The 65,948-nt window shown below is 52.0% G+C and overlaps 2 protein-coding genes across 2 annotated transcripts in view; one reads left to right on the forward strand and one right to left on the reverse strand.

Annotated features, from left to right (window-relative positions):
* TNFRSF13B (TNF receptor superfamily member 13B) overlaps nucleotides 1–16,062 on the forward strand; it is a gene marked incomplete at both ends in the record, with an annotated part of 25,981 nt that extends 9,919 nt beyond the window's left edge. The window contains 4 exons of the mRNA XM_082860014.1: nucleotides 6,409–6,546; nucleotides 9,216–9,461; nucleotides 15,346–15,531; nucleotides 15,842–16,062. Coding sequence (XP_082716140.1) covers nucleotides 6,409–6,546; nucleotides 9,216–9,461; nucleotides 15,346–15,531; nucleotides 15,842–16,062 — 791 coding nt within the window. The remainder of the gene's footprint in view (nucleotides 1–6,408; nucleotides 6,547–9,215; nucleotides 9,462–15,345; nucleotides 15,532–15,841) is intronic.
* A 9,326-nt stretch (nucleotides 16,063–25,388) lies between these two features.
* USP22 (ubiquitin specific peptidase 22) lies at nucleotides 25,389–58,428 on the reverse strand. Its single transcript, XM_082859943.1, has 13 exons — nucleotides 58,130–58,428; nucleotides 41,230–41,362; nucleotides 34,762–34,875; nucleotides 32,240–32,341; nucleotides 31,853–32,022; nucleotides 30,639–30,786; nucleotides 30,064–30,169; nucleotides 29,796–29,954; nucleotides 28,543–28,669; nucleotides 27,731–27,822; nucleotides 26,971–27,033; nucleotides 26,430–26,579; nucleotides 25,389–25,970 (listed from the first exon to the last, which is right to left on the reverse strand). The coding sequence occupies exons 1-13, from the start codon at nucleotides 58,265–58,267 to the stop codon at nucleotides 25,928–25,930; spliced, it is 1,545 nt and encodes a 514-aa protein (XP_082716069.1). The 5' UTR covers nucleotides 58,268–58,428; the 3' UTR covers nucleotides 25,389–25,927.
* Nucleotides 58,429–65,948: the final 7,520 nt, after the last annotated feature.

A 65,948-nucleotide genomic window follows, 5' to 3' on the forward strand; every position in this document is an offset into this window, starting at 1 on the left:
TTTTTATCTCCGCTCTAATCTTTCCTTATGCTTGCTTTGGGTTTAGTTTGCTTTTCTTTTTCTAGTTCCTCATGGTATACAGATAGGTCAAGATCTGAGAGATTCTTCTTTTTTTAGTGTACCCATTTATATCTATAAATTTCCCTCTTAGCATTACATTTACTGTATCCCATAACTTCTGGTACATTGTGTTTTCATATTCATTTATCTCAAGATATTTTCTAATATCTCTTGTGACTTCTTCTTTGACCCATTGGTTGTTTAAGAGTGTTTTGGGGGGAATTCCCTGGTGGTCCAGCAGTTAGGACTCTTTGCTCCCAATGCAAGGGGCCCAGGTTCAATCCCTGGTCTGGGAACTAGATGCTGCATGCTGCAATGAAGATCCAGTGTGCTGCAACGAAGACCCGGCACAGCCAAATAAATTTAAAAAAAAAAAAAAAAGTGTGTTGTTGAAGTTCCACATATTTGTGAACCTTCCAATCTTCCTTCTGTTATTGGCTTTTAGTTTCATTCCACTTTGATCAGAAAAGATTCTTTGAATTACTTTAATCTTTTAGAACCTATTAAGACTTGTTCTGTGACCTGCTATATAGTCTGCCCAGGAGTGTGTTCCATGGACACTTTAGAAGAATGTGCAGTCTGCGTCGCTGAGTGCAGTGTCGTGTATATGTCTGTTATATGGTTGCTTTACAGAGTTGCTCAAGTCATCTTGTCCTCATTGATCTCTTGTCCAGTTCTCCTACCCACTACTGAAAGTGGGGAATCGAAATATCCAAATATTGGCACAGAACCATTTCTCCCTTCAGTTCCGTCAACTTTTGTTTCATATGTTTGCACTCTGTTGTAACACACATATGTGTTTATAACTGTTAAATCTTCTTGCTGTATCAAACTTTTAATCAATATATCTTGCCTTTGTCTCTTGTAACCTCTTTTGATTAAACTACTTTGTCTTATAATAATATAGCCCCCTCAGTTCTCTTTTGGTTATTATTTGCATGGACGATATTTGTCCATTGTTTTACTTTCAAGCTCGTGTCCTTTTATGTAAAGTAAGTCTCTTATGAACAGGATATAGATGAATACTGTTTTTTTAATCCAATCTCCCAGTTTCTGCCTTTTGTAATAGCAGAGTTTAGTCCATTGACATTAATATGATTACTGATAAAGGAGTTACTTCTGCCGTTTATCTCTGTTTTCTGTATGTCTTACGTTTTCTGTCCCTCAGTTCCTCCACTGACTTTTCTTTTGTATTTAGTTGATTACTTGTAGTGTGCCATTTTTATTCCCTTTTTCTTTCAGTTTCTGTATGTTTTTAGTTATTTTTTAAGTGATTACCCTGAGGATTACAACTAATGTCTTAAACCTCTAACAACTTAGTTTCAATAATACCTAGTTTCAGTAGGGTACAAACACTGTTCTATATCTCTGTCCCTTCCTATTGATATTGATATTGTCATAGATTTCCTTTACCAATGTTCCTTCTTTTTTCTTATGACTTCAAGTTACTGTCTAGTGCACTTTCATTTCAGCATGAAGGACAACTCCCTTTAGCATTTCTTGTAGGACAGGTCTACTGGTAACAAACTCTCTCAGCTTTTGCTTATCTGGAAATGTCTTAACTTCTCCTTCATTCCTGAAAGATAGTTTTGCCAGATACGCAATTCTTGGTTGATAGTTTTGTTTTTTTTTTTTTTCTTTTTGGACTTTAAATGTTAACAGCTCACTTCTAGCCCCCATGATTTCTAAGGAGAAACCAGCTATTAATTTTATTGAGGATCCCCTGTATATGACAATTGTTTCTTTGTTGCTGCATTCACAATTCTCTCATCTTTGGGTTTCCACAATTTTATTACAGTGTGTCTCAATGTGGGCGTCTTTGAATTTATCCTGCTTATTCATGGACATCCTCAGACATGTATATTCATGTCTTTCCTAAGATTTGGGAAGTCTCCAGCCATTATTTCTTCAAATATTTTCTCTCTCTCTTCTCTTTGAAATTCCTATGTGCATACGCTGTTACATCTGATGGGCTCCCACGAGTCCCTCAGGTTCTGTTTATTTTTTCTCATTCTTTTAAATTTCTGATTCCTATTCTAAATAATTTCAATAGTCTTATCTCCAAGCTCACTGATCCTTTCCTTCTGGCTGCTCGGACCTGCTATTGAACCCCTCTAGGGAGTCTTTTCATTTCAGTTACTGGACTTCTCAATTCCAGAATTTCAGTTTGTTTCCATTTTTTAATAGATTATTTAGAGTGGTCTGAGGTTCACAGAAAAATGGAATGGAAATTACAGAGAATTCCCATATACCCCCTGTCCCCAAACATGCACAGCCTCCCTCACTACCCATATCCTGCACTAAAGTGGCACATGCACTACAATCGAGTAACTACATTAATACATCATTATTGTCCAAACTCCACAGTTTACACTGGGGTTCACTCTCGGTCTTGTACTTTCCATGGGATTTGACAAATGTATCATGACTTGCATCCAGTTTCACTGCTCTGTATAATCCCCTGTGCTCCACCTTTATCTCTCCCTCCCCCTCAACCCCTGACAACCACTGATCTTTCTTCTGTTTCCAGAACGTCACAGAGCTGGGATCATACAGCGTGGAGCCTTTTTAGCGTGGCTTTTCTCAGTCACATGCATTTAAGATCCCTCCATGTCTTTTCATGGTTTGAGGTCCCATTGTCTGGATGACACAGTTTATTTATCAGTTCACCTACTAAAGGGTATCTGGATTGCTTCCAAGTTTTGGTTCCTTTTTTACAACCTCTATTTCTTTATTCATATCCTCATTTTGTTCTTACATCATTTTCCTGATCTCCTTTAGTTCTTTGTCTATGGTTTCCTTTAGCTCATGGAACGTATTTAAGACAGTTGACTTAACATCTTCGACTGATACTTCCAATGTCTAGGCTTCCTCAGGGATAGTTTCTGTCCAAGGCTTTTTTTCTGTGAATGTGCCGTATTTTCCTGTTTCTCTGTATGTTTTGTTAAGTTTTTTGAGAACTGAACATTTTGAGCATTACATTGTGGTAAGTCTGGAAATTTAACTCTCTCACTCCTCAGGGATTGCTGAAGTTTTTGTTGCTGAGAGCTGGAGTCTGTTTGTGACTCTTCCAAACTATTTTTGCAAAGCATGTATTCCTTGTGTGTGGTCACCAAAGTTTCTGGTCCTTCTTCTCTGCAGTCAGCCAGCGACCTGACAAAGATTTTCCTAAATGTGTGACTCCCCAAATGGGGGGCAGTAGATCTCTTCCAATCCCCTGGGAGCCACTTCAACCAGGGAGGTTGAAACAATGCCCACCACCCTCTGTGCTGGCTCCTCAGTGATCAAAAGTGGCAACCAGCAATTAGAACCCACAATCCCAACATACAGAGGACAAGGTCCTTACTGCCCATCCAGGTCCCAGCAAGTTGCCCCAGGGACATGAACAGCCACCACCCCACGATAGGCTGAAAGGCACCAAAACTCCCCAAATCTACCAGCCTCTTTGCCCAACTGTCCCATAGACAACCCCAGAGCTCCAATATCGTTACTTCAGCCAAGGCTGCCAGCTTGATGGCCGCTAGGGCAGAAGCAGGTCGCTGGGGCTTCCTCCTGGCCATCTTCCCTGGCATCACTCACACCCCCGCTTTGATTTGAAATGTCCACAGAGTTCCTAACTCACACAGCCCTCCCTGTAGGTGAGCTGCTCGTTCTCAAGGAGGCTTTCAAGTCTCCTCCAAGTCTCTGTTGCTCCTGATTTTCACGATGGTGGGTCTTGTGGTTTGAGAGAATTTATTGTGCAGGACACCTGATTGGCTCTTTGAATCTGGAGGCTGTCTTTCAAATCTGTTTTCTCTTTCTCCGGGAAGATCCCACATGCCGCGGAGCGGCTGGGCCCGTGAGCCATGGCCGCTGAGCCTGCGCGTCCGGAACCTGTGCTCCACAACGGGAGAGGCCACAGCAGTGAGAGGCCCACGTACCGCAAAAAAAATTAAAAAAAGTAGCACATCACTGAGAATTCCCTGGCGGTCCAGTGACTGGGACTCCACACTTCCACTGCTGAGGGCCCGGGTTTTTTTTCGTTTTTTGTTTTATAAATTATTTATTTATTTATTTATTTATGTTTGGCTGTGTTGGGTCTTCGTTTCTTTGCGAGGGCTTTCTCTAGTTGTGGTGAGCGGGGGCCACTCTTCATCGCGGTGCGCGGGCCTCTCACTGTCGCGGCCTCTCTTGTTGCGGAGCACGGGTTCCAGACGCGCAGGCTCAGTAGTTGTGGCTCACGGGCCCAGTCGCTCCGCGGCATGTGGGATCTTCCCAGACCAGGGCTCGAACCCGTGTCCCCTGCATTGGCAGGCAGATTCTCAACCATTGCGGAGGGCCCGGGTTTGATCCCTGGTTGGGGAACTAAGATCCCACAAGCCGGAAAAAAAAAAAAATGAGCACACCATTCTTTCTCGTGGATATAAAAGTTCTCTTCTCTTTCTAAGGATGTCTTGCCGTCATCTTGTAGTTTTCTTCTGTTCCCTGCATTGTCTCTATTGGCACTGGGTGGATATCTTCTGCTTGCATCGTCCAAGGTCTCTTTCATGCAGAGGGGGTGCTCCAATATCAGGTGACCCTTGGCCGCAGTTCACAATTCACACTGAGGCACTAATGGCTGATTGGAAGTTCTGGGTAAATGGACAGCGTTTTCACACAGAAGCTTTGCTCTAGTGGTCAGGCAGCAGCATGGTCACTTTCTTGAAAGAATCTCCCAGTCAGTGCCTCCAGGGCTTTTCCTTTGGGTCAGCTTTTCCAGAGCAGAGTCTGCTGGCTTCCTGCCAGTTGCAGGATGGGGAAGGACACATCTTTTACAAACCTGGCCACAGCACTCCTGAGGTATGGCTGAGGGGATAGTGGACCTCACTGCCACCCCTCCTCAGTTGTGTCTGAGGAGACCCCAACCTCCTGCTCGGGTGGGTGAGGGGCCATCGCCTGCCTGGGGTCAAGCCCTCTTTACGTAAGTCTCCATCCAACCCTATTTCACTGCTCTGCCCTCCCATCCCCCACGGCCAGAGGTCCTAGTGCCCCAGTTCCAGGAGGTTCCTAGCATTCGGTGACACAATTCCGCTTCCTCCCCGTGAGCTTCAACCGAGAGAGATCTTCAACTGAAGCCTGTCACCCCTGGCCCTCTGCCTTCCGTCTTCCAAAACGTTGCTGACGCCTGTCCCCTGCTGCAGTCACTTCTTCCATTCCACCTTCGAGGACAACTGTCTTTTCCTGCCCTTTCAGTTTGGTTCCAAGAGGGAAGGAGGATAAACACAGGTGGTTAAGCTGCCAGGTCGAGGGGGAGCCGCTGGTCTTTCCTCAGTGGACTCCCATTAAAGAATAAACAAGTGCCTCAAAAAATGTTTAAAAGAAGTTGTTGGGGAGGAAAATGCTATGAAATCAGGCAGAAAATTACAGAAGACTCAGCAACACACAACCATCTGGAATGAGTCCCAGATGCCTTGCAGAGCCAAAGAATCCAGACAATGAAAGTTCAGGAACAGGCAGTAGCAGCAGCCTCTGGCCCTGTGGCGTTCAAACTCAGAACAGAAGTCACCTCTGGGGGTGGATGTTGGGTGGGAGGGGCCCGTGGGAGTCATCAGGGAGCAAGAAATGTTCACCACCTTGACGCGGTGGTCGTGACACAGGCGTGTACACGTGCAAAGATTTGTCAAGCTGTACTCTTGAGATTTGTCATTGTGTGTGTCTCACATCTCAGTAAAAGAGCAAGGGAAGGAAACGGACATTTATTGAGTGCTTGCTGTTTACTAGGCACTGGCTAGGTCTGCTTTTCTAATTCATTCATTTAATGAGCACCTACTATGTCCTGGGCACTATCTAGGTTCTGAGGACCCAGCAGCAAACAAATCAATTAGCATCTATGCCTGCGTGATGCTCCCAGTTAATGGGGAGACACTATCAAATAACTGCATCACAAAAGTCAAGTGACAACAGTGACAAGTGCAGAAGGAGGAGCAAGTCCCAATCCGGGGTGGGAAGGTGTCAGAAAGGCTTCCCTGAAAAAACGAAGTTGCAACAGAGATCTGAGGGGTCAGGAGGAAATGACCAGTCGTGAAGCATGAAGAGCATGGGGTGCAAAGGGACCAGCACGTGCAAAGACCCCGTGGCAGGAGGCGTGTGCACGTTCATGAGGGTAGAGAACAGGGCCGAGCAGGGCTCCACTGATGCCAGAGGGGCCTCAGAACTGCCGTGCCCCAGACGGGAAACTGAGGCTCAGGGTGTCAGCCCCGGATTGCCCAGCAAGTATAACTGGGGCAGAAACCAACCCTGTCTGTTCCCCCTAGGGAACGTGAGCGGGAGAGGCCGCCTGGGCTCCGGCCTCCAGTGGTGCCAGCTGCCCTCACGTTCCCTGCCTCTCAGCCCCACAGGGCCTGCGGCTGGGGGTGGCCATGCAGCCCTGCCCCGAAGAGCAGTACTGGGACCCACTGCTGAACACCTGTGTCTCCTGCAAAACCATCTGCAGCAATCAGAATCCACGCACCTGTGCAGCCTTCTGCAGTGAGTTCTGGGGCCCGAGCCTGGGCTGGATGCCCCTCCTGCCCCCGGAGGTCCCCCTGGCCTGCACTTGGGGCCTGAGGAGGGGTGGAGGGAGACGGACAGTGTGGCACCTTCTACCTTTCGACCCTCCTACCCTCCTTGCAGCTTCCCAAGCATGCTCTGTTCCTTCCTGCCTCAGGGCCTTTGCACAGGGATGCATTTCCCCACCTTCTCCCCTGGGCTCCCTCCTACCCGGCCTTCAGGTCTCAGCCCCAAATCAAGAGGTCCTCTCCGACTGCCGGATGGAAAGTGGGCCCTCCTTCATCATTCTCTGCTCTTTCTTCTGAAACTTTTTATTATAGAAATTATGACAGAGAGAGAGGACAGCATGATAAACCTGTCTACCCATCAGCAGCTTTAGAAATGCCACCTTTACAGTCCCCAATTTTTTTACTTGTGTATTTTAAAGCCAATCCAAGAACTCGTATTATTTTATGTGTAAATACTGGGTCACGAATGCCTAAAACATAAGGGCCTTTAAAATATAACCTCAATATTTTATCACCCCCAGCAATAATTCCTTAATATCATCTGCACTCAGGTCATATCCAGTTTTCTCTAATTGCCTTTTGCTTGCTTTTTCATAACTTGTTCTTTCCCTGATGGAACTTATCACAGCTTGTACCACACGTTCTTCCCTGTGTGTTCATGTGTCTCAACCACCCGACTGAGAGCTCAATTCCTGTCTTAAGCCTAGCACAGTGCCTGACACATAGTAAGTGCTTCATAAATACTGGCTGAGTGGGGCTCAGAGAGGCTGAGCGACTTGCCCAAGATCACACAGCACAATAGTGGAAGAGTTAGGATTTGAACAACAACTTTCTGAGTCTGCAACACCATGGCTCTGAGCCACCATCCATTAATGAGGTGGACATTCAGTGCTGACCCACAAACCCCTGGAAAGAGGAATCTGACAGACCCTTCAAGGAGGTTATTATCTAGTGGGAGAAATGACTCCACTTCACGGTAAAAAGGTGAACTACAGTAAAACGCCACAGCTGGGAGAGACCACGTCCGGCTGATGGGTTGGGGAGCGAGGAAGTTTTCTGGTAGGAAGCGCCCCCTGCGATGGATTGTTAAGAGTTCACAGATGCAGAAGTCAGATGGGGGGACGGCACCCCTGGAGGAGGGACCAGCGTGGACAAAGGCGTGGAGGCGGGAAATACAACAGGGAATATCGAGGCCCAGAGGGGAGGTTGTTAAGAGTCCACAGATGCAGAAGTCAGATGGGGGGACGGCACCCCTGGAGGAGGGACCAGTGGGGACAAAGGCGTGGAGGCGGGAAAATACAACAGGGAATATCGAGGCCCAGAGGGGAGGTTGTGAGGTCAGGCAGTGAGGGCTGGTGGTCTGTGGAGCTCTGTCACCTGCACAGCCACACGGGGGTTCCCAAGGACGAGAGGAGGTCACGGCAAGCCCGGGAACACTGCTGCCATCAGGCTAACTCCACCTTGTGAGTGTCGGGGTCAGGAGGGTCCAGGGGCCACAGCAGGGTAAGGGCAAGGGGTGGTCACTGGTCCCGACAGGATCACCCGAGTCTCCCCTGAGGTCCCAAATGCAGGCCTTCCTGGTTTTGTCTTCTACTCTGAAAAGGATGTACGCATTGGCGTGTTTGCATCGCAAAGAGGCACAAGTGAATATTCTATTTAAACCCCGAGCATTATTCATTATGTGTCAGGCACTGTGCCGGGGACTTCAAATCCCCGTGACAACCGTAAGAAATCACCATTGTTATAACTATTCCTCTCCTGGAAAACAGGAGACTGAGGTATGGAGGGGCCAAGCCCACCACGTGAAGTGGCAGACCAGAGCTTCCCCAAGCCCGCGTGGCTTCAAGGTCTGGGTTCTTGGCCTCTGTCTTGTGCTGCCTCCAAAATGCGCTCTGAAAACCTGCATGCGAGTCACATTTTCCTATGAATGAATCTTAGAGACAAGGGAAACCTACCCTGTGAAAGTACAGGTTTCTGTGTGGCACTCAAAACTGCTCTCTCCAGCAAGTGTGAATGGGCTTCAGTTTGCTTGGCTTCTGCCCCTTGGCACTGATGCCTGGTTAAGCTCCTGAAATTCTCATTTATTATTAAGACAGAAAAAACACTATTACTCTGAGCTTTCTCACCTTCCTTCCAGTCCCCTTCCCCAACTTGCTAAGGCAGATTCTGGCTTTGTTCTCCATTCCTTATTTTTTTTTTTTTCTCGTTTATAGGCTCCATTCCTTATTTTTATATGAAATATGTTTCTCCCTTATGAGGTTTGAAAAACCCAAGTAAAGAAATTATGTGACAATGTAATAACTTAAAAGATAACTAGAAAACCCTTATACAGTTAGTACTAAAAAATACTCTTTTAAATTATAGGTCAAAGGAGAAATAATAGTGAAAAATAAGAACATTCTAAAACTAGGTACAGAAAAAATACTACATGTCAAAATGTGTGTGATGCAGCTAAAACAGTACTTAGAGGACAATGTATAGTCTTACATTTGCATACTGGAAGAGGACTCGGATTACTCTGGAATTGCTTTTGGGGAACTGGACTAGGATTTTTTTTTAACTTTGATACCCTTTGAGGCCAGACCCCCAGTTTCTGCCTGTGTCTATCACCCAGCAGCATCACGTATCTCTGTCTCCCAGAGTCACTCAGCTGCCACAAAGAGCAAGGCAGGTACTATGACCAGCTCCTGGGGGACTGTATCAGCTGTGCCTCCATCTGTGGACGTCACCCCAAGCAATGCACACACTTCTGTGAGAACAAGTTCAGGAGTCAAGTGAACCTCCCACCAGAGGTCAGGAGACAGCGGACCGGAGACGCCTCGACCCGGGCAGACAACCTAGGGAGGTACCAGGGACCAGAGCACAGAGGCTCGGATGTGGGTCCAGGTAAGCCACCTAAGGTTGGCCTGCGCGGTGTCCAAGGGTCAGAGTGGGTGGAAGGCAGGCACCAGGCCTCAATAAGGAGAGGCTGCAAAGCAGGAAGTCCAGTGCAGGCAAATGGCCAGAAACCAGGGGGGTGGGGGGATCATTACAGGATAGAAAAAAAAAATTAAGCAAAGTTTACAGAAGTCTGTGGGCAAGAAGGAAGCAAAAGAAGAAAAAAGACCTGACAGTTGGGAGTCTCATAATGGTGGCTGAATGAATTCTCAGAACACAGGGCAGCGAGTGGATAGCACAGCTAACCTGTGAGCGAGACCCCCACTCCATTTAGAGGCAATGGAGACTTCCCAAGAATGAGAAAGAAAAGTACTATCAAAAAAGCTCACGGTGGAGATGGGCCTCCTTAGATATGTGAGAGGGGTCCCTTGAACTAGGCACTTACTAAGTGCCGAGCACTGGAAATGACCTAATTAATCCTCCCAGAAAATACCTCCTGGCTCAGCTACTCTGCTCTGTGGTGTCAGAGAGGACGGGGCTTGGGTGGGGATGTGGACCCGCAAACACTTGATATTTATGGTGCTCTTGGTCTGCCAGGTGCTGGCTGGTTTTCCTCCTTTTCTGTGACTTTCCTCATGACGTCACTACCATGAGAACAGGCTTCATGTGTCCTGATAACGAAGTGCCCAGCCTGGTTCTTCTCGGTTAGACTGTTGTCTCTTACTCTGCTCTGCTCTCCTGTCAGTAAGCTGCTGCCACGTAACAAACAGCCCCCAGATTCCATGGCGTGTTATTCCTCATGGCGTAGGGCTTGGCTGGAGTCAGCTGGAGGGGCTCTGCTCCTGAGTCTCTCATCCTCCCCTGGGACCAGCGGGTGGGCAGCAGCACCAGAGGTGACACACGGGCCTCTGAACCTCTCGGCCAAGAGCTGGCACCCATCATCTGCTGCATCCTATCCCTCCAGATGCAAAGCCAGCCAGATTCAAGGTGGGGGAGACAGACCCCACTCTCGGCTGGAGGAGAGGTGAAGGATTTGTAGCTGTGGGGGGTTTGTGGCCGGTTTTTATCCAGCACAGCCTCTTGTGAGAGGAAGTGCAGATTCACACACAGAGGGCGTGGATACGGGTGGAGGGGGTGACGAACGGGACCACAAAGGGGGCTGCTCTCCAAGGTCTGGTGACCCCCGTGCCTTCCCTGCAGTGACGTATTTGACTCTTCCAGCCAAACCCAGAACCCCGTCTACCTCCGATGCCACAGATTCCCCTTTACAGACAGAGAAATTGAGTCTCAAAACCTGGAGAGTCAGTGCACAGCTGAGCGGGGACTCGGGCCCGGCCTGCGGGTCCCAAAGTTTGTCCGCTCTGCAAGAGCCAATCCCCAGAGCAGTGTTCTGTGGCGCCGTCGCCCACTTAGGGGGACCTCTTGCCAGTGTGACACCGTTAGCCCTTCCTGTCTGTGACCACCAGCCAAGCCACCTCCCCAGAGGGCCTGGGGTGGACCCTCCAGGTACGAATCCCCCAGGAAGTGTGGACAGACATTCCAGGAGCCAGTGGGGTCAGCGTGACGTCTGACCTGACCGCTGTCCCAGTCATTCCATGGTGTGGCCTCCCGAGCCTCGGAGGGCCGGGTGACGCCTCGCCATACCTGACCCCTGCCGCGTGTCCCTCTGGAGGTCTGGCGCTTACGTGTGTCCCGCTGTGTCCTGATACCTGCGTGCAGGTGGGGTGAGAGCTGGGTTTGGTGGGGACTGTGAACAGAAATGCCGGGCCCACACCCTGGGTGTTAAGGGCAGGGCGTGCAGAACACTGCCCGTGGCAGCGGAGCTGACCTGTCCCCCCACTCACTCCCCGCCCTGCCAGCCCCCACCCTTGGCCCCTCCACATCTCTCGGAATGGCCGTTCCTTCATTTGACGGTAACTGTGGAGGGCTCAGCTGTGCCTGGGGGGACGGGTGCAAGAGTCAGGCAGACCCTGTCGCTGACCCCATGGAAGTTACAGTCTGATGGGAGAGACAAGACAAATGACTGAGTAACCTCAGTGCGTGGCGACGACATCCCCCAGCCAGGGTGCAATGGGGCGAGAAGGTTTCCCCGAGGAGAGGCCCTCAAGGCAGACTGGGGGCCAGACCCCTGGTTCCATCTCCCACCAACTGTGTGACCTTGAGCAAGTCACTTAACCTCTCTGAGATTAAGTGTTTCCGTAAGACTGAGATCACCTGCCTTCACGGGGTTGCTGCACTGAGTGTCAGGATCAGCACGTAGTAACTGCTCATTTAAAAGGAAAGCATACATCTAAGAGACGACGTGGAGAAAGGTGTTCCAGGCAGAGGGCACAGCATGTGCAGGTGCTGGGAGGGGCTGGGAGCGGAAACACACGGATTCTCTGTGGACAGGGTACAGCCACTGCTAGGACCACTGGGGCTGCAACTGCTACAAACAGTGGGAGCAAAGGCTAAGCTTTAGTGAAAATTAAGGTTTGCTTTTCTTATCCGAGCCCACGGAGCCCCCAGGCCCTATTCAAGGGCCTCCTGGGTCCCGGGTTCAGAGCTCCAGGTGGCGTGAGCAGGGGTGACCTGGGACGTCTCCAGACTCTGTATCTCCCTGTCCCCACTGGGGACAGGCAGCCCGGCACCCCCCTCACAGGGCTCTCGCAGGGCCTCAGCGACCCTGGGCCTTGATGCTCCAAATCCTTAACTTGATTACATCTGCAAAGGCTTTTTCCCCAAATCAGGTCATAAGGTCCCACGTGCAGGTTACCAGACCCCTTGTGGGAGGGCGATGCCCGCCTTGGGAGCACATCCTGCACGGCGGCCTGGGGGTTGGTCTCGTCTCTGGCTTTTCATCTCCTCTGGTGGGAGGTTCACTTGACTCCGCCCCCGACGGCTGCAAGAGATGTCACCATGGCGGCTGCCCCAGGCCCCCTCTTCATCCCCAGGGCTGAGGCCAGGGGAGGGGGGCAGAAAGCCTCGGGAGCCCACCTCACCCCTCCCCTGACCTGCCTGCTCGCTGGGCTGGGGCCGTGGGGATGCTGGCGGAACGTTCCACTGGGTCGAGCTGCTACCAACAGCGCGGAGGCCGGAGCGTCCACCACGTTTCACCAGGAGGCAGGCCTGACCGTGAGCGAGGGTGGCCGCAGGGCCCAGGCTCAGAACCTGCCCTGCCCCGGCTACACCAAGGCCCCTCAGGACAGGTCACAGCACTGCCCGCCCGGCCAGCCCGAGCTCCAGCCCAGCAGCAGCAGTCGGGGAAATCCTGTTTCTAGGCGAGATTGACTCTGAAAACAGTACAAGCACGGAACAAATCTAATGGAAAACCCGCTTGGAAATAAACCATCTGCGGTGCCCCCTGGTGGCGGTGCTCAGAACTGCGCCGCAGGTCTGGCTCTCTGACAAGGACAGAGCTCACATCCATTCCCGACTGAAGCCCCTGCACCCACCGGGGTCAGCAGACAGGGAGGCACTGGGCGAGGCCGCTCCGCTCCGGGGCCAGGTCACTGAGGGCCGACAGAGGTCAGCGACCGAGCTTGCAGACCTGAACAGCTGGTGACTGAACAGAAGAAGCACAGCGGTGGCTGGGAACCCCGTCCCCGCACCTGGCCAGCCTCTGACTAGGCTTTAACGAGCGAGGCAGCCAGCACGCTCCTTGCCGTTCCCGCGAACGGACGACACACGGGGATCGCGGCGGAAGAAAGAAGGTATTAAAAAGCCAGGTTTGGGGAAAGTCTCTCCCCAGGAGCAACACCTGCTGCGGCCTGGGTTTGTCGGTTCCCACATGCTCTTGTCTAAGCACATTTCACACCAGGGAGAATCCCGAGCGCCCACCTCTCTCTCCCTGTTCACTTCCTACCCCTGAGGCTCAGCCCATCTCAGGACCCACCAGGGAGCTGGTCTCCGGCTCTCACGGTAAACAGAGGCCAGCAAATGCCTGCATCCACGTGCCTAGAAGTGAAGGCAGTGAGTCCACAAGCCCGGAAAGGGCGTGTCCGTGTTGGCAGGTGGTCGCACGTGGCCCTCAGAGGAGACCACCCCACCCAGATGTGCCTGTCGCCAGCCTGGGACAGAGGCGGAAGGTGACATCTTTCGCAGTTTTAACTGCACCTCTCCTCCAGATCCAGGGCCTCTGCAAAGCACGCTCTACGAGCGGGTCACCAGGCAGGAACTGGTTCCACTTCCCTCAGGAAGCCCCAAATCACCCTCCTCACGTGGTGGCTCAGGGTGCCCAGGAGAGCAGAGCAGAGGCTGCCAGGCCTCGTCGTGGCACCGGCCAGGCCCTGCGTCCCCTGTACTGCGCATTGCTGGGTGCAGGGGGGCCCGGCCCAGCCCGACTTGAAGGGCAGGAATCGAGGACCGTCTCCAAATGCCAGCAGCCAGCCTCGAGGTAGTCTGAGTGTTAGAGTTCAGCTGAAGACACCTGAAATCCACCCAGCACTGCACTGTGTACTTAGCAGCGTCTGGTAGCTGGGAATTCCACCTCCCACGCGAAAGCTGCCAGCCTCTCCCCCGCTAATCCGGCCAGGCCGACGGCTTTATTTTATCCCAGGGACGCACAGGAGCCGGTGAGCAGATGGGGGCCCCGGGAGCTGGGACACACGGACGTCGCCGGCCGGGGGTGGCGCCAACAGCCCACCCAGAGCTCTGTGAACGTCAGGGTAGCACCAACCAGCTGTCACTTCATAAAATTCTGCCCCTAAGGAGGCTGCGTAAGGAAGAGGGACAGTGTCCACCTTGCCACCTGTGCGCGGCCGGCCTGGAGCCCCGGCGTGGAGCCCATCAGACCTGCCCCCAGGTGCAGCTCTGCAACTGTGACCAGATCTGAGGCTGTTTTGTCATCTGAAATACAGACTGTAAGGCGGTGTGGCCACAGCGGGAACAGCCTGCAGGATCCTCAAACAGCTCAGCAAGGAGGCGCTACCTGACCCGGCAACTACACTCGTGGAACGCATCCACGAGAGCTGCACACACATGTGCACACGGAAACCTGCACGCAAGCCTTCACAGCCGCCAAAGGGTGGAAACAACTGACATGCCTGCTCATCGTGGACAAACAAACACGATGTGGTGCATCCACACAGTGGACGCTACTCAGACCCAACACACGTGGCACACGCCTGAGCCTTGGAAACACGCTGAGAGGCCAGACGTGAAGGTCCCGTGCTGCACAGTTCCATCGGTATGAAGTGTCCAGGACAGGCGACAGAGACAGCGTGGTGGGGCCCGGGGCCCGGGGCGGACGGGGGGCGTCATGCGGTGCCGGACACACCCCAGGTGCGCAGGCAGCAGCTGCACGAGCTTGAGAACACACTAACCACCCCCCCTCATCTTCACGGAGCCTGGCAGCACGTGGACTACACCGCAACCTGTAAAGGGGGCGAGCGCCCCTCCTTCACAGAAGCGCGAGGGTCAGGGATACACTAGAGAAAAGTGTTGCGTGCAGCAAGACCAGCAGGCGGCCGGCAGCCCTTCCTTCCGGGCTGGGGGCACCCGATCCCAGGGCCCGGGACAGATTTCGAGGGCAGGGCTTTGGCTCGGGGCCCTGAGCGGGGCCAGCGCCCCATTTCCCCAGGCCCCCCTGGTGTACACCTGCCCCTCAGGCTCAGGAGCAACACCACCGTCTCTCTCCAAGCATGTACTCCCCGGTCAAACACCCTCCCTGGACAACTGTCCACCTGCTTGCCCGTCCACCTCTGGTACTGTCCCAAGCTACATCCCACAGCGAGAGAGAACGACAAAGGGCATGCAGCTCCGGGGTCCCCCGGCCCTCCGAGGGGGCGTGGGGGTGACCGCATGGCTTGTTTGGGGCTCACGAGGAGGAAGCGAGGACGAGGGGCTGCTGGCCGGAGGGGGGGTGCTTCAGGGAGGGGCCCCTCCTGACTCTGGGTCCCCCGCTGTCTTGCAGCCCCCCCAGGGCTAAAGCTGAGCGCCGACCAGCTGGCCCTGGTCTACAGCACGCTGGGGCTCTGCCTCTGCGCCATCATCTGCTGCTTCCTGCTGGCCGTGGCCTGTTTCCTGAAGAGGAGGGGGGACCAGGTCTCCTGCCAGCCACCCCCAGGGCCATGTCGGATGCGGGCCAAGTCCTCCAAGGGTGAGCACGCAGTGGGGTCCTGGACATCCCTCTGTCCTGGCTCTGCCCCCGCTTCTAAGTGGAGAGCGGTTGCCGGTCCTCCTGGGGAGCAGCCTGGCGCCAGTTCCTACAGTTTCCTATCTGTCCTGGTGAAATCGGGTCAAACATCAAGGCAAGAAGAGACAGGGCCCTGAGGAAGGGTGGGTGTTGGGCCCCGGGGCTTGCCCCACTTGCCAGGACAGGGCGGCTAACACCGGAGGTGGTCCCCTGGGGGTGCAGGGCGGGGGAGGAGGGGTCCAGGCCGAGGCCAACGCCCTCTCCCCCTCAGCAGATCACTGGATGGAAGCGGGTAGCGCTGCAGGGGCAACGCCCGAGCCGACGGAGACGTGCAGCTTCTGCTTCGCGGAGTGCAGGGAGCCTGAGCGTGCCGGGAGGTGGGCGCGCCACGGCCAGAGCGCAGCCGGACAGCCCTGCGTGCGCGCCCCGAACGGTGGCCCCTGCGGCATTGAGGTCGTGTGCACGCCTGCCCAAGAAGGAGGCCTGGCCACATGAACCTGGGGGTGCTGGGGGGAATGGTGATGGGAGAGAGAAATGACGGTGGAGGAGACTGGGGAGAGAGGAATAGAGCAAGGGGAAAGGACAGGGAAGGGGGAAGGGAGTGGAGGAACAGCTGGCAGAAGGGCCAGGGCCACCATATTGACCCCAGGTCTCCACTGTAGGTCACCGGCACCTACACGCACCTGCAGCAAAAGCACCCACACCTGCTGGACCCAGCCCCGGGGACCCTTGGCAGAAATAAAACCTCCCGCACTGCCCACTCCTCACTGCGGCTGGTCTGGGTCGCGTCTCCCCGTGGTGACTGCCCCATCCCACCTCTCCCGCTGCCCCTGGGCTCCAGGCCTGCTTTCCAAGGATCTGAGCGGGTGTGTGGACCAAGAGGCAGGCTCTGCTGTCCCCTGTCGCCTAAGAGGAGAAAGCAGCCGGCTGGCGGTGGGCCCACCATCAGGGCTGCGCCCACCATCAGGGCTGGGCCACCATCAGGGCTGGGCCCACCATCAGGGCTGGGCCCACCATCAGGGCTGGGCCCACCATCAGGGCTGGGCCCACCATCAGGGCTGGGCCACCATCAGGGCTGGGCCCACCATCAGGGCTGGGCCACCATCAGGGCTGGGCCACCATCAGGGCTGGGCCCACCATCAGGGCTGGGCCCACCATCAGGGCTGGGCCACCATCAGGGCTGGGCCCACCATCAGGGCTGCGCCCACCATCAGGGCTGGGCCACCATCAGGGCTGGGCCACCATCAGGGCTGGGCCACCATCAGGGCTGGGCCCACCATCAGGGCTGGGCCCACCATCAGGGCTGGGCCACCATCAGGGCTGGGCCACCATCAGGGCTGGGCCCACCATCAGGGCTGGGCCCACCATCAGGGCTGGACCCACCATCAGGGCTGGGCCACCATCAGGGCTGGGCCCACCATCAGGGCTGGGCCCACCATCAGGGCTGGGCCCACCATCAGGGCTGGGCCACCATCAGGGCTGGGCCCACCATCAGGGCTGGGCCCACCATCAGGGCTGGGCCACCATCAGGGCTGGGCCCACCATCAGGGCTGGGCCCACCATCAGGGTTGCGCCCACCATCAGGGCTGCGCCCACCATCAGGGCTGGACCCACCATCAGGGCTGGGCCCACCATCAGGGCTGGGCCCACCATCAGGGTTGGGCCCACCATCAGGGCTGGGCCCACCATCAGGGCTGGGCCCACCATCAGGGCTGGACCCACCATCAGGGCTGGGCCCACCATCAGGGCTGGGCCCACCATCAGGGCTGGGCCCCCCTGCGTTGATCTCGGAAAACCAATGTCCTCCCGTGTCTCAGAAAGGCGTGAAGCAGTGTGACTGTGTGTGCGCGTGTACAGTCACGTGTGTGCACGCATGCGCTGCTCCCACGTGTGTCACGGGGCGCGGGGCGGACAGAGGGCAGGCAGGCTGAGCCCAGGCGTCAGGCTGCTCTCAGAGCCCAGGACCACGTCCCTGCATCACCTCAGGAGTGCTCTCATTTGGACACCAACCTGCTACTGTTTAGTATTTTTCTTTACATCAGCCGACCTTTCCTTCCAGACCCACACGCTACATTTTTCGGATTCTGACCGGTAACACTGTATCTGAGCTTTCACAATTTGTTTTCTTGGCTACACCACGCGGCTTGTGGGCTCTTAGCTCCCTGACCAGGGATTGAACCCGCACCCCCTGCAATGGAAGCACAGTCTTGGCCACTGGACCGCCAGGGAAGTCCCACATTCACAAATTTTTGATACTACATATATTTTATACCTGTATTTGCAGTGAAACCTATATGTTAGGAGCATTTAAGCCTGAAAATACATAACTGCTGTAAGCAGCAGCTACACAGATAAACACAAGATTATGCAAATCATTCATCCGGAAACCACCTGGCGTACCCACGTGCACCAAAGGTTCACACAACACACTCTGGGAGGTGTACACAAGAAGCCTGAGGCTCCATCCTTCCTTCATCCACTGGCTAACGGGCCCTGTCACCTTCCCAGGCTGCTGGACAAAGCCCCACACGCTGTGCGGCTTCAACACTGGAACCTCCTGTCCCCTGTCAGGAGGCCGGAGCCCACCCAGGTGTCACAGGGCTGGTCCTGCTGCGGCCGTGATGGGAGAACTGCCCCGGCCTCGCCCCCAGGGCTGCAGATGGCCGTCTTCCCTTGATGCGTGTCTGTCTGTCCAAATCTTCCCTTTTTATAAGGACACTGGTCACCCTAATGACCTCATTTTCACTTGATCATGTCTGCAAATCTCCAGATAGGGTCATGCGTAAAGGTTCTCGGGGTTAGGACCTCAGCCCATGAATCTGGGGGCACACATTCAGCCCAGAACACAGGTCCTCCCAAGTCCAGTCTCGCTTCAACGCGGTCTGAAGCCAAGTTAGCTTCTCACAAGCACCCGCCCGAGACAAGCGTCTGACCCGGTGTTCAGTGGGCCCGAGGCGGCAATGGGGACATCTTGGTGCGGTGCCCACCGGTCACCAAGCCCACGGCAGCATCTCTTGGCAGCACGGACCCTGTACCTGGGGTAGCTGCCTGCCAGACCCTGGCGACGTCCCAGCACATCTCTGAGCTGCACGGAAGCGCTTGGGATGCAAAGCCTCGTCCGAAACGTGTGCAGACTCCTCCAGCTGTTTTCAAATTCTGCTCATCTGAGCCCAAGGGGCCCTGGGGGATGCTTCTGGACCGTGGGGGGAGTGAAGGCTGCCGAAAACACAGGGAAATGTGTGCCTGACTACGGCTTTCCACAAAAATAACCTCTGGTTTTTTTTTTTGTCAGTTTTTCAATTGGTCTTTAGTGTAAGTTGACGTGGCAGGTTTTGTTTTGTTTTTTTAAAGACCAGGATCCTCTGCTGCAAAGAAAATCTGAAACTCTAAATACCATCCATTTTATCCACGTTCTGTGTTCTGCTGGTCCTACTTCCAACATACACTCTGATTCCCGCCACCTGCCACAGCCCCCGCGATGCCAGCCCCGAATCCGCCCTGTGCACCCTGCCCAGGGCTCAGCAAGCTCCTCTGAAAAGGACCAGACGGCAGAGACTCTCGGCGACGACTCAGCGCTCACCCAGCCCTGCCGCGCTTGTGCCCAGGCAGCCAGCGCCAGGGGAGGCGGTGGGTCGGACTGGGCTCCGCCGACGCGGCTCAGACCGGGCACCACAGCTCACCCTCCCCGCCCTGCTGCTCCGCAGCTCGGGCCTTTACCTCCAGCTTTACTGAGACATAAATGACACGTAACTTTGTGAGTTGCCAGGTGATGCATCTGTACATTGTAATACGCTCCCCACGTGGCATCAGGAACCCCTCCACTCCAGCCCACCATCACCCGTGTGGTGAGAACATGTTAAGATCTCCTCTCTCTGCAACTCTCAAGCACAGGACACAGTATCAGGACGTGTCAGTCTCACCCCTGGGAGTCTGTGCCCTTTGGCCAGCATCTCCCCCTTTCCCACCCCCTGGCAACCACAATCTACTGTTTCTCTGGACGCTGGCCTCTTTGTGTCTCTCTACGGTTTTCTGAAGAGCTGTCTGCGAACAGCATCGCCTCACTCCCGCCCCGTCTTCGGTGCTGCTGTCCTGGAAGCCCACGATCCGTCGCTACTGTTTTTGCTTTAGAAACTCAGTAGCGTATAGAACGATTAAAAATAACAAAAACAATGCTTTGCAGATCTACCTTCACGTCTAACAGTCCTCATTTTCTGGGTGTGGACCTAGGTCTGTCTGGTCTCTCTCACTTCTGTCTGTAGAGCCTCCTTCAGCACCTCTTGTGCGAGTCTGCGGATGATGAATTCTGTCTGCTTCCAAAGCCTTTCCATTTCTGAGAGATTTTTCTGGGAAGACTCTGGGCTGCCAGCTTTTTCTTTCCAGCATCTCAGAGACATCGCCCTACTCTCTCTGGCTCCCACAATTTCTGACAAGACGGCTGCTGTGATTCCTACCTTTGTTTCTTTGCAACGTGTGCCTTCAAATCTTTCTCTTTATCTTACTTTTTAAAGGTTTCAGTGTGACGTGTCCCGGAGTTTCCTGTGGTGGGTAGGTCTGTTTTGTTATTTATCCAGCTTGGGGTTCTGTAGCTTGATGTTTTTCATGATAAAATTACTGGCCATTATCCCTTCAAACTGTTTGGTACCGCCCCACATCCCAGGTGCCCTATTCTTTCGGTTCTCCCCCCATTCTTCTCTTTGTTCCAGTTTGGGTGGCCCCAATGCCTCTTCCCTCAGCTGTGAGGTCACGGACGGGCCTGTCAGGGCCATCCTTCCTGTCACCACGATCTTGGCTCCCAGCACCTCCATCCACGTGGCCCCTCCTCACACAACCCCCATCCCGCTGAAGGCTCCCGTCTGTTCCACACATTTTCCGAGAGCCGTCAACACATTAACCCTAGTTATCCAGAATCTCCGCCTGACGGTTCCGACACTCAGATCATCCTGAGTCCGGTTCTATTGCTCTGTCTCTTGGCAGGGAGTTTTCTACTTGCTGTTTTGTGTGTCTTGTGATTTTTTTTTTTTTTTTTTTTACCAAACGCCAGACCTGCATGGGACGGCAGAGACTGACATACCAAGTTTTTATGCCTGGAATTGGCCGGCCTTTCGCCTCCAGGCCGTCAGTGAGGGGCCGAGTCACAGGCTGAGCTGGCTGGGTTCTGTCGTTGCTGTGATCACCCCCGGGCCCCAATGGCTTCACCTGGCCCCGTGGAGTCACGCTCTCAGGGAGGGGCTGCTCCCTGGCAGCTGCACGCCTTCCTGCCCTTCCTCGGCGGCAGACGCCCCTGTCGCTCGGTGTTTCCTCCCCTGGGGTCCCGTCCCACTTGCCCTCCCCCCACCCCTCCCTCCCCAGAGCAGAAGCCCCACCGTACTGCTCCCGATGGAGCCTCAGGGCTACACCGACCCTGCTTCTGCTGCTGAGTCCAGACACGCAGACCATCGCGTGCTGCACAGAACATCACTCCCATGCACCACGGTGGTGACGTGTCGCTGACTGGATCTGATGAGCAGACGATTTAATAACAGTGAACTAAATAAGCCACAAGATTAAGAGTAGAAACGGTACAAATGAACTTATTTACAAAACAGAGGTAGAAAACAAACTTATAGTTACCGGGGGAAAGGAGGGGGATAATAAACTGGGAGACGGGGATTGACACATACACACTACTATATATAAAACAGGTAACTAACAAGGACCTGCTGTAGAGCACAGGGAGCTCTACTCAGTACTCTGTAATGAGCTATGTGGGAAAAGAATCTAAACAAGAGTGGATACACGCACGTGTGGAACTGATCCCCTTTGCTGTACCCCTGAAACGAACACAACATTGTACATTAACTGTACGCCAATAAAAGTTAAAAACTAAAGATAATTTTAAAAAATTAAAATCAATCAATCCATCACAAGAAATAATGCGCCCCAAACTCAGGGGTCCCCAACTCAATGGCATTCCTGTGGATTCCGTGCTCTGAAGCGAGAAGGCAGGGCACTGCATCTCCCACACCCTCCCGAGAACAGGCAGCCCTGCTGGGTTGAGAGGCAGCACAGACCATTTTGGGTGTGTTAATTCCATCCGTCTACACAGGCAGCACGTGGCTCCCAGTTAAAGAGGGACCCGAACGAGTTCGAAAATGCTGCACGACCACTGAGCCTGAGGATACGAGAGACCTAGTATCTCAACATCCGCGGCGAATGAGGACGTGTCACAAGCCTCCAGCAGGGACCAGAGGACACCAGCACAGACCTTCCAAGCACGTCAAACCTGTCCTCCTCCGTGGCCGCTGGTCCTCCGCAGAAAGAGCCTCCGCTACGCGGGCCGAGCACCTAACCACGGACATCGGTGACCACGTGGCACGAGTGCCCTGAACACAGTGAGTGCTGTCGACCGCTTGGCCCACCTGTGAGTGTGCAGCGACGGACACTCGCGCGCAAAGTACAGCAAGAGCGGGCGGCTGTGACGTGCACAATCACGCCCGCTGCACAACCGCAAGTACCCTTGTGACCAGGGACCCGAGGACCATCGTTTACTGTAACTTTGTCTTCAAAGTTCAGCTCGGCTGGACGGTCAAAGATTTGGAAGCAACGGGATTTAAGGACTGGCGACAGAAGATCCGGGTGGGGACAGACCTCTCCAAACGGGCACAGACTGTGCTCACCAAGGAGAAGCCCGACAGAGGACACTCACCGCCAGGTGGGCAAAACAGCCAGTTGTGGGAGCAGACAGCTCGCTGAGAACCCCCGCCCCACTCCATGAACAAAGGGGCCATCGAGATGGGGACGGGGCTGTCTCAACAGGCTCGATGTCAGGCCCTGACCCTGGCTCACCAGCTGGCCCTGCCGGGCGCCCACTTGGCGACTGGACCGGCGCCAAGGCCCAGGAGTAGCTGGCCACCTGCCGGCAGGCCCACTACACGGAGGCCAGAGACGCGTCCTCACGGGATCTGCCAGTCTTGCCTGTCGGCACCACCCCCCGCAACGACGCTCCGCCAGCCCCACGGGACACAGAGCAGGGGCCTTGTGTCCACGTGGCTGCCCACCGAGACGCAGGCACGAGTCTGTCTGCCAGGACAGCTTAACGCTTTTAACCAGAGCCTGCGACCGGAGCGTGCGGGTCCTGGGGTGGAGGGGTTAGGGCTGGGCGGGCTCCGCGGGTCCTGGGGTGGAGGGGTTGGGGCTGGGCGGGCTCCGCGGGTCCTGGGGTGGAGGGGTTGGGGCTGGGCGGGCTCCGCGGGTCCTGGGGTGGAGGGGTTGGGGCTGGGCGGGCTCCGCGGGTCCTGGGGTGGAGGGGTTGGGGCTGGGCGGGCTCCGCGGGTCCTGGGGTGGAGGGGTTGGGCTGGGCGGGCTCCGCAGCTTTACATCAAGAGCCCCACCGCGCGTCTTCCTCCCAGGCCTGGAGAACTCTGCTGGGAAGGCCTCGGAGCCCCGGGGGAGCTGCTCTGGAGAACCGGAGAAACCCCCGGGAAGGACTGCTGCTCTGGAACCCAGGGGCACTCGCTGGTACTTCCTGATGTTTCCGCGTACGTGAAGTGAAGGAACGTGTGACAGAGGCATCCAAAAACAGCACGCTTCAGAAATGAAGGGTGGACCGGGGGGTGGGCAGAGTCGGAACCGCACTGACCAGAACGGGGACTGCTCTCCGACCACACCCTCCGCCTTCTCAGCGCCCGGGGAGCCGCACACCCGTATCGCGGCACCGCATCCCAGGTCCTGTAATCAAACTCCAGCAGGGGTTCCTGCGTTTAAAGAAGCCCCTCGGGTGGCTTTTAAGTGCGTCAAAGTCTGACAGCCCACGGTGTCCTGAGTCCCAGATTTGTCACCATCCTGCCCCCGGGAGGAGGGGACGCAGGGGGCATGGACTTCCTGGCCCAAGGCAGGTCTGGGCTAGAACAAACCGAGAAGGGGCTGGTGTCACAGACGGGACTCGCGTGCTAGTAAGGGAAGACGGGCCAGTTTTCAGAATAAAATGTAGCTTTATTACGACACAGGAAAAGACTACAAGCCATTAGAGAGAAGAGCCAAACAGTCCCTCAAAACGACAGGTGAAAGGAACGTGGAAACATCCCAGTAATAAAATCCACAGCACAATCATTGGAATCTCGTTCTTACGATTTCTGTTTTCAAAGTTATAGTAAACGACGAAACAAGTCACTTGAATTGTCAAAAGAACGGCAATTTTATATGACGAAAGCATCCACACCGAGCAGAACTACAACGGCACGAGTGTACGTGATGCAGCAGGAGCGTCCTGGACGTTCTGGCGCCGACGGGAGGCCCGAGGCGGCCTGGAGAGGGCCCGGGCCCAGCCCCCCGCTCAGGACACCCAGGGAGAGCCCACTGTCTCACTGTAAAGCGCTGACACGGCAGCCAACGTCTCACAAACACAAGTCACTTTAAACACACTAGCCGGGGAGGAAGGGTCGCCCAGGGATTCCTCAGCGGTCTGGACATCGACACGGGTGGTGGTTTGAAACAGGAAACCATTTTCCCGTATTTAGTAGCTGCATCGGGAGCTGAAAGAAAATAAATTCCCCAACCCATCACGCAGTTCTTTGTTCCTGACGAGGTGACGTCAAAGCAGGACCTCAGCGCGCGGGACGGGGGACGGGCGCGCATGCAGGCAGCCGGAGCCTCACCGCGCCCCCGGGTAGTTCTTCCAGCCACAGGGGAATCTCAGCAGCAGAGAGATAAGTGCTCAGAACACCAGGCCAGAGGGAACAGAGGGTTAACTTCGACATAAAAATTCAAAAGAACACCCAGAAAAGAGAAACGGCCTCACTGTCTCCTGAATCTTCACATCCTCGGAGCAGCTGAGCCCTGGACGTGAGTGGGCGGCAGGGGAGGGCCGCAGGGCTGACCAGACCACAGGCGACCCGCCAGAAACCCCGCGGCCAGTACATCTCCTCTGTCGCCACTCTGCACGGAGGCCCAGGGCTCCAGGGCCCTCAGAGCAGTCGGGCCACGCGGGGCAGGCGCCTGAGCTGCGTCGCTGAGGACTCCGCCGGGTACGACGCCCCCGCCGCAGGACCCCAGCACCTTCCACGGTGGGGGGCAGGAGCCACGCCGCGCCCAGACCCGAGCAGCCGACGAGCTGGACCTGGTTCACGGTCTGTCGGCTGAGAACCCGTCACACGTTTTTAAACAGTGAAAACGGCTGAAATTTTGTGACGTGGCTAAAGTGTATGAAATTCAACTTTCCGTGATCATGTAAAGTTCTACTGGAACACAGCTACGCTCATCCACGTGACCTGCAGCAGAGACCACAGGGCCCACAAAGTCAGAAACATCTACTACCTGGCCCTCTGCGGAGAGTCCGCTGACCCTGCCGCAGGTGAACGTGTTCCTCTGCAGGAAAGAAGCCTCACGGTTCAGGGGACACTGGCTCGCCCCCCGTCTCTGGGCTGGAATCTCTCAGAGACGGACAATCTAAATTTGGGTGTGAACAGACACATGCGTGCAAGACGGCTCACGAGGAACAATGACGCTGCACCTCCCCCATCAGCCCCTCCCACCAGCTCAGTCCCGGCCGTCTGTCCTGCGGCAACAGAAGCTACCGGAACGCAAGGCAGAGGCACCCAGAGCCAGGATGCAGCCCCCCTGGAGGCCGCCGCATCATCCGACACACCCGCCGCCCAGCAGCGACCAGGAGAGCTCGCGGGACAGATGGCCAGGAAGGAAACATGGGAGGGAACCAGTGAAACCACTGGAAACGCTTCAACGCTTCAGGTACTAAAAGATTAATACGACAGAGACCGTTCCCAGCGCAGCCTGATTCTCCTCCACTGAGCCAGGCAGCTCTGGCCAGGTCCAAGGTGCCTGCGGGGGGGTGGGCGGGGGGGCAACAAAAACAGCACCGATGAAAAAGCAAGATCCACTCTCCAGGATGAAAGGAAAACGATCTAGATTTCAGCCTGAACTCAGAAACTCATTCACGTTCCCATCATTACGTTTAAGACATTCACCATCGTGGAGAGAGAGAAAGGGGGACGATACGCAAACGCCTATCTCTAGAAAACGGGGATCTGCTTCCACATGCAGGACAGACGTGCTCGGAGGCCCCACGGGGTCTTCAGCTCCACAGGCTCCGGGGCTCACGCCCGAGTCCACGCTGCGCACGGACACCAAACTCACCAAGAGAAAGACCCGCGCGGCCTGCATCTCCTCCACCTCCTGCTTTCTGGGCCCCAGCGAGGAACGGCTGGCGCGGGGGCTGCGCCTGCCCCGGCTTGCGGGGGACACAGGAGACACTCCGGCGCACGTCTCCTCTGCCCCCACCCCCCCCAGCCCACCTCTTGCCAAGTGTCCACACAGCGTGACCCCGGGCACCCGGATGACTTCGGGGGACTTGCCGGTGCGCCGACGGCTACTCGTACTCCAGGAACTGTTTGTGATAGAAGAGCAGGTACCTGAGGAGGAGAGAGGACAGAGCACGCTTACTTCCACCTCCCGAGGCATCGGAGCAAAACCACCCTGACGAGGACAGCCGCGCTCAGCCTGTCACCGCAGAGAAGAGACGGCAGGGAGGCGGCAGGGCCCCCAGTCCACGACCAGCCCGGCCTCCGTCCACCTGCTGGGCCCTGGCTGTGGCCGCCCCCCGGCCCTGTACACGGTCCCTCTCGGAAGGACGCCGGCTCCGGGTCCCAGCCCCAGCCCACCCGCCCGGCCTCCTCACGGCCACCACAGAGCCTCTCAGGGCTGCCCCACTGCTCGCGGCTCCACGCCCAGACGCCTGCCGGAGCTCAGGGCAGCTGGGGTGGGGCAGGAGCCCCGCGGATGGCCTGGAGACCGAGGGGGGCAACGATGAGCAGGAAGGAGCGAACGGGGCACAGAGGGGCGACGCGGCCCCGGGGCCCCACGGGACGCACCCCTCACTGTCCAGCACGTCTGCAATGCCAGCCTTGGTGATGATGGCATCGTCACACTTGAACCACTGGTCCTTGTGCTGCCGGATAAAGCTGGTGTAGTGGCCACTCTCCAGGGTCCCCTGGTGGTTGACCACCGCAAACAAGGAGTACCTGGTTTGGGGACGGTGGCGGGAGACGGAGGTCACGACCCTGTCCCCACCAGGGACCACTGTCCCCGCCAGGTAGCCGCCCAGGAGCAAACGCTGACAGGCGACAGCAGCACAGGGGAGAGGAGAACAGGCCCGCCTGGGAGGCGCTGTTGCTGTTCTACCCTCCCCGCCACCACCAACAGGAGGGACGGGGAGAGGGGCCTCACCGCGATGCGGCTGGGGGGGGGGAGGCCCCTCCCCGACAGAGGGTCGGTGGCAACACGACAGGAAGCAGGCCAGTGGCCAAGAGCAAGCAAGCCCGGCCGCTGCCCCTCACACGCAGCACCTCCTGGAGACGCAGGTGGGCCTCCCGCGAAGCCCCCGGCCCCACTCGCGCTCGAGGTGCCACTCACTTGTTATCGTTACTGAGACTGTCCACCGGCTGCTGGTACTGTCCGTTCATCCTGTTCTCTTTGCTGTAACAAACGGCGCAAACTCAGGCTCGATTAAAACAGTTCACTAACAACCCGCGGTTCACATGGTATCGTGGGCACCGGGGACGCGCGACACCGGACGCCGTGCTGGTGCGGCTTCCACGGGTCCGCTTCTCCCAACAGCTCCATCTCAGGCAGAGATGACCCCCGAGTTACGGTGGGGAAACCGAGGCCCAGGCTGGGAAGCGGACTGCCGAGATCGAGGCTCAGAGCCGGCCCAGACCCACGTCTCCCTGCCAACCCCCAGGCGGGCGGGCAGGCAGCCTCCCCAGATCGTCCTGAGGCCCCGCCAACACTGGACTCAGGCCTCTGTTGCTTTAAGCCGCCCCGCCTGTGGCTATTATTCACTAAGGCAGCCCTCCTACCAGGAAGGTCCTCCTATTTTTGCAAGGGTAAATTTCAAGCAGTCCCCGATACAAAGACTCCAAAACAAGATAAATGAAACCTACAACCACAAAACCACTGTGTTGATTTGTATCCAATCTCAGTGCCTGTGGCTGAAACGCCTGAAATGCTGCCCTGAGCCAGCTGGTAGGAGGACAGCCTCCCTCACACAGGGACGGTCCTGGGGTGAGATCAGGACAGTGAGGTGTCACGGACGAAGTGACATCAGGGCCCACTGGGGCCTCATCAGGGACCTGGTGCCACGCCCACCCGACCACAGACACGGAGGACGAACCTGGAGGCCATGAAGGGGGTCATGTCCAGCTCCAGGGGGAAGGACACGTAGGTGGTGATCTTGCGCCGAAGTTTGGCCGAGTGTTCGAATCGCTGCAGAAGTGGGGGTGGGAAGGCTGTAGGGCTCCTCCGACAGCGCAGTCTCTGTGGCTCCCTAAGTGGGCCCTTCCTGCATTTTCCGAACCGCCCTTGGCCACAGCTAGAGCTCAGAGTCCACAGGGCGACATAACCCACAGGGCTCAGCCCAGCCCTGAAATGATGCGCCCAACAGCAGGTGTGGACCTAGCACGGTGCCCGGTGGGAGAAACAGGTAGGGCTGGGGATTTGGTTTCTGTCTTACATCTTTAAAGGGTCATGAAGTAAAAGAACGAGCAACAGAGACCGTATGCTTTACATGTAAAATCAGATCGCAAATACCCAAGACCAGCAAACACACTGTCTCTGCTGCACATTCTTTCACAATACATCATACGCATGATTCATATTTGCTACTGGCCCTTCACAGGAACGTGCTGACCCCCAGACTAGACCTTAATGCTAAGGGTCCTTGCTTTCAAGTAAAAGAAAATCGGAAAACTTGGGGTGAGGACAGAAGAACTTGGAGGAGAGGAGCAGTAAATCCCTAACCTCCCCCCACCCAGAGTAACTCACCCTATTTTCATTATGAAGCAATTACTTTCTGATTCACGGGCAAACCTCCCGGCAACAGACACAAGCAGAGTAGTTTATAGGCACCGCCCTCTCTGCCCCACAAGCACGGACGGACTCTGCACACCCACCCACCCTCAGGCCCCGCGTGCTCAGGGAACTCACTTTGAGATGGAAGCAGGCCACGATGGGCAGCTTCTTCATGGTGAGCTGCTTTGTGGACTCCTGGTAGCTATGGCAACCGCTACACTTGATCTTGGCACTGCTTCCTAAGTGCTCTGGTCTGGTAAACCTGCAACGCAGTGAAAACATGGATTTTTAGGGAAAAAAGATGGCAGCAGTAAGAGAGGAAAAAGAGAAAAGTTATTTTATCACTTTCAGGGGGTTCACATCCTTCCTAAAAACACACACACAGTTAGGGACGTTTATAACTTCACAATGAAAAAGCTATTCCTTCCTTTCTCTTCTCTAGCACTTCAAAAAATATTTATCCTCAATTTTTTTGGAAAATGAAAGTCTGGTGAACTCAAAATAATTTTCTAACTACTGTTAAGACCCAGCGATCAAATCTGTCCCTGAAAAGTGACAACCAGCACTCACACAAAACCTGTACGTGAGTGGCTACTGCATTTTTATCTGTAAAGGCCAAAAAAAAGCCCGGAAGCAATGCAGACATCCTTCAGCGAATGAGTGCTTAAGCCGTGTACACCATGGAATACTAGTAAGCAATAAAAAGGGAACAACTGGTGATGCACACAACCTGGATGGATCTCCAGAGAATTAGGATGAGTGAAAAAAGTCAATCCTTGAAAGGTTACATGATGTATGATTCCACGGATATAACATTCTTGAAATGTGGAATTTCTAGAAATGGAGAACAGATTTGCGGCTGCCAGGAGTTAAGGAGGCAACAGGGGTAGGAGGTGCAGGACGTGTGGTTGTGAGGGACCCTGCGGGGGTGCAAGCATCCTGCATCTTGACTGCAGGGATGTTGAGATCCTGCTGACTATGACATTGTGCTGTAATTTTACAAGATGTTACCACTGGGGAAAACTGGGGAAAGAGTACACAGGATCTCTCTGGATTGTATCTTACAACTGCACGCAAAACTACAATTATCTCAAAATAAAAAGTTTAATTAAAAACGTTTTCATCACCTTCAGAAAAGGCCACGAGCCACAGCAGGAGGGCGGCCCTGCTGGGTGTGACTCTGTCCGTTAGTCACTAAAGGCCGCGGACCTCCAGCCTCTGCCGGGGTGGGAGGCACTCAGGGACAGAAACAGCTCGTCTGCTGGCCATCCCGTCTTCCCTCAGCTTTCGTGCGGGAACGTGCGGCCCTGGGGGGCCTGGCTTTACCAGGACTTTCCCCGAGCAGCCACGAGGAAGGGCCCCCTCCCCACAAGGTATGGACGCCTCACCTCCGCAGGCAGTCCGTGAGGGTCGTGGTTCCCGATGCGTGGCTCTCTCCGTTCACCACGCTGCCCTCGCTCCCAGGGCTCAGTGGCCAGAAGGGGGTGGAAGAGCCGGGCAGGTCCAGGCTGATGTCCCAGAAGGGGTCGATGGTGGTGGAGACCCCACTAGGAGCAAGCAGGGGGGACGGGTGAGCACCACGGCCCGGGGGCAGCGCAGCGACAAGGCCCCGCGACGCTTGGCCGGCAGCACCGGGGCTGCAGAGGCCGCACTTACTGGCACACTTGGCAGGTGACGTCGGACTGCAGCCCCCCTGTGAAGATCTGGTCTATGATGCAGTTGCAGTGGTTAGGGTTGTTGGCCTTTTTCCCATTATCATCACCTGGCAAGAGACGGTGGCTCTGGGACCCTGGGCCCCCAAGGCAGCCAGCCCACTGCCAAGCCGCTGACCCAAGGGGCAGAGCTGGTGCAGCAGGAGGGCCCAGGTTTCCACAGGGGCGCGGGAGAGACGCGCCATGTGCTTTCAGTTTCTCCTCCTCCCTGTGAACAGTTCCCTGCCATCCACCTGGCAGGCCCAGCAACAGGCCCTGAGAAACAACCCCCGCCCTCACCTCTGCAGCGCCCACCTGTGCAGCGCCCACCTGCGCAGTGCCCACCTGTGCAATGCCCACCTGTGCAGCACCCACCTGTGCAATGCCCACCTGTGCAGCGCCCACCTGTGCAATGCCCACCTGTGCAGCGCCCACCTGTGCAGCACCCACCTGTGCAGCGCCCACCTGTGCAACGCTCACCTGTGCAGTGCCCACCTGTATAGTGCCCACCTGTGCAATGCTCACCTGTGCAGTGCTCACCTTTGCAGTGCCGGTGCAAGACGTCCAGGGCCGCGATGAGGAACTCGTGCGCGTCCTGCTGCTCGTAGCCCGCCAGGTGCCGGGCGTGCGTCCACACCAGGTGCAGCAGCTTGTATGGGATGTGGGGGGACCGGTGCCCCGAGTAGAACTGCTTGGAGAGAAGGAGAAGCACCCTCGTCAGGAGCGCGTGCCTCCCTCGAACACAGACGCAGACGCGCACGTCTGACAGCCGCCCGGAGCCTCCGCTGGCGAGCGCGGCCCGAACAAGTCATTTCCTTTCCTTTTCAGGCAAACTGTGTTTTCACAGACTCTGAGTCTGCTCAGAGTTTTCTCCATTCCCACCACCTGTTTTCTAGAAATAAGCCAAAACGATGAACGGCGACAAACTTTTGTCAAACACACACACATATACTAAAAGGTGACTTGTGCCGTGTGAAATGCGTACCCCCGTAAACCTGAACCTAAAAACCAACCTGACAGAGATGAACTCACCACCAACAGTGCCCTACTGAGGCCCCCCCGCATCAGCCCGTTCTCCAAGGCACCCGTGTCCCCGTTTTGGCCCAACGATATCATTCAGGTTGCTCACTCCTGTGACTCCAGGAGCCGCCGTCAGGCTAGGCTGTAGGTATGTGGGGACTGGCTAAGCCAGGCTAGGAATCGGGAAACTTCTGAAAAGGGCCAGACCGTGAATCATTCCAGCTCCGCAGCCAGATGGGTTCAGGCAGCCGGGGCCCAACAGGGAAAACGAGAGGATGTGATCAAAGGCTGACAAAACCAGACCCGGCCGAGTTTGCTGGCCCAGGGCCGACGCCTGAAGAACCCCTGGCTCCCCGCAGCACCCGAGGGAGCGGCTGGGCTGCACTCCCGCTCTGAGAAGGGGGGGGGGTCCAGCCTGCGAGCCCGTCGGGACAGAACCTGATGTCCACAGCAGGGGCCCAAAGACAGAGGCCTCTGGTGACACACACAGTCAGCAGGGCCGGTAACAGGAGACCCGCCCGTCCTGTGGACAAAGCCGGAAAGCGGCAGGTGACGGGGAGGGGCTGGCACCTGCCACGTGCACCCCTGTGAGGCAGCCGCGAGCCTCTGCAGATGACCAAGTGCCTCACCCAACGATCCCTCTTGGGAAGGACGTGCGATTCCACAGTCGGCACGTCTGTGGATGTTCAGAGCCCACCCCGTGACGGCCCGGCCCCCTCCCGGCCCAGGCGCACCTCCTGGAAGAGGGAGGACATCTCGCAGACCAGGCAGGAGCCAGGGCTCTGCATCTCGCAGCGGTGCCGGTCGGACAGGAAGAAGTCGCGCAGCAGCGGCGTGTGCGTCAGCGCCTGCACGATGCAGTTCATGAAGCACGTGTTCCCGAGGTTGATGAGGCCGCGGAGACCTGGCAGGCAGAGCGCGGGGTGGAACCTACTTCTAATGTCTGCGCCCCACCCGTGGGAAACGTCCCGAGGCGTGCTCGCGCCCACCCCCACCAGCCCTCACTGCCCAAAGGCTTCCAGTAACAACGGGGCAGGGCAGGGAGGAGCCTCTGCGACAAGCTGACAGCCACGCTGCACCTCCCCGGAGGATGCACCCTCCACCCGGCCGTGCCCGCCCACCTATGGTGCAGTTGGACGTGATCTTCCGTCGCTTGGGGTTGTGTTTCAGCAGCTCGAGCTCCCGTTTGGTCGGCTCCCACGTTGAAAACTTCTCCCCGACGCCTAAGCGGGTGGAAGGTGCCGTTAGCTACACTCTGGTCGTGTCTACGAACCAGCATGGTGGCAGCACAGGGTTTATCAGATTCAAAGGCGGGCAACGTAGGGTCCTTCTAAGACCCTGTTCCAGACAATGGAAGGAGCTTCTCTCAGAGAGCGTGCCGTGAATGAACCACATCACATTCCCAGAGGAGGAGAGGAGAGCGGGGCCTGGGGGACAGCTGCCCCAGCACCAGCGGTCTCCTCAGCCTTAATTACGCCCTGAGCAGAGGGACCACGGCACCAGTGCCCACAGGGAGCGCTGGGTGGCGACGGGGACGAAGGGACGGCCGTACCCACCAGACTTAAACCAAGGACGGCAGCAGGGCCACCTGCACCCCAGTGCACAGCCTACTCCTCAGAGGCACTGGCTCCACGCACCTAGAGCTCAACACGCTCTGAAGGACGCACCGTCCTGCTGACACATGGAATTGTGGAACGATTTTAGAAGAATCCTACTTTTTCCTGGGACGTGCATTTCTCAGCCCTGCGGTTTGACTGTTCCGCACGAAGAAATAACATCCTCAGCCTTAGCCTCATCGGCAACGTTACTAAGGTTTGGAGGTGGAAGAGAACAGGAAGTGGACTAAAGAGACTGTTCTCCAGAGAAGACGGGCTCCTCGGCTCTGATGACCGACAGCCCTGGCTTGTGCTCCGTTCTCTAACACGGCACGTCTACAGAGGAGCACAATTACGGCAAAACACTGTAAACCACATGCTGGGTTGTACGTTCTCTGTGGAGAGACGGTCACGGGCCAGTGGGGCTTTCTACACCTATTACTGTTGCGACCCATGACCGTGTGCTGGAAATGAGAACAAGAAAGAAAAAACTATCAGGGAAACCAAAAACAGGCAGCTGAGCAGAAAAGAAAAGAGCTGCATAATGTTCACGTGTGCCGCTGACTACGTGCCAGCAAGGGGACGGGAGTGGCGGCACGGCTCCACGGCCACCGCGCGGTCAGTGGGACACACGTGCCGCCCCCGCCCCGTCCCCCGCATGAGCCCCGCGCCCTGGTAATAAGGGCGCCTTAGCGGGAAGGGCACTAGAGGAACCTCTTGTCCTGATGACTCCGGGCGGGCTCCTGGATGGGCACTGGCCACCAGAAAGACCAGGGAAGCTTGGAATTTGCAGCACCCGCACGGCCGGCCCCAACTCCTCCACAGAGGGGAGGGGGCTGGAAATGGGGTTAATGATCCATCAGGCCTCCAGGAAGAAGCCCCCATAACATCCCAGTACCACGGGGTTCGGGGAGCGAACCAGGTGGGTGAACATTCCACACCGAGTGGGTGATGGACCCCAACTCCACAGGGACCCTCCCCAGCCCTGCCCCGTGCCTCTCTCTCTCCATCTGGCTGCTCATCTGTGTCCTTTATCACATCCTTTAATGACCTGGTGAACCTAAGTGTCTCTCTGAGTTCTGTGAGCTGACTAGCAAACGCTCCAGTCCAGGGGGGTCCTGGGAACCTCCGATCTACAGCTGGACGGTCAGGAGCACAGATGAGACCCTGGACTTGAGACTCCAGCATCTGAAGTTGGGGAGGGGATCCCGTGGGGCCTGACACCTCCAGGCCAACTGTGTCAGAACTGAGTTGATCCGTAGGATACCCAGCCGGCGCCACAGGGAATTTCTTGGCAGGGAACTGACCCCCCCCCCAAAAAACACTTGGTGACCAGAAGTGCCGGGTGTGAAGGGTTCTGTGCAAGTAAAGGAGACTCACGGGAGAGAAACACTCATCAGGGAAGAGCTGGGTTGTTCCTACACAAGAAGGAAAGCCTGGAGTTCTCCCTTTCCGGCTACAGAGGCACCGCACAGGATGGAGAGCGCGCTCCTGAACTAAGGGGCCTCAGCGGTAGATGGTTGCATTTTTCCTCTGGGAAGTTTAATTCTGTGCTGACACAGGTTTAGCATAACCTAACCAGTTAAGAGGGTTTTTTTTTCCAGTTAAGAGTTTTAAGAGATTCAGCGGTAATTTAATGAGAAAACAGTCCACCCTCCTGGAAGCAGTCAGCATACACATCCTGCAGTTACCGAGGAGCTGCTTTCTGGGCAGCTACCAGGGACGAGGCAGCACAAAATCCCTGCGGACACTGTGCCTGGTTCAGCCCCGTGTCTGTAAAAATGCCTGGCGACCGGAGAGGCTAGGTTGGGGGTGTCTCTCTCAACCCCGGCTAAGCCCTCACAGCAGCCGCAGGCCTGTGGGCACCGCGCCTGCCTCCCCTGGCGCCCCCGTGAGCCTGCAGGAGGGAGCAGGCAGGTGTAGGGGGTCCTCCCCTTCAACAGAACCATCCCCCTCCCTCCCCACCCCCGCCACGCCCTGACAGACAAGGGGGCAGGGAACGCAGGGCTAAGACACAAGCAGCCATGCAGATCTCAGGAAAACCAAACCTTGCATTTTCCAAGCTTTCCGCTGTTCCTCTTTGGCAATGATTTCTATGTCTTTGTCATAAATGTAGTCCTGACACAAAAAGCAGTAGATACCTCCATACATAAGCTCTATGGCTGAAAAGAGAAAAGAGGGAAGCGACAAAATTTAATTAAAAGTCGAAAGGTAATGCTTCAGGACACAAATTAAACAATCAAGTTTTTTAGGCATTTCACTGCACCGTTTCTCAAAGCAGAGAATCCCATTATTACAAAAGGTTGTCCCCCCACTCCAGATGGTGTACCCTAAGCAGATGAGGCACGTGAATTTTTTTTGGAAGCTCCCGCCAAGGGCTGAGGAACCTGAGGGAGAAAGAGGCGCCACGACCATATTTTACGAGGGACCCGACCCCCAGGTACCAGGAGCCTCCGCCTATCCTCTGAAACAAGGGGAACTCGCATTCACATCAGCCCACGAGGACTCGTGGCGTCCGGATGGGCAGCACGGCCCCAAGCAGACAGCCTGGAGGGCGAGCCCAGAGCTCCCGGTGAGCGGATACTGCACTTCCTAAACTGCATCCTCCAGGAAAACAGGCATGAAACCCAGCCCTTAGTTACTTCCTCACAAAGATAAACAAGAGAAAAGTCCTCGAAGCACCTGGAAGGAAGTCGCTCAATTCAACAATTAAAAAGAATTCCCCTTACCCTCAGAATGGGTGAATATTTGCAAACGAATCAACGGACAAAGGATTAACCTCCAAAATACATAAACAGTTCATGCAGCTCAATATTAAAAAAACAAACAACCCCATCCAAAAATGGGCAGAAGACCTAAATAGACATTTCTCCAAAGAAGACATACAGATGGCCAAGACGCACATGAAAAGCTGCCCAACATCACTAATTATTAGAGAAATGCAAATCAGAACTACAGTGAGGTATCACCTCACACGAGTTAGAATGGGCATCATCAGAAAATCTACAAACAGCAAATGCTGGAGAGGGTGTGGAGAAGAGGGAACCCTCTTGCACTGTTGGTGGGAATGTAAATTGATACAGCCACCATGGAGAAAAGTATGGAGGTGACTTAAAAAACTAAAAATAGAACTACCATATGATCCAGCAGTCCCACTACTGGGCATATACCCAGAGAAAACCATAGTTCAAAATGGTTAAACTAGGGGACTTCCCTGCTGGCGCAGTGGTGAAGAATCCTCCTGCCAACGCAGGGGACACGGGTTCGAGCCCTGGTCCGGGAAGATCCCACATGCCATGGAGCAACTAAGCCCGTGCGCCACAACTACTGAGCCCATGTGCCACAACTACTGAAGCCCTCACGCCTGAGCCTGTGCTCCGCAACAAGAGAAGCCACCGCAATGAGAAATGAGAAGCCTGCATACCACAATGAAGAGTACCCCCACTTGCCACAACTAGAGAAAACCGGCATGCAGCAACAAAGACCCAATGCAGCCAAAAATAATTAAAAAAGAAAAAAAAAAGGTTGAACTATGGACAAATGCACCCCAATGTTCACTGCAGCACTGTTTACAATAGCCAGGACATGGAAGTAACCTAAAGGCCCATCAACAGACAAACGGATAAAGAAGATGTGGCACATGTATACAATGGAATATTACTCAGCCATAAAAAGGAACAAGCTTGGGTCATTTGTAGAGACATGGTGGACCCAGAGACTGTCACACAGAGTGAAGTCTGAAAGAGCAAAACAAGTACTGTATATTAACACGTATATGTGTGGACTCTAGAAAAATGGTTCAGATGAACCTGTCTGCACGGCAGAAATAGAGACACAGATGTAGAGAACAAACGTATGGACACCAAGGGGGGAAAGTGGCAGGGGGCGGGGGGATGAACTGGGAGATTGGGATTGACGTATATACACTAGTATGTACAAAATAGGTAACTACTAAGAACCTGCTATATAAAAAATAAACAAAATAAAATTCCAAAAAAAAAGAGAATCCCCTTGACTCAGACTCACCAAGGGACAGCAGACATCTGCCAGGCGACGGGACACAGCTCGGAGCACAAACCCGGCCCCGCCACCTGCGCACCTCTGAGCTCACCCACGTCCCCTGTGGTATAACAGGGACAGCAACAGCACTGACACAGGTCTGCATGGTCACTAAGTTCATATAAACAACTAAGCGGCATGCACCTCCTGGTAAATGGTAATGTCTTAACAAATCACAGCTTTTATCATATTTCATGTCTTTTTTTAAAAAATTATTACTATTTTTTGGCTGTGTTGGGTCTTTGTTGCTGCGCGCAGGCTTTCTCTAGTTGCGGTGAGCGGGAGCTACTCTTCGTTGCAGTGCACAGGCTTCTCGTTGCGGTGGCTCCCCTTGTTGCGGAGCACGGGCTCTACACGCTTGGGCTTCATTAGTTGCAGCACGCAGGCTCAGTAGTTGTGGCTCACGGGCTCTAGAGCGCAGGCTCAGTAGTTGTGGCGCACAGGCTTAGGTGCTCTGAGGCATGTGGGATCTTCCCGGACCAGGGCTCGAACCCGTGTCCCCTGCATTGGCAGGCGGATTCTTAACCACTGTGCCACCAGGGAAACCCCCATATTTCATGTCTTAAGGTACAAAGACACAGGTCAATGATACTGTGGTGGATCGAAAGCAGATCTATCAAGACTCAAAGTAGCAATTTCAGAGAATCCCAGGCCTACCCCTGCCCCTCCCTAAAAACCTACAAAATTCCGACCCAGTCTCTGCAAGTCCACGTCGAGGCTGCTCTGGAGGCCGGGGCCAGCTGCCCTGCGTTCTGCCCACTCCTGGGCAGTGTCACTCCTGCCCCGGGGACCAGAGCAAGCTGGCAGAGGCGGGCTTACGGTGGGAAGGAGGGACACTTTCAGGGAAGCAGCGGGGTTCAGCGAGAAACAGGCCAGCCGCACGGCGAGGGCAGAGGGAGGCCCCATGTCCCCAGATGAGTCTGCCTCCCACCCGCTGTGTGGGGCTGGGACCGCCAGGAGGGGCGGGGGCCGACAACGGGCGCTGGGGCCCCGGGATGAAACGAGGAGGCAGCTTGCCTGACCCCAGTCCCACACAAAACTTCACTCCACAGGGTCAGCAACCTACATCACAGCTAAAAGTATAAAAACTCAGACACAAACGGGTAAGCGTCCCGACCTCAGGTTTGCCAATGGATTCTTAGTCTGACACCGAAAAAGCATGAAACCAAAGAGAAATGCTGTTACGGCACACTTAAACTACGGTACAGTGTAAACATTATTTTTATATTCAGTGGGAAACCAAAACATGTGTGTGCCTCGCTTTATTGAGATATCTGCTTTATTGAGGTGGTCTGGAACTGAACCCACAGTTATCTCGAAGGTCTTCTGGTATCCAAAAGAAATGAAAACGTATGTCCACAAAGAAACTCACACATGCATGTTTATAGCAGCATTATTCATAAACGCCAAAGGTGGGAACCCAAATGTCTACCAGTGGATGACTGGATAAACAAACTCTGGAATATCAACACAAAGGAATGCTATTCAACCACAAAGAAATGAACTGACACTTCATGAACCTTGAAAACCTGCCGAGAGGTAGAAACAGACACAAAAGGCTGTGTGTTGTATGATTCCTTTTATATGAAATATTCAAGACAGGCGAATCCACAACTGAAGACAGATCAGCAGATGCCAGGGCCCGGAGAGGATTACGTAACAGAGACATGTATTATGTATTCTTCGAGGAGACGAAGAAGTTTTGAAAATAAAGAGAGATGGTATTTCCACACACCACATGGCAAGTGACTAAATGCACTGAACTGTACTGGTTGAAATGGTTAATTGTGTGTTCTCTGAATTTCATCTCAATATGGAATTCAAAAACCCAACGCAACACCTACAGTCACGGCAGTTCCTCCAGAAAATTATCTCACAGTCAAGATAACCAAGGACAAAGGCTTGACTGCATCAGGACTAAAGGCTGAGCAGACAGTCAGTGGTCCCGTGGTACCCACGGTGGGGCTGGTTCCAGGACCCCCGCGGACACCAGGATCCAAGGATGCTCGAGCCCCTTGTAGGAAATGGTGTGGTATCTGCACAGAACCTACATCCTCCTACACACTTTAAATCACCTCCAGGCTGCTTTACCTAATACAGCATGAATGCCACGTAAGTAGCTGCCTGGACCAGACAAATTCAAGTTTTGCTTTTTGGAACTTTCTGGAATTTGTTTTTCGATCTGAGCTTGGCTGGATCTGCAGGTGCAGAACCCATGGAAACAAAGGGCCAGCTGCCCAGGAACCCAGCTGCCTGGATGCGGGCGAGACGCTCCCAGGAAGAGAGGAGGCCGTCAACCCACTCACCCGGGAACCCCCGGCCGACAGGCACCAGGCAGGCGCGTGTCCCCCTCCCTCCAGCCACAGGAGGATCCTGAGATGGAGGGAAACGTCACCCGCTCAGAGGGGAGCCGATACACCCTCTTATGCCCACATACATCCTCACACCCTCTGGGAAAACTAAAATAACGCTTCCTAGAGGCAGACACAAAGCTAAAAGCACTCCTTTCACAGCCTCTGTGGCTCACGCAGGCAACATCCACGGGCCCCTGTGACTCGACATCAAACAAAAACCTGTACGAAACTAAGAAGCACGAAACCAAATCTTACTCAGCGACCTGGACCCCAACACCGTCCCGCACAGCAAACCGGCCGGCAGCGGGTCAGGACGGGCCCTTCCTCCTCGGGGCCACTTCCGCCACGTCACACCAGGCAGGGTCACAGGGCAGGTCGGACAGAGGAGCAGAAGCTTCGTCCTCCCACAGGCCGCCAGCAAAGACCCCATAGCTACCGACGTGCTGGTTTTAACTGAACACTCGCAAAAGAGCAAATACTCAGACGAGACTCCCCGTGGGCCTCTCACGCCCCTCCGCTTAGAAGCCGCAAGCCCTGGGAGAAATCCTTCTAAGCGTCCACGTCAGGCCCCAGGGTTATTCTGCGGGGCTCCCAGAGGCAGGACTCGGCCCAGGAATCACGGCCCCTTGGCCCTCAAACGTCAAGCCGCCGCTCTGAGGGGCTCCAGGGGTAACGGGGAGCAGCTCGAGACGCAGGGCCGGGGGCGGGCGATCCCTTTCCTGCCGGGGCTCCTCTCCCGTGCCCTCCCCTGCCATGTGGACACAGAAAGCTAAGCTTTGGCTTTGCTAACACACACGCACACACACGCTCACACACACAACCTGCAATAAACTCCTGGGCTCTCCCATTTTGTGGTTTTGTCTCTTGAAGAAAACCTTCTAAAACTTATTCATTCTGGCCAAAGTAGAGGCAGAGTTTATCAATCAGGTTGATAAAATTAATAAGCACACAAATTTCTCGAGTGACTTTTGTAGATGATGCTAGGTAACAATAAGATTCTCAGCCCTTTGCAGCGCAAAGGTGTTTCCCATTTTCCATGACCCTTTTAACCACACAGTATCACAGCCCTGGTGTGAGAGGAGCCTAAGCGGGTCTGGTCCCAGAATCAGATGGTATTAAGCACAAAGATCTACATTAACTCACCACCACAGAATCCCACCACACCCGTCCTGCCCCATCAGACCTTCCCTCTGGTCCCTCGTGGGGAAGGGGGACGGGATTGCTGACCCCCGCCCTGCCGGGCAGCCGCTCACCCACAGCCTGTGAAGCACCTCCAGGGCCGCCAGCTCTCCTTCCAAAAAGGCCACTTAGCTCCTGGTGACAGGCTGACCCCCAGCACTGGCTGCAAGTTCTCAGCTGCAAATGAAACGAGGCACGACCTCCGGAGATGACGGAGTTTGAACGAGCCCATTCCTACTACTTAAAAGGCCTGAGGCTATCTTTCACTGGAAGGCTAGGTCACACCAAGTTATGTTCTAGAAAAGGGTCTGTGGTCTGGACCTTCTGAAAGTGATGTTCTTACAGATATCCTAACAACCTCAGCATCGTTTGACAGAAAACACAATCCTCAACGAGGGAAACATTTAGTGACAACGGTCAGAAAATCAAGCCAAGAGCAAAACTCAGCTTCGCGTCGCCTCTGGAAGGCACCAGTGCCTGAACATGAAACGTGAGCTCGCCTCAACACCAGCCTCTCTGCAAACATGGACGACACTGCAAACCCGTTACAGAAATCACTAAGTTCATCCAGTGCCCCCCAACCCCACGCTGACACCACTAACCTAAGGCTGCATTTAAGACCTGCGCAAATTTCTGCCTGATCTAATACCTAACCGTGCTTTTCAGAGAGAAAGATGAGTCTCTGATGCTCCGTTAAAGCAAGTCACCGTTCAGGGTTACACGACTTTGTGTGACCTCAGGCACGCTGGGCACGTGCCCCTCTCGTGGGTTCAGTGTCTCTCTTTCCTCTCCCCCTGGAGTTCCACGAGGAGAGCACAAGCTATTTCAGACAAAGGTGGACTCCCGAGAGAGTGGAAGGTCAAATTCACAGAACGAGAGTCGGGGAGGTGACCCCAAAGCCCAGGAGGCGTCGCGCGGTCTTACCCAGGTTGTGCCTTTTCGACTTGGCGTGCTCGTGAATGTGCTTCTTCGTGAAACAGCCAAAGAAGACGCAGTGGAGGCACGAGTGCAGCCGGTTCAGGTGGACGCCGCACACGTGACACACGCACGACTTCGCCTGAAATGCAGAAGAGAGAGTTAGAAACCAGGGGTTCTCGGAAACACCAGGGCAGGGTGATCCCAACGGGCGCAGCTTGGGAGGAAGGGAAAGCCCGGATTTCCTCTCAAGGTCTCACTGCCTAAAAGGTCATTTCGTTAATCCTGTCAGTTGCCCCCCAAAAGGCAGGTAGGTCATTTAGCTCAGAAGTGGCTCCGTGTAAGAGACCTCGGCCTCTTCTCCAACTCAAAGCCGCTCAGACAAAGCGCCTGGAGCTCCAGGAGCTGTCAAGATCCTTCCACATCCAACGGGGCCCCAACCTCAGGTCACCTTTAACCTGCACTTCACTTCCAGGTTGATATTCCAGGTTCCAAGACCACAGCAAAATGCAATCTGCACTGGCAGGCGGATTCTTTTTTGTGTGTGTTTTTGTTTTTGTTTTTGTGGTACACGGGCCTCTCTCACTGCTGTGGCCTCTCCCGTTGCGGAGCACAGGCTCCGGACGCGCAGGCTCAGCGGCCATGGCTCACAGGCCCAGCCACTCCGCGGCATGTGGGATCCTCCCGGACCGGGGCACGAACCCGTGTCCCCTGCATCGGCAGGCGGACTCTCAACCACTGCGCCACCAGGGAAGCCCGGCAGGCGGATTCTATAATCCATCAATCCAGATGAATATGAATCAAAGCAATACACAGAAACAAGAAAAAGAACGGCTTGTGTCCGAGAACCAGACCACGGAAACCTAAAGTTTTAACCTCAGCGATTAAGAGCACCATGGTAAATAATTCTCGTCCCCCCGAACCACCCAGGACGCCCGGCACGACAATTACACCCGCGCCAACTGTGAACCCCTGCAGGCCACCAACTTGAACTCCCAGCCCCTGCGATGACACCGCACGACACAACCCTCTCGCTCTGACTGGGGTGCAGGGAGCTTGGGGTGAAGGGAGGTGGAAGATGAACAGGGCCTGGGAGGTAAGGTTAAAACAGAAAAGGCCCAGAAACAAAGGACAGCAGCACAAACGTGACACGGACACGGGCGCCGGGTACTGGAGCGATTACGCCCTTTGATCCTCACGGCCAGCCCCGAGGAAGGCCGCGAGCCCTTCTGACATGCGTCTGCTGGTGGCCACACAGCAGCACGTGGGCTAGGACCTCCTGACCCCGCAGGCCACGCTCCCCCACGGAGCCCAGAAGCAGCCCCTCCGAGCCTCACTCTGCACACACAAGACCCAGGCAGGAGCCGCCCGGGGGCCAGGCTGACCGTCCACCCTGGATGGCAGGCGTGGAGGGCATGGCCTGAGGATGAGGCACAAACCTCTCATCACGTGAAACTCGAGTCACAGTTTTTCCACCAGGGAAAGCTGCACAGAGACTTCGTAGAAGAGCAGGAAGTGGTGCAGGGGAGCTGGGGGAGGGCGTGTGGATGCTCCCTCAAGATGAGAGCCCTGAGGCTGGAGCACGGGTCTGAGGACAGGCACACAGGGTGGCCAGACCACCAAGTTCCTCGACGCCAGGTACTCAGCTTGAGAAACACAAGTCCTCACGGGCAGCCACAGGCCAACAGGCCCTGTCCTGGAAGCACAGCCTCAGGAAAACCTCAGCCCAGGCTGATCTTTCACCTCCACGTACAATTTATCTCTGGACCCAAATGCAACTCTGATCATTACCACCGTATTTCTTCTTGACTAAGAGCCGCTCTCGGGACTCCCCTGGTGGCACAGTGGTTAAGAATCCTCCTGCCAATGCAGGGGACACGGGTTTGAGCCCTGGTCCGGGAAGATCCCACATGCCGCGGAGCAGCTAAGCCGGTGCGCCACAACCACTGAGCCTGCGCTCTAGAGCTCACACGCCACAACTACTGAGCCCACGTGCTACAACTACTGAAGCCCGCGTGCCTAGAGCCCGCGCTCCGCAACAAGAGAAGCCACTGCAATGAGAAGCCCGCGCACCACAACAGAGAGTAGCCCCCGCTCGCTGCAACCAGAGAAAGCCCACGCGCAGCAACAAAGACCCAACGCAGCCAAAAATTAACTGACTAATTTAAAAAAAAAAAAAAAAAAGAGTCGCTTTCAATGGCTAGTTACTTACCTTGTTTTGACACCAGCAAGAGGTTACCTCTGCAAACCCCGTATGGTCAAGCCCCAACGCAGGCCTCAGCACAGGGGGCCCGTGTGTGTGCTCCGGTGGCGCAGGGTGTTCCTGTGGATGGCAGGATGCCCAGCGACATCCCTGGTCTCCACCCTGGGTCGCAGGGGGCGCCTGCCCCCTCCCAGCAGGAAGCCCTGCTCTGGGACAGTCCCACAGGAGTGCGAGGGCCACTGGAAGGACTTGTCTAAAATGCTGCGACGCTAGAAACAGTAGTGGTATCACCTGTTTATTCTTCCAATGAGCAATCTAAGGACTTCGCTAACTCTAACTGTCCTCAGTAACACAAGGACGTCTTTATTTTTTATTTACTTATTTTTTAACACAGGGAAATTTTTAAATTACATAATAGTTACTTGATGTATAACAAATGATGCTTCCCAGTACCCGTGAAATTTTTCTTTTATATAAATACTGTTAGGAACAGATTGCTGGAATCTGTTTACTGCTCACTACAGCTACAGATGTAAAGATTAAGAGGCATTCCTTATTTTTATCACTCAGGATATATTAAATGTGTGATCGTAATTTTATTAAAATTCCTCTACGAACTTAAAAAGAAATCCAATTCTGTTTATATAATTTGAGAAAGAATTCAGGACTAGCATTACCCTGAAAATACAGACAAATCAGGATAAGTGTATAATTTTAACACATCATTTTTTCCCCTTAAAACACACAAAAGCTTTAAAAACAGATCAAAATTAAGCCCTGAATTTCAAATGTAAATCTGTATCACCTGTTCTCTTGCAGAACTTCACAAAAGAAAAATCTGCCTAAAGAAGAAAGGTTTCAAGAATTTTAGCTGCACAAAAAATTAGAACTACAGAAATTAAACAGAGGCAGATGGGCTACAACCAGAAACAAAGAAACTGGTCACATCCTGAAACAGATGAGGGAAAAGAAAGCCCCAGATTAAACACGCACACACAATTTGACTAAACCTTTTCCACGTAAATAAAGCCCATGCTCAGGACTCATTTTAAGGCCGTGAATCCGATTTTATAACTAGGGCTCCACTGACAGGCAGTCCCAAGCACAAACCTATTTTCCATAACCACCAAGGACGCGCCACCTGCCCCGGGCAGAAACGCCTGGCTTAGCTGGTGCTTCTGTGAACGGCAGCTCCCACGAGCCAGTGACTCCAGCATGATGGGCATGAGGAGGGAGGGGAGACAGCTTGGGAATTCCCGCTGGGCAATTCTGGCCCTAACTGAGCACAGAAATGAGTAGCGGAAAGAATGGGTTATATACACTGCACAAAAAAAGAATCCCCCAGGTCCACTCTGAAACCGACACTGTACACACACGCTGCGCAGTCTTCTTCATAGGAGGATTCCACCTACCGTAGTAGAAAAGACTACAGAGCCTTCATTTTATAATCAGCATAGTAATAACTGATTCAGGCAAAAAAAAAAAAAAAAAAAAAATGGGGCTGAAAAAATACTGGGTCATTCACAATAGTTAAAAGGTGGAAACAGCCCAAATCTCCATTAATGGATCAATGGATACACAAAATACGGTGTATCCACGCAACGGAGTACTACCCAGCCATAAAAAAAACAAAGTACTAATTCACGCTACAACGTGGATGAACCTTCGCAACACGCTAAGTGAGAAAAGTCAGACACCAAAAGTCACATACTGTGTGACTCCGTTTATATGAAATGTCAAGCATAGGCAAATCCAGAGAGAGACCAGAGATCAGAGGCTGCCGGGGGCTGGAGGGAGCATGGAGAGCAGGTGACACGGTTTGAAGCTTAACGGAGGCAGCTGGTGATTGTACAACGATGGGAACTCACTGGTAGTTTAAAGTGATTAATTTTTGTGTGAATTTCACCTCAATAAAGAAAAAAATACATCAAAGTATTCACGTGTGTGTATACATATGCACGTATGTATGTATACTGGGGTGCTGGATATTTTCAAAGTATCACCCCAGAGACTACTTCTGTTAATTAAACGGGAAAAGGTTATGTTTGGCAACAGAGAACTCCGGCCAACACGGCCTTAACCGAACTTAACATCCTCAAAAGGAAAAGCTTACGAATCCAGATAGATGTACAGCTGACCCTTGAACCACACAAGCTTGAACTGCACGGGTCCACTTATGTGTGGATTTTCAATAAACATACAAAAAATATGTGTGTAGAACACTATATGCAAGACTTGTAGTGAAGTGGACAGCCTATCCTCACATAGGCATAAGGTAAGGGATGTTTAATGTAAAATATTCACTTCTTACTGTTTTAAAACTTTGCTTTCAAAGAATTACCATACAGTATGCGTCCCTTGCTCCCGCTCTCCTCGCAATCGGAGATACTGCGTATCAGTCTATCATCACGGGTAACTTTTTAATTTAACAATGTTTCCAATACGGCATTATGAACATGACTGCAATGCTGTGTACCACAGACATTTTACAATGATTCAATCATTACTGTACAAGCTACTGTACTGATTTGATTACACTCAGCTACCATAAAGCAATCACACTGCTACTTCTTTGTTACCAATACAGAATTGCTCTACCTATAAACTAATATGAATTTCTTTTTCACATTATCTTTTCATTTCTGACGTTAGCTCCATCCCCCAACCTCCATCAACAACCTATGATTTAATCAATCACACCTGTGTAATGATTTAATCACTGCCTATTTTTAAAATAAATAAATTTATTTATTTATTTTGGCTGCATTGGGTCTTCGCTGCTGTGCGCAGACTTTCTCTAGTTGCGGTGAGCGGGGGCTACTCTTCATTGCGGTGCGCAGGCTTCTCATTGCGGTAGCTTCTCTTGTTGCGGAGCACGGGCTCTAGGCACGCAGATTTCAGTAGTTGCAGCACATGGGCTCAGTACTCGTGGCTTGCGGGCTCTAGAGCGCAGGCTCAGTAGTTGTGGCGCACGGGCTTAGTTGCTCTGCGGCACGTGGGATCTTCCCGGACCAGGGCTTGAACCTGTGTCTCCTGCATTGGCAGGCGAATTCTTAACCACTGCACCACCATTAATCGTGACTATATAATGAAGCCTCCAAAAAAACCCTAAATGATGGTTCACAGAGCTTCTGGGTAGGTGAATGCATCACTGTGCTGGGGGGTGATGCACCCCAACTTCACTGGGACAGAAGCCCCTTTGCTCAGCACCCCCCAGACCTCAGCCTACGGATCTCTTCATCTAGCTGCTCACCTGTATTCTTCATAATAACCTTTATAATAAATGGGTAAACGTACATAAATGTTTCCCTGAGCCTTGTGAGCCCGAGAAGGGGAGAACAGCCTGTGACTGGTGTCTGAAGTGGGCGCACCCTGCGGGGCTGAGCCCTCAACCTACAGGATTGGCCGCCAACTCCAGGTCAACGAGTCAGACAGTCAGATTTGTGTGACGCCCAGCTGGTGTCGGCTGAGACTGGAGAATTACTCGGTCGCGCTGGAAAACATGCCCAAATAATTTAGCCGGAGCATGAACTTCAGAGTCAGACTGACCTAATTTCAAGGCCCAGACCTGGCATTTAATCAGTGACCTTGTACAGGGCAGGAGACTTAACTGCCAAGGCCACCTAAACTGCACCGTGAGTTCCAAAACGAAATTACGTGAGATGCTTTATAAAACGCAAAATGCTATGTAAATACAAAGTAGGATAATCATAAATGAAAAACAGGTGAGCCCAAGAGCCGTGGAGCCGCCCAAGGTCGAAGGGCACGCACCTGGCAGAAGCAACCCCGCCCCTGCCCCATCACCTCCCAACTGTCCATCACAAGTGCCTACAAGAAGCCATCGGATTATCCTAGAACCTCATTTAACCTGTTGCTCCCACTGTCCTCCCCAGAACTGCTAACAGGTGATGAAAGTGATGGACACACCCTCCTCTACAGGTGCTGCCGGGTTAAGATGAGGCAAGAACAGGCGTCTGTGAGGCAGGTCACCTCAGTCTCTGTAAACCTCAGCTTCTCAACATCTGCTTGACACCTGCCTCCTCAGGTCTGGGCACTCCGGCAGCAGGACCTTCAGGAAAGACACAGCACTGCTTCAGATCTCGCCCGAGGGCTCAACTCAGGTCTGAGGCAGCCTCTGAATCGGCTGCCAGTTTGCAGAAAACAGAACCAAAGATGAATTCGTGCCCCAAGCCTGCAACCAGCAAATCCAGACCCGGCAAATGATCCCGGCAAAGCCGCAAGGTCTTCAGCAGATGCCATGTGCGGACCAGGGGTGAGGCGACCGAGACAGATCGGTACAGCCACGAGGGGACCCCACCCAGGGACAAAAGGCTGGGAGAGAGCTGAGCAGGTAAAGCGCGGGGTCGAGGGCGTGAAGTGTTCTGTGAAGCTCGCGGTGGCAGACGCTTCTCACCTCACCTGCCGCACCAAGTGCAGACCTTAATAAATAAAGGCTTGGGCTTCCTCTTCAAACCTGGAACCACAGCCGGGAACCAGGAGGGAAACATCAGACAAACCCATATCTAGGGACGTCCTACAAAACACCTGAGCGATACTCCTCAAACCTCCTCAAAACCGCTAAGGGCGTCACAAACAAGGCAAGTCTGAGAAACTCTCACACGCACAGGAGCCTGAAGAGACTCAGACCAAATCTCAGGTGGGATCCCAGAGGGGGTTCTGGGACGGATCAGGGAAAAACTAATCAAATCTGAATAAAGTATGACCTTAGTTAATAATAATGTATCGACCTTGGCCATTAGCTGGGACAAAACGTACCAGAGAAATGTAAAAAGTTAACAATCGAGGAGATGGGGGGTTGATAACAGGACCTCTCTGTATTTTTTTAAAATATTTATTTATTTATTTGGTTGCGCGGGGTTTTAGTTGCGGCAGCAGGCTGCTTAGTTGCGGCATGCGAACTCTCAGTTGCGGCATACATGTGGGATCTAGTTCCCTGACCAGGGATCGCCCCAGGCCCCCTGCATTGGGAATGCAGAGACATATCCACTGCGCCACCAGGGAAGTCCCTCTGTATTATTTTTGATAACTTTTCTGTAACTCTAAAACTACTCTGTTATTAATTTGCATAGAACTAAATACACACACAGATGAGCGCAAGTAAAAACTGGGGAGATAGGAATAAATGGACTGATTGTATCGATATTGACTCGTGGCTGTAACAGTGTATTAGTTTCGCTAGATGTTACCATCAGGGGAAACCAGGTAAAGGTCCTCTGCTATATATATTTTTTTCAATATTTATTTATTTATTTATTTTTGGCTGTGTTGGGTCTTCGTTTCTGTGCGAGGGCTTTCTCTAGTTGCGGCGAGTGGGGGCCACTCTTCACCGCGGTGCGCGGGCCTCTCACTATCGCGGCCTCTCTTGCTGCGGAGCACAGGCTCCAGACGTGCAGGCTCAGTAGTTGTGGCACACGGGCTTAGCTGCTCCGCGGCATGCGGGATCTTCCCAGACCAGGGCTCGAAGCCGTACCCCCTGCATTGGCAGGCAGATTCTCAACCACTGCGCCACCAGGGAAGCCCGGTTCTCTGCTATTTTTCACAACAGCTGGTCAATCTACAATTACCTCAAAAGATAAACTGTTTTCATTTTAGATCTTCTACTTGGAATGGCCTGTCCCCTGCTTAGTATGAATGCTGCAATGCTTTGTTGTGATGACTGGGAAGATCCAATTCATCAATAAATAAAGCAAAAGTCAATTCTGCAAAGCAAGAAGTTTTGAAAAGGAAAAAAGTTTACTTTAAAAAAAGGACATATCTACAAAATGAACTAAAAAAAAAATGATGGACAGGAGACAGCTCTCTGCAGCATTCTCATCACCATCACGTTAAGTGCCTGGCAGAGTCAAAAAATACTAATTTAGTCACTGGTGGAGCCAGTAACGCTGGACTTTTCACAGCTCTCGGTCTACCACCTACCAGATGCTGTGTCCGGTCACTTCAGGTATTTTGTCTAAGCCAGTGACAGCTGAACTGTTACTCTCCAAAGATCACTTCTACTAAAAATTTCAAACATAAGGGATTCATTCAGACCTCAGGAGACAGATCTCAGACTCTAGAACTGAAGCAACATTGATAAAAAGAGATGACCTGTAAGAACCCTAGAATAAATCTTCTTCTAAAACACATAGTGGGGACTTCCCTGGTGGCGCAGTGGTTAGGAATCTGCCTGCCAATGCAGGGGACACAGGTTCGATCCCTGGTCCCGGAAGATCTCACACGCCACAGAACAACTAAGCCCGTGTCCCACAACTACTGAGCCTGCACTCGAGAGCCTGCAAGCCACAACTACTGAAGCCCATGCGCCTAGGAGCCCGTGCTCCGCAACAAGAAGCCACCGCAATGAGAAGCTCGTGCACCGCAATGAAGAGTAGCCCCCGCTCACCACAACTAGAGAAAGCCTGCGTGCAGCAACGAAGACCCAACACAGCCAAAACTAAATAAATTAAATTAATTAATTAAAAAAAAACACATAGTAAAGTAACACTGACTCAAGATAAATAAGACCATTTTCCACCTGAAATGACCTCCCTTTCCACACCACAACCAAAGGCTTGAACCATGCTTCTGAAATACTGACTACCCAGAAACAGAAAGACAAATATGTTATCACTTATATATGGAATCTAAAATACGACACAATGAACTTATCTGCAAGACAGACTCACAGACATAGAGAACAGACTTGTAGTTGCCAAGGGGGAGGGAGGGATGCAGTGGGAGTTTGGGATTAGCAGATCCAAGCTAGCATATATAGGATGGATAAACAAGGTCCTACTGTGTATCACAGGGAACTATATTCAATATCCTGTGATAAACCATAATGAAAAAAACATGAAAAAGAATGTATACATGTGTGAATGTAACTTTGTTGCACAGCAGAAATTAACACATTGTAAATCAATCAGACTTCAATAAAATAAATTGAAAATAAAATAAAATGAAATACTGACTACAAAAGCTTCCCTCCTCTTAGGCAAGTGTTCATAGGCTAACAAGCTATACTGTCCCTTTGTAAAGATACAAAATGGAAGTTAGGGCATTCCACTTGTACTCTATGAAAGTATGTTATCTTAGACTTTTATATTTTACACTTTTTAAAAATTTCTCTACTGTTTCCCTTACATAAAACTGCACTTTTTAAATGCATCTCAGGTTTGTATCAAGTAAACAAATCACATTTCAATCCCTCAGCAAACCAAAACTCATGCAGCTAAAAGGGTCTTGCCCAAGATTATTCCTTCTTAAAACTGATTACCAGGCTTAAGTTTTACAAATTCTTAGTAAATCCTCCAAACTGAAAGCCTGGGGGGTGGGGGGAGAGCAAAATACACAATGCCATTTCCACCCAATGGAATATTAATTGCACAGTTCAACAGAGTGAGATCTGTATGCATTAGGAACAAATGAAAAAAGGAAACAGTATACACAGCATGTATATTTACAAAAACAAAAATGTAACTTTGCTGTATATGGCTTTGAAGTGTTCTCTCTCTCTCTTTTTTTTTTTTTTTTTTTGATGGTACGCGAGCCTCTCACTGTTGTGGCCTCTCCCGTTGCGGAGCACAGGCTCCGGATGTGCAGGCCCATCGGCCATGGCTCACGGGCCCAGCCGCCCCGCAGCATGTGGGATCTTCCCGGACCGGGGCACGAACCCGCGTCCCCTGCATCGGCAGGCGGACTCCCAACCACTGCGCCACCAGGGAAGCCCTGTTTTTTTTTTTTTTTTTGGCAGTACCACTCGGCATGCAGGATCTTCCCCGACCAGGAATGGAACACGTGCCCCCTGCGTTGGCAGTGTGGAGTCTTAATCACTGGACCACCAGGGAAGTCCTGAACTGTTCTCTTTTGAAACACTGAGAACATATTCATACCATCACTTCTGCAATTACTTTTTAAAACTATGTGGATTCATGAATTTTAATCTTTCTCAGTAAAACCAACATCTCAGCATCTAGAATTATTTACACATTCCTTCACATATGTTTAGGCTACAATTATCTTATGTGTAGGAACTGTCACTGGACATCTACAAATACTGTAAATTTTAAGGCAGGTATTTAGTATCTTGCTATTTGACACCTACTATTTAAATGGCCTTTAAAAATTATGATTTCAATTCCTCAAGATAGAAACCTGGGCTTAACACTTAGTTGGCTCTGACTCAACAACAAAAAAACAAGCAACCCAGTCAAAAGCTGGGCAGAAGACCTTAAGAGACGTCTCTCCAAAGAAGACATACAGGTGGCCAGGAGGCACGTGAAAAGATGCTCAACATCACTAATTGTTAGAGAAACACAAATCAAAACTACAGTGAGGTACCACCTCAAACCAGTCAGAACAGCCATCATTAAAAACTCTACAAGGGGACTCCCTGGTGGTCCAGTGGTAAAGAATCCATGCAGGGGACACGGGTTCGATCCCTGGTCAGGGAACTAAGACCCCACGTGCCATGGGACAACTAAGCCCACGTGCCACAACTACTGAGCTCGCACTCCTCAACGAGAGAGCCCGTGGGCTGCAAACTACAGAGCCTACGCACCCTGGAGCCCCTGCCACAACTCAACTACAGAGAGAAGCTCGCGTGCCGCAACGAAGACCCGACACAGCCAAAAAAATAAATTAAATAAATATTTTTTTAAAAACCTCTACAAATAATAAATGCTGGGGACTTCCCTGTGGTCCAGTGGCTAAGACTCCACGCTCCCAGTGCAGGGGGCCAGGGTTTGATCCCTGGTCAGGGAACTAGATCCCACATGCCGCAACTAAGAGTTCACGTGCCACAACTAAGATCCAGTGCAGCCAAATGAATAAAAAACAAATAACAAATGCTGGAAAGGATGTGGAGCAGAGGGAACTCTCTTACACTGCCGGTGGGAATGTAAGTTGGTGCAGCCACTGTGGAAAACAGTACAACGGTTCCTTAGAAAGTTAAAAATAGAATTACCATACCATCTAGCAATCCCACTCCTGGGCTATACCCGGACAAAACTATAATTTAAAAGGATGCTATAGGGCTTCCCTGGTGGCGCAGTGGTTGAGAGTCCACCTGCTGATGCAGGGGACACGGGTTCGTGCCCCGGTCTGGGAAGATCCCACATGCCACGGAGCGGCTGGGCCCGTGAGCCATGGCCTCTGGGCCTGCGCGTCCAGAGCCTGCGCTCCGCAACGGGAGAGGCCACAACAGTGAGAGGCCCGCGTACCACAAAAAAAAAAAAAAAGAAAATATACTATACACAGAGAATCCTGAAGATGCTACCAGAAAACTGCTAGAGCTAATCAATGAATTTGGTAAAGTAGCGAGATACAAAATTAATGCACAGAAATCTCTGGCATTCCTATATACTAATGATGAAAACTCTGAAAGTGAAATTAAGAAAACACTCCCATTTACCACTGCAACAAAAAGAATAAAATATCTAAGAATAAACCTACCTAAGGAGACAAAAGACCTGTATACAGAAAATGATAAGACACTGATGAAAGCAATTAAAGATGATACAAATAAATGGAGAGATATACCATGTTCTTGGATTGGAAGAATAAACATTGTGAAAATGACTCTACTACCCAAAGCAATCTACAGATTCAATGCAATCCCTATCAAGCTACCACTGGCATTTTTCATGGAACTAGAACAAAAAATTTCACAATTTGTATGGAAACACAAAAGACCCCGAACAGCCAAAGCAATCTTGAGAACGAAAAACAGAGCTGGAGGAATCAGGCTCCCTGACTTCAGACTATACTACAAATCTACAGTAATCAATACAGTATGGTACTGGCACAAAAACAGAAATATAGATCAATGGAACAGGATAGAAAGCCCAGAGATAAACCCACGCACATATGGTCACCTTATCTTCGATAAAGGAGGCAAGAAGTGGAGAAAAGACTGCCTCTTCAATAAGTGGTGATGGGAAAACTGGACAGCTACATGTAAAAGGATGTTAGAACACTCCCTAACACCATACACAAAAATAAACTCAAAATGGATTAAAGACCTAAATGTAAGGCCAGACACTATCAAACTCTTAGAGGAAAACATAGGCAGAACACTCTATGACATAAATCACAGCAAGATCCTTTTTGACCCACCTCCTAGAGAAATGGAAATAAAAATAAACAAATGGGACCTAATGAAACTTCAAAGCTTTTACACAGCAAAGGAAACCATAAACAAGACCAAAAGACAACCCTCAGAATGGGAGAAAATATTTGCAAATGAAGCAACTGACAAAGGATTTATCTCCAAAATTTACAAGCAGCTCATGCAGCTCAATAACAAAAAAAACAAACAACCCAATCCAAAAATAGGCAGAAGACCTAAATAGACATTTCTCCAAAGAAGCTATACAGATTGCCAACAAACACATGAAAGAATGCTCAACATCATTAATCATTAGAGAAATGCAAATCAAAACTACAATGAGATATCATCTCACACAAGTCAGAGTGGCCATCATCAAAAAATCTAGAAACAATAAATGCTGGAGAGGATGTGGAGAAAAGGGAACACTCTTGCACTGCTGGTGGGAATGTAAATTGATACAGCCGCTATGGAGAACAGTATGGAGGTTCCTTAAAAAACTAAAAATAGAATTACCATACAACCCAGCAATCCCACTACTGGGCATACACCCTGAGAAAACCATAATTCAAAAAGAGTCATGTACCAAAATGTTCATTGCAGCTCTATTTACAATAACCAGGACGTGGAAGCAACCTAAGTGTCCATCAACAGATGAATGGATAAAGAAGATGTGGCACATATACAAAATGGAATATTACTCAGCCATAAAAAGAAACGAAATTGAGTTATTTGTAGTGAGGTGGATGGACCTAGAGTCTGTCATACTGAGTGAAGTAAGTCAGAAAGAGAAAAACAAATATCGTATGCTAACACATATACATGGAATTTAAGAAAAAAAAAAAAAGGTCATGAAGAACCTAGGGGCCAGACGGGAATAAAGACACAGACCTACTAGAGAATGGACTTGAGGATATGGGGAGCAGGAAGGGTAAGCTGTGACAAAGTGAGAGAGTGGCATGGACATATATACACTACCAAACGTAAGGTAGATAGCTAGTGGGAAGCAGCCGCATAGCACAGGGACATCAGCTCAGTGATTTGTGACCACCTAGAGGGGTGGGACAGGGAGGGTGGGAGGGAGGGAGATGCAAGAGGGAAGAGATATGGGAACATATGTATATATATAACTGATTCACTTTGTTATAAAGCAGAAACTAACACACCATTGTAGAGCAATTATACTCCAAAAAAGATGTTAAAAAAAAGATACATGCAGGGGCTTCCCTGGTGGCGCAGTGGTTGAGAGTCCGCCTGCCGATGCAGGGGACACGGGTTCGTGCCCCGGTCCGGGAAGATCCCACATGCTGCGGAGCGGCTGGGCCCGTGAGCCATGGCCGCTGAGCCTGTGTGTCCAGAGCCTGTGCTCCACAACAGGAGAGGCCACAACAGTGAGAGGCCCGCGTACCGCGCAAAAAAAAAAAAAAAAAAGGAAAAAAAGAGATACATGCACCTGTATGTTCATAGCAGCAGCACTATTCACAACAGCCAAGGCAAAACAACCTAAATATCCATTAACGGATGAACCGATAAAGAAAATGCGGTACGTATATACAATGGAATACTATCAGCCACAGAAAAAGAACGAAATAATATCATCTGCAGCAACATGGATGACCTAGAGATTATCATACTAAGTGAAATCAGAAAAAGACAAATACCATATAACATCACTTATATGTGGAATCTAAAATACGGCACATACGAACCTATATACCAAACAGAAACAGACTCACAGACATAGAGAACAGACTTGTGGTTGCCGAGGTGGGGAGGGAGAGGGATGGACTGGGAGTGTGGGGTTGGTAGATGCAAACTATTACATTTAGAATGGAGAAACAACAAGGTCCTACTGTAGAGCAAAGGGAACTATATCCAGTCTCCTGGGATAAACCATAACGGAAAAAAATATTAAAAAAAAGAATGTCTGTATGTGTAAACTGAGTCACTTTGCTGTACAGCAGAGATTGGCACAGTGTTGTAAATCAACTATACTTCAGTAAAAAAGAAAAAAAGAGTTAGTTGACTCTGGACTGAAGAGAAAATGAGAGATCTAAAAAAATGTGGAATCAGCCCACTTTCTTCCAAAGGGTGCCCAGTCCATAGTTCTTTAAATAGTAGCATTAAGCCCACAAATGCAGAAACAGAAAAAATGCTGGAGCAGGCAAGGTCTGACTTCTGTGCCTGAGAGCATCTAGAAACAGTCCCTTCTCTCCAGCCCCTTTTCTCAAACAAAAAACCTCTCATAGATTTTCTACCCAAAGGGTTGCCTTAGTCCCCAAATTCTGTGCCAAGAAACCTTCAAGATGGTTTCTTGTCCTCCAGATTACTGTCCAAATTAAACCAAAATCAGTAATCGTCCAAAAGTGCCAAAGCTTCTCCACTTTGTGGTGACGTACTTTGGTAAAAATATTTACCACGGCTACAAGAAGTGCTCCGTATTTTTGAGGACAAACTGCTGGAAAATTTTAGAATCACAGAAACCGTTCAAGGAGACAGAAGGGATTATTTAAAACAACATTACCTGTCCCTCAAAGTGTCTTTATATTCAAAATAGAACACAGACTGGGTTAAGTTATAAAAAACAGAAGAACTGAAAATTCCTGATGTCTTCATTTCCCGTTTCCATTTTCACACACAAACCCTCAAGTGGTAAGACACATGCCAGAGACATCCAGTAGCTCTGAGTCCTCAATCGGGGAACATTTTTCCGTTCAGAAAATTATCAAATCTGATCACGCTCTTCTCACTCTGTCCATGAAAAGAAAAATCAAAGTTTGGATATAAAAATCATAAACGACCTCTACTTAGAGGAGACAGAGTTTTAACCCCTGTAATTTCACTGTAGTTGAGACCTCACTGCAGCTTCTTTGAGCAACCTCAAAGAAGCTTAACTTAGGTTGAAATATTTTATAGACAACTTCCTGGTGTTAAAACCAAACTACTAAGACTGCACATCTGCTGAGAAACCTCTGCAAACTGCCAAACGTGCCTTACTCACTGTTCACCATTCCTCAAACCAAATCCTCTTTGGCTGGGCCACTAGGGTTGTAGAAATGCACGTTCAGGGAATGACAGATGGAGGACATAAGGGTTCACTGCTGGGATACGACCATAAAGCACTGCAGCATGACAGACCCGAGTTCGGAAACAGGTTCTCACACCACTTCTTGTCTGTCTATAGCTCAAGTTCTTACTAGTGAGTAATACAGACGTGGTTCATCAGCTTTCAAACTAAGCAACTGACATTTGAAGATTAATCCAAGCCACATATGAGGAAAAAAGAAAAAGAAAAAGTGATCCTTTCCTCAGGAAATTCGGCAAAGTTAATGATGGGTTAAACTTGACTCAAGTTAAAAATTACAGGGGTGGGGGTTGACAAGGAGGGAAAGAGTAAAAAGGGCAGGGGCTCCCGCCTCAACGCAATGTGGAGATGGGTCACATGCATACTGACCAACAAACAATATGGAGCAGTAACACGATTATCTCCTGAAAAACAGTTATCAACTAGGCGATTTCATTTTAAGGGCACAAAATTCCACCAGCAAGAATCTCACTCCCATCCTCGTAGAAATCTGTTTCATCTCCGATTTAAGTTCATCCTAACAGGCAGTGCTTCCCAACACCAATACTGATAAAAATAAAGAAAACTGGTGCTTAACATTCTCTACATGCTCAGCAGATGTTAGTTTTCCCATAAAAAATGCTACTCAAGGTGGACACTGCCTAACACAGCGCCTGCCCTCAGGCTGCGAACTGTAAAATCGCGTTACACGGTGAAAACAGTTTCTTCAGGTAAGATAAAGAAATAATGTCATTTTCTGATTTCCAAGTCACTAATAAGCCTAATCGCTTAGATGGTACCTACGCCCGAAAAACAGGACACTGTGTACCGTTCCCTCAGTACCTCAGGGAGGCGCCCCAGTCCCACCTGCCTTTAGACAGTCCTTCCTTTAAACCCGCCCCTGCGCAGCCACAGGGGACCCCCTCCCCAGTCCCCGCCGCGCTGAGAAACACGCGACTCTAAGCGGCAGAGCCGGCTGGTTTCTAGGACTCGAGGCGCTCTGCACCTGCGCCCGTGCACACCTGGGGGAAGCTGGCGCGTCCCGGAACGTCCCTGCGGACCCTGGACCCGGGGGTGCTCCGCGCTGAAATGGGTGGCGCGCGTCCCTGCGGAACCTGGGCCCGGGGGCGGCCCGCACTCAGAGGGCGGGGCGGGCGTCCCTGCGAACTCTGGGCGCTCGGCGGCTGTACCCGCATCCCGGTGACCCCGAGCCTCCGACCCAGCAACCCCCAGGCACCAGCCACCGCAGCGGAGGCTTTGCACAGCGTGGGCGGCCCAAGGCTCGGCAGCTGCGTCCTCTCCCTCTCAGCGCCTCCATCCCCGGCCCCACCCCGCCCGGAGGGTCCGTAAGACACGCCCCGCGCTGCAGCGTCGGAGACCCTCCCCCTCCTACCCGGCAGCCCCGGGAGAGACCGCCCCCCCGCACGCACGGCCGCGCCCACCCCGCCCCCGCCCGGCGTGCAGGAGGTGGGGGAGGGGACGGCGAAGCGCGAGTCCCCCCCCCCAACGCAGAGCCGCGCTGCAGGGGGTGCACCTTGCGCTTGCGGGCCTCCGCCGAGCCGCTCCACACGAAGCACTGATAAATTGCGCGCAGGTTCTGCTTCCAGTTGTCCACCTTGAAGCTGCCCAGGTGCGCACAGCCCGGAGGCGTCACCACCAGCTCCGCGTCCATGGCCTCGCCGTCCGGCTCGCGCCGGGGCGCCGGCGGAGACGAGGACGACGCCAGCGCGACGCGGGGCTGCGGGCGGCACGGCCAAGGGACAGGCCCGGAACAAAGCGGAGTCTCGCGACCGGGGTGGCGGGCGCCGCCCGCGCTGCGCTCGCGGGTAGCCGAGGCCGGAACAGGGCTACGTCATCGCCGCCGGGGCGCGCAGCGCATGCGCCAGCCGCCGGCGGCTCGCCCGCCGCCCCTCCCCCATGGGCTTGGGCAGGCGATGGGTGGAGCTGGAGAGGCTCCGCCCCTTCACCCCCGCCATTGGTCAGCGGCGGCCGCGTGACGTCCCGCCCTCCGAGGAGGCGAGGCGGGACTGGACCTGTTTGCGCCGGCGGGCGCTGCCGCAGGGGCGGAGCTGGCGGTGTCGGGGGGGCGGCGGTCGCTGGTCCCCACCGGGTCGCAGTCCGGTGAATCCGGTCAGGCTTGCCGCACGTGGACTCTGGACTTCCCGATAGGAAGCAGGGAACCACAGACTCGCGCGCTGTATCAGGTTTCGCCGAGGCGTCGCCGTCCAGCTCGCTAGCCGCACATTCACGGCTCCGGGAGCTCGAGTCCCGCGTCCTCCCGGTGGGCTGTGCACCTGCTGGCGGACCCCGCAGGTGCGGGATGTCCGTGAAGACAGGTGCCAGCTTCTCGAGGGCTTTTCACTGCGTCCCGCGCCGGCCCACCTCCGCAGCTAAAAGACGGAGAAATAAAGATGTTGTCGCGGCAGTTAGAGCTCAGGGCCCGGCGGGAGGGGTGTGGGGTGAAGCTTCTGTGGTCGGGACACTGGCCGGCACGCTGGCCTAGGGCCTTGGTGCTTGCAGCCCCTCCGCCTGAAGCCTGGCCGACCCCAGCCCGTGGCTTTATCAGACGCCGCCTTTCCAGCGAGGCCTTCTCCTCCACCCTACTGGACCTCACGAGCCCCCTAAATCCTTCATCTCCTTACCCAAAGAATTTATTTACTTGTTCTTTTAATATTTGTTTATTTATTTGGCTACACCGGGTCTTAGTTGCGGCACGTGGGATCTTTGTTGCCCTATGCGTGATCTTTAGTTGGCATGTGGACTCAGTTGTGGCATGCATGTGGGCTCCAGTCCCCTGACGAGGGATGGAACCCGGGCCCCCTGCATAGGGAGGGAGGAGTCTTAACCACTGGACCACCAGACTTCCCTCTCCTGTTTTTTAATTAACTATTCCCAACGTAGCATGAAAACTCCATGACGGTAATGATTTTTGTGTTTTATTAACGTCAGTATCGCCCAGTGCCCAGAGTAGTACTAGTTATATGCAGGTTCTCAAAAATAAATGTTTAATTAATTAATTAACCCAAACAAACTTTTATAGGAGAATCTAATAAGATCATTCTCAGAATAAAACACAGGTGAAGTAAGGCACGTTATGGATATGTTAAAGAAAGGTGTATCCGTTTAATAAAAAGTAAACTCAGAAATAGTTAGGAATTACAAATTATATGTGATTCACCTCTATTAATATTCAATGTCACGAGTATTTTAGTTTTACTGTTCTTGTAAATATGATTCGGTTTCAAGAATGTGCCCTTAGGGACTTCCCTGGTGGCGCAGTGGATAAGACTCTGCACTCCCAATGCAGGGGGCCCAGGTTCCATCCTTGGTCAGGGAACTAGATCGCACTTGTATGCCACAACCAAGAGTTCGCATGTGCAGCTAGGGATCCCGCCTGCTGCAACTAAGACCCGGCGCAACCAAATAAATAAATAAATATTAAGAAAAAAAAAAAAAAGAATGTGCCCTTAGAATTCAGGCCCCTAATATCTATTGATCACATTTTTTATCAGTATGGTCATCCAACCCTGGGAGAATTTCTGTGCTCTCCACTTGGATTATAAATAATGATTTGAAATGCCCTGTAATCAGCCTCATACATAAATAAGATTAAAACACGATATATCCTTGAAAAGCAGTTCCGAGAAGAGTCATGGATGAAACTGTTTACTACGGCATTTTTTTTCTAATGGGAAAAAAGCTGAAAACACCCTAAATGACCATTAATAGGCAAATGATTGAGTAAACTATTAACTAGGCATTCTAGGGAATGCTATGCTGCTGTAAAAAAATGACCTAGGTTTCTAAGTACTAATATGGGAAGTCTGTAAGACATACATGAATAAAACAAGTTGCAGAAAAATACAGATAGTATGGTGACATTTACCGAAGAATAGTACTGTATGTGATTATCTATTAAAGATACTCACTGTAAAGATACTCACTGTATGTGAGTATCTATTAAAGGGCTGGGAGAAACAAATCATAGTTAATGTCTGCTGAGGGAGAACTTCATCTATGGCATTTGAATTATTTTATAATAAGAATTCATCGTAGTATTTCATACTTAAAAAATCACTAAAACTTGAAATGACAAAATGTTCTAAGGCGGGGAAAGGGGACTTGCTCAAGTTCCACAGCATCTAGAAAACGGGTCCGGAAGTTCCATTCATGCATCCACCCAGAAAACAAGTCAGACTCTTAACCTTCAGTTCTGGATCCACCACTTTCTGCCTGTGTAACATGAGGCAGATTGCTTATCTGTTAAAATTGGGGTGACACCAACTCGGTGCTTACATTAAAGGGTTACAGCACAGAATAAATGGTAATGCATGCCAAGCTCTTAGGACGTGCCTGTTGTTTAATTAAGGGCTTGAGAAACAGGGACTTCCCTGACAGTCCAGTGGTTAAGACTCCACGCTTCCACTGCAGGGGACTTGGGTTCAATCACTAGTTGGGGAACTAAGATCCCGCATGCCGCAGAGCAGCGCAGCAAAAGAAAAAAAAAGAAACATTAGCAATTGATCTGGAAGTTGCTGGGCATTGAAATGATTGACAATATCCTACTTTAAGAATCCCACACTGTAGTGGGATAAATAGGAACACTAGCAGGCAGTTTCTGTACAGCCATTGCTGTGTATCCATAGGTACCACATCCAAGGATTCAAGCAACCTCGGATGGAAAATATTTGAAAAAAAATGCCAGAAATTTCCAAAAAGCAAACCGTGCGCTGACCGCAGCTTACATAGCTTTTACATTGTACTTACAACTATTTACACAGCATTTACATTGTATCAGGTATTATAAGTAATCTAGAGATGATTTAGGTATACAGGAGGATGTGGGTAGGTTATATACCACTTTATATAAGGGACTCGAGTATCTGCAGGTTTGGGTATCTACAGAGCGTCCTGGAACCAGTCCCTTGAGGATACTGAGGGATGACTGAAGTATGAAATTGCAGAGATAGAGGAAAGTCCAGGTAACATGAAAACCCTCCAAGACACCTCTCACCCTAACCCTGCCCAGGCGGTTGCAGTGGAGGGGATCCGGAAATGTTTCCTATGCCTGACCTAAGAGTAGAAGGATGGGCAAGAGCTGGCCAGTTTAAAAATAAGTGATATGGGGCTTCCCTGGTGGCGCAGTGGTTGAGAGTCCGCCTGCCGATGCAAGGGACACGGGTTCGTGCCCTGGTCCGGGAGGATCCCACATGCCGTGGAGCGGCTGGGCCCGTGAGCCATGGACGCTGAGCCTGCGCGTTCGGAACCTGTGCTCCGCAGCGGGAGAGGCCACAGCAGTGAGAGGCCCGCGCACCGCAAAAAAAAAAAAAAAAGTGATATGGTCAGGTATTTGTCTCAAAAGGCATTTCCCACTATCCATGGGACTAACATGGCCTAAAATGTTATTCTCTATATCTGTTTTTTGTTTGTTTTGTTTAGTTTTCAAATTTTTTTTAGTGTAAACATCCATGGAATTGTGCTTTCAACATGGTCAAGTATATCCTATAATCCTCTCTCAGATAACAACTATGAACTCTTGTCAGAATGCAAACACAAATACCTGAAGGCATTGGAGAATGAGCCCAAATGTGAGGAAGTAGACGCTTGGACGAAGGGACCTGCCGCGAGGAAGAGACCTGTTTTTTATGGCTTATAGACTGAGGACAGACCACGCTAGCAGGAGACCAAACAGGGAAGCTGAAGCTCTGATAGAAAACGCACAGTCTTTCTGGACTGAAGAATTAGAGAACAGAGCACAGAAAAACTAAAGCCACTGAAAAGCGAGGACAGAGTCAGGGAAGGGGAGCCCCAGAGTCCGTGGATAAACCACGTGCAAGTTGACCACTGAATCACTCGTGTGGGGGGCAAATTCCAGCAGCCCAACTGGAACAAAAAGAAATGAGTGGAGATTTAAGCTGCTGCCCAAGAAATGGTTAAATTAACAAAAAAAAATTTCTGTTTTTTTAAATATAAGATTCAGTACCCACGTTGCTTGATGTGGAAATTGTGTGGTTTAGCTGAAACGTGATTTCAGCTCTTAAGTTCAAGTCTTTTTGTGTGTGACGTAAGAAAGTAGTCCAGTTTCATTCTTTTGCATGTAGCTGTCCAGTTTTCCCCACCCTGTTTTTTCTTTGTTTTTCTGGGCCGTGCCATGTGGTATGCGGAATCTTAGTTCCCCGACCGGGAACTGAACCCACGCCCCTTGCAGTGGAAGCTCGGAGCCCTAACCACTGGACGGCTAGGGATTGCCCCCAACACCATTTTTGGAAGAGACCGTCCTTTCCCCATCGTATATTCTTGGCTCCTCTGTCGTAGGTTAATTGACCATGTCTGAGAGGGTTTACTTCTGGGCTCTTAATTCTGTCCCACTGATCTAGGTGTCTGTTTATATACAAATACCACACTGTTAATCACCCTAGCTCTGGGATACAGTTTGGAGTCATGCTGTGCTGCCTCCAGTTTCCAGCTTTGTTCTTCTTTCTCAAGATTTTTTGGTGGGTTTATTTTGGCTATTCAGGATCTTTTGCAGTTCCATACAAATTTTAGAATTATTTGTTCTAGCCTATAAATTTTTTTATTTTTTTTGCGATACGCGGGCCTCTCACTGACGCGGCCTCTCCCGTTGCAGAGCACAGGCTCCGGACGCACAGGCCCAGCGGCCATGGCTCACGGGCCCAGCCGCTCCGCAGCATGTGGGATCTTCCCAGACCGGGGCACGAACCCGTGTCCCCTGCATCGGCAGGCAGACTCTCAACCACTGCGCCACCAGGGAAGCCCCATATCACTTATTTTTAAACTGGCCAGCTCTTGCCCATCCTTCTACTCTTAGGTCAGGCATAGGAAACATTTCCGGATCCCCTCCACTGCAACCGCCTGGGCAGGGTTAGGGTAAGAGGTGTCTTGGAGGGTTTTCAAGAGTGCGGAGTCTTAACCGCTGGACCACCAGGGAAGTCCCTCCTTATTATTTTGTTTATTTATTTATTTATTTATTTATGGCTGCGTTGGGTCTTTGTTGCTGCACACAGGCTTTCTCTAGTTGTGGCGAGCGGGGGCTACTCTTCATTGTGGTGCACAGACTTCTCGTTGCAGTGGCTTCTCTTGTTGCGGAGCACGGGCTCTAGGCATGCGGGCTCAGTAATTGTGGCACACGGACTCAGTAATTGTGGCGCATGGGCTCAATAATTGTGGCACATGGGCTTAGTTGCTCCGTGGCATGTGGGATATTCCCGGACCAGGGATCGAACCCGTGTCCCCTGCAAGGGCAGGCGGATTCGTAAGTGCTGTGCCACCAGGGAAGTCCCTCCCCGGCTATTTTAGATAAGAAAAGTGTGGTGATTAATATCCTGAAATGTTAAAATTTCGCCAAATCATGTTACAACTTTCCAACCAGAATTGTTAATAAAGTAATTCCAAGAGTATTATTTGGTTTCAGTTTGAAATTAGTAATGCCCACTACATAAAACACTAAAACTGTTACGTCTTAGGGAAAAAGTTTTTCTAGATGCAACAAGTGTCAGCTTCTGTCCTGAGCAGGTTGAATGATCACAATTTCTTAATCAGCAGAGTTCACACTCTTCATTTAAACTCTCAAGCTCATTGTTAAATAATAAACCCAAGAGAGTTGGACATTTTCCATCATGCATTTGGGAAAAGAGAACGAGGCCAGTGATCCTTGTGGTCAGATGTAACAGATAAATCTTGGAAGTATCTATTAAGAATACAGAGACTCAGTTACAAGATGCCCTCCAGAGCAACAAACTATCAACTAAGATAACCCTCTAGAAATAATGTCCTTCCTGTAGGTTGTGGAATGTGGAAACAATTTCTAAAGCTTCTGTGTTCGAGTAACACATGCAAGAAAAAATTTATTTTAATCACAGACAGAAGTTGGAAACTGTTATATTCACACCAGTCCCAATTTTGCATCAGAAGATAAGATCTTGTGACCACTCTCAACTTACCATCCTATCAAATTGGATTATTTTAAATTGTTTGTGATTGTAACAGATTGTTTAAATAGTTTAGATTATTTAAGATAGGTTATTTTAAATATTTTGTGATGCACAACATTCTCTCTAACCCTTAGATCTTCAATTCTTTTTGAAACTCCCTTTGTTAATTCTTTTTTTTTTGGCTGCGTCAGGTCTTAGTTGCGGTATGTGAGATCTTCTTTGAGGCATGCTGGGTCTTTCATCACTGCGGGCTCTTCATTGCAGCACGTGGGCTTCTCTCTAGTTGTGGCGTGCAGATTTTCTCTCTCTAGTTGTGGCACGCAGTCTCCAGGGCACCCGAGCTCAGTAGTTGTGGTGCGTGGGCTGAGTTGCCCCCGAGGCATGTGGGATCTTAGTTCCCTGACCAGGAATCGAACCTGTGTCCCCTGCATTGTAAGGCGGATTCTTAACCACTGTGCCACCAGGGAAGCCCCTCACTCTGCTCTGTTAACTTTATATGGAAGTCAGTAAGATATATTGTGACTTACCATTTTGTCCCTCTAAAGGACAGTGTTGGGGTGAGGGTTGTAGGGTATGTGATCAGCTCGTGGACATTTTTCTGATTGGTTGGTGCTGAGGTGACAGGGTGATGTTTTGGAAATTAACATTATCAACCTTCTGGTTCCAACTATGCTGGGGTCTACATGCTGGTGGTCAGTATGCAATTAACTTCTTCCACCTGGTGGCGGTTTCAGTACAGGCAAAACAGTTCAAGGATATGGCTCAGGATCTTGTCTACAGCCCTTGAGAGGGAAATAAATGTCCTTGACTTTGTTTTATGGCTAAACTATTATTATTTTGTCTTGCTTGATTGTTTTGTTTCTGTGTGTATATATATATATATATATATATGTATATGTGTGTGTATATATATATGTATTTCCCCCCCACCCTTTGGCCACACTGCACAGCATGCAGGTTCTTAGTTCCCCAACCAGGGATCGAACCCACGCCCCCTGCAGTGAAAGCACAGAGTCCTAACTGCTGGACCTCCAGGGAAGTCCCTTTTTTTTTTTTTAACTTCTCTGATTAAATTTTTCTTTTAGGGACTTGGGGAAGGCCTAGGATGCTAAAGCTTTTCTACAAACAAGAAGCAGGAGACATGGGGGACATGTCCCCAGGAAGTCCCCGCAGGGTCCTGCTCGGTTTCAGTGCTATAAACCCACTTGGGCTTCCACTGCCAACTGAAAAGAGTCCAGTCGGACCCGATCTACTTCCCCACATCTCATGTCTCATCCTCACAGTAGCCAAATAAAAGAACTGACCATTCCGTCTGTTCCTCTGTGCCCTTGCTAATGTCCCAAGGGTGAAATGGACGTGTCCGAATTCTCCCATCCTTCCAAGTCCCACACGGATGTCTCC

Source organism: Leucopleurus acutus (assembly GCF_964270905.1).
Source record: "Leucopleurus acutus genome assembly, chromosome: 19".
NCBI lineage: Eukaryota > Metazoa > Chordata > Mammalia > Artiodactyla > Delphinidae > Leucopleurus > Leucopleurus acutus.

Coding starts and splice junctions, on each gene's coding strand:
- USP22 (XM_082859943.1), bottom strand. CDS start 58,267: ATGGACGCGGAGCTGGTGGTGACGCCTCCGGGCTGTGCGCACCTGGGC. Junction 32,342..34,761: donor GAAAGCTTGGAAAATGCAAG/GTTTGGTTTTCC, acceptor CCACCCGCTTAG/GCGTCGGGGAGAAGTTTTCA. Junction 26,580..26,970: donor AGTCTCAGTAACGATAACAA/GTGAGTGGCACC, acceptor TCCCCAAACCAG/GTACTCCTTGTTTGCGGTGG.